At 36.6% G+C, this 50,474-nt stretch overlaps 4 protein-coding genes across 4 annotated transcripts; 2 read left to right on the top strand and 2 right to left on the bottom strand.

Annotated features, from left to right (window-relative positions):
* Positions 1–9,825: 9,825 nt before the first annotated feature.
* Positions 9,826–10,455, bottom strand: LOC107831469 (uncharacterized). The gene has a single exon (XM_016659236.2). The coding sequence runs from the start codon at positions 10,453–10,455 to the stop codon at positions 9,826–9,828; it is 630 nt and encodes a 209-aa protein (XP_016514722.2).
* A 171-nt stretch (positions 10,456–10,626) lies between these two features.
* On the top strand, positions 10,627–11,526 carry LOC107831460 (uncharacterized). Its single transcript, XM_016659227.2, has one exon. The coding sequence runs from the start codon at positions 10,627–10,629 to the stop codon at positions 11,524–11,526; it is 900 nt and encodes a 299-aa protein (XP_016514713.1).
* Positions 11,527–18,989: 7,463 nt separating this feature from the next.
* Positions 18,990–20,820, top strand: LOC107831501 (uncharacterized). The gene has a single exon (XM_016659271.2). It carries the CDS (start codon positions 19,379–19,381, stop codon positions 20,600–20,602), a length of 1,224 nt encoding a protein of 407 aa, XP_016514757.1. The 5' UTR covers positions 18,990–19,378; the 3' UTR covers positions 20,603–20,820.
* A 10,848-nt stretch (positions 20,821–31,668) lies between these two features.
* LOC107831490 (gibberellin receptor GID1B) lies at positions 31,669–34,055 on the bottom strand. Its single transcript, XM_016659260.2, has 2 exons — positions 33,714–34,055; positions 31,669–33,118 (listed from the first exon to the last, which is right to left on the bottom strand). The coding sequence occupies exons 1-2, from the start codon at positions 33,750–33,752 to the stop codon at positions 32,120–32,122; spliced, it is 1,038 nt and encodes a 345-aa protein (XP_016514746.1). The 5' UTR covers positions 33,753–34,055; the 3' UTR covers positions 31,669–32,119.
* Positions 34,056–50,474: the final 16,419 nt, after the last annotated feature.

The raw sequence follows: 50,474 nt of genomic DNA, 5'->3' as shown, positions 1-50,474 counted from the left end.
ATCTGTATACGGCCAAAACCGATCAGTCCGTCGTATGAACTGGTCGAGATGGTAATACTTTGATCGAAGAGCGTCTTCGTAATATCAGATTGATGTCCGAAGTCAGGTCATCAAGCTTCGAGTTCTAGGACCGATCAATGTCAAGCTCGATATCATTATCGAGCTCGAATCCAAATCGAGCTACGAGGTGAAGCGAAGTTATCGAGCTTAAGATCCATAGGCCGACCGGCACCGACCCTGAAACGATATCAGACTCCGAGTCGGAATCGAGCTCGAGTCAAGATCGAGAGCTCGAGTCAATACCGAGCTCGAGTCAATCACTCACTTGACCATAAAGCCTGCGGGCTACGATATTTCGAGTTCGAGTTCGAGCAATCACTCACTCGACTATTAAGCCTAAGGGCTATCTTACTTCGAGTTCGAGCAATCATTCACTCGACCATAAAGCCTACGGGCTACGATATTTCGAGTTCGATTTTGAGTTCGAGCAATCACTCACTTGACTATTGAGCCTAAGGGCTATCTTACTTCGAGTTCGAACAATCACTCACTTGACCATAAAGCCTACAGGATACGATATTTCTTGTTCGAGTTCGAGCAATCACTCACTCAACTATTGAGCCTAAGGGCTATCTTACTTCGAGTTCGAGCAATCACTCACTCGACCATAAATCCTACGGGCTACAATACTTCGAGTTTGAGTTCGAGCAATCACTAACTTGACTATTGAGCCTAAGGGCTATCTTACTTCGAGTTCGAGCAATCACTCACTCGACCATAAAGCCTACGGGCTACGATATTTCGAGTTCGAGTTCGAGCAATCACTCACTCGACTATTGAGCCTAAGGGCTATCTTACTTCGAGTTCGAGCAATCACTCACTCGACCATAAAGCCTACGGGCTACGATATTTCGAGTTCGAGCAATCACTCACTCGACCATAAAGCCTACGGGCTATGATATTTCGAGTTTGAGCAATCACTCACTTGACTATTGAGTCGAAGGGCTATCTTACTTCGAGTTAGAGCAATCACTCACTCGGCCATAAAAGTTTGCGGGCTACAATACTTCGAGCTTGAGTTCGAGCAATCACTCACTCGACTATTAAGCCTAAGGGCTATCTTACTTCGAGTTCGAGCAATCACTCACTCTACTATTAAGCCTAAGGACCAATATGGGTATGTTACTACAAGATTCGAAAATTACCCATTATTTGATAAAACCTAAGGGTTTATTCTATTCTGAGTTCAAAACATACTCGAACTTAGTTATAAAAAAAATAGTGCGGTCATGTTGTCGATCACTCACCCTTGCGTGTCTAAAGAACCTAAGTGTTTTGTCCTAAGTTCCAACTTGTATTCGCTAGATTACAGAGGTTGCAACAACAAAATTTTCACAAGGCAAAAGCACAAAACATGTTTTGAGCACAAAACTGAGAAGGGATTCAAAAGAAGTTTTTCTACTATATATTGATAAAAGGGGTATGTACAATAGACCGATCAAGGCCTTGCAAAAAAGGAAACTAAATCCTAACTACGGCCGGTTTTCGACCTCTTCTTCGGGAGCAACTTCTCCTTCAGGCCCCTCATCGGATCCTCCTCGACTGCCTTCTTCATCATCATCTTTGTCATCGAAGGAGGCAAGATGCCTGGCTTCAGCCTCAAGCACCTTGGCTCGGGCTATCTCCTCGGAGAGGTCAAAACCTCGAGTATGGATTTCCTCGAGGGTCTCCCTCCGGGATTGGCACTTTGCCGAGTCTATGATCCATTGCTCTTGGTCAGAAGCCTCCCTTAGCTGCATTAGAGTAGCCTCAGCATTGGCCCGGTACATAGCAATGGACTTATCCACCATGAATTTTGTCCTCTCGATCTCTACCTCGGCCTTAGCAAGCCCGGTTTCAAGCTCCTCAATTCTCTTGGCTTGGGCCGAACTTTTCTGTTTGACGCCCCGAAGTTGGACCTCAGCCGATAATAGCTTGGCTAAGGTAGCTTCTTTTTCTGTAGCCAAGCGGTCCATGGTCTCCTTCCACTGATCACACTCGGCCTTGACCTGATCGACTTCTCCCCGAAGCAACCCGATCTTTTCAACCTTTTGTTGCAGCTGAGATAACAAAGTGTTAACTTCCACAGTTGGGTCGAGTCTGTACTCTATCAAAAGGATGCCCACTTGTTTATCTAGCTCGGCCTCTTCCTCACGAGCCTTGGCCAAATCCCCTTGAAGATCCTTTATAGCCTCGTCTTTTTGGCCGCAAAGAAGCTTCAGAGCATTCCTCTCCTTCGAGACCTTTTGGAGCTCGGTCTCACACTGGCTGAGATCAGCTCAAAACTTGGCAAGGGCCTACACAAAAAGGGACAACGCAAGTCAAATTTAGAAGAGAGTAAAGAAATAAAGTGCAGTAAACAGATTATTACCCGAGATATGAGGCGTTGGGCCTCTTCTAGGAGAATAGAAGTGTCACTAATATCGGAGGCATCATCGACTCCAGTAAAGCAATCCCGAAAGGGATCCCCTACACTAGAGCCTCCGCCCATATCAGGGGTCTTCAACTCTCGAGCTTCCCTTAAAGCCTCCTCAGAAAAAGTCGGAAGAGAAGGCATGTGGCATGCTGTCATGGTCTCGAGCAAGTCGCTCGGGATGCTCTGATCGATTTTCGGGGTCTCAGAACCGGCCCCGTCCGGTGTGGTCGTGGATGGATGAGAAATGACCTCGACCTCTAGTAATTCGGGACCTTCACCAGATTTCTTTTTGGAAGCCTCCTCGACACGAGGCTTGATTTTAGCAGCCACTGTCGGCTCGGAGTGTTTGGAAACCTCGACGGCTTTCCTAGGTCGGACCGTCAGTGCCGAGGCATTTTCCTCTTCTTCATCTCTCAGTCTTTGGACCGAGTCCATTGTAAGGGTGATTACTTTTCTCCTCACCCTTCGAGGCTTAGGCTTGGGGTCCTCGGACTGCGAGGAAGTTTTCCTTTTCTTATCTTCACCCGGTTTTGGAACCGGGGACTTGGTCCCTTCCTCGCCATGATTCTTGGCCTCTCATCTGCCTTTTGCCAAATCACGCCATGCGCGTTCGGCATAAGTAGAAGTCGAGGCTAACTTCCAAACCCAATCCTCGAGGTCGGGCATCGCTTGAGGCATCCAAGGAACAACTGCATATCGAAAGGGGTATCAGGTGAAGTCGAAGAAAGTACGAAGAATAAAGTTTGAAAGATCACTTACGGTGAAAATTTCACTCCTCAGGGAACGACATCTTCCCTTCCGGAATATTGTCACGGGTCCTCACCCGTACAAAATGGCTCATCCAACCCCGATCCTTGTCTTCGTCGATGCTCGAGATTAAGGCCTTCGTTGCCCGGCGTTGGAGCCTGATTAGTCCTCGACAGATTCGAGGCCGATACAACCGCATAAGGTGATTTAGAGTAAACTCTAGCCCCCCCGGCCTTGCTAGAGAAGAAGCGCAGTATGATTACTATGCGCCATAGAGAGGGGTGAATTTGGCCAAGAGTGACCTGATAACTTTTATAAAAATCAACAATCACTGGGTCGAGGGGACCCAATGTGAAGGGGTAAGTATAAATACTTAAAAAACCCTCCACATGAGCGATGATGCTCTCCTCGAGAGAAGGAATTTGCAACACGACCTCGGGACCCCAATTGCAGTCCCTCCTTACGGCCTGGAGGTGGCCCTTTGTTATCGAGCACATGTACATAGACAAATGCTCACATCGGCTCGGGATCGATGAAGGGTTTTCGACTTTGAAATCGGACTTTAGAGTACACGAGCCAGGAACATACTCGTGGGGAGGCGGCTCCGCCGGCGCCTTGCCGCCGTACAGTCGGGAAGAGGAGCAAGAAGCTTTCTCCTTCTGCAGTATGGTGGTTGAGGTTTTTGCCATTTGTATAAATAAAGAGGAGCGAAGGAAGATAAAAGGATGATGATTTCAACGCTAATGAAGATGGTTCTACAGGCGGCGAAAAGGAGACGAAAAGAGTGAGAAGATTTAGAGGTCTCATTAGAGCAAAAAGTAAAGTTTGACTCAATGAAGGAGTGGGCTATTTATAGTCTAAACAGTGGCGGTTCAATTTCGGTAATGACCGACCTTCGTCTGACACGCATTAAATGCCTTGGTAAACTGAACCGACGGGACAGCTATCACGTACGTCATGATCGGACTTGATACAAACGTCAGTATATATCTAATCGCACCGTTGGAAAATCATGTCGTTTCTTGTTATATCCTTCCCGAGAAACGAGAAGACTATCTGTATACGGCCAAAACCGATCAGTCCGTCGTATGAACTGGTCGAGATGGTAATACTTTGATCGAAGAGCGTCTTCGTAATATCAGATTGATGTCCGAAGTCAGGTCATCAAGCTTCGAGTTCTAGGACCGATCAATGTCAAGCTCGATATCATTATCGAGCTCGAATCCAAATCGAGCTACGAGGTGAAGCGAAGTTATCGAGCTTAAGATCCATAGGCCGACCGGCACCGACCCTGAAACGATATCAGACTCCGAGTCGGAATCGAGCTCGAGTCAAGATCGAGAGCTCGAGTCAATACCGAGCTCGAGTCAATATCGAGCTCATGCAACCGCACTAGGGGAGAGAATCCTAGCAGGAATTAAGGAAAAGCTAATTCACCATGGGTTCCCCCGCTATGTATTTTTTATTTTATCTAAAGTAGGATCTCTCCACTATAAAAGGGATGATTGTTGTTTCTGTAGGGCAGCGAGTCATTTACATTGTAACAAGAATCTTATTTTCTCATATTAAAAAATTAACCTCTTTTGAGCTCTATCACTTCATCTTATTTTGCTCATTCATTTTCCTCCTTTCTATTGTGTTTATCTTTTATTCTTTATAGTCAAGATTGGATATTTCTATTTCTCTTTACGATTTGTGTCAAGTTATACCACATACCCTTAGAACTACATACAAATTCAATTCTATCCGATTTTCCGGGTAAACACACTGACCTAGTGCCATTGACCAACTCAATACGAGTAAATGAGAGAGAACTCAAAACAACATAGACAAATTCATAATCTAGAGTTAATAGACTCAGAATGAGTGATCTTATTGTATATGTATATTTTAAAATTTTCTTATACATGTATACCAAGTACGAGTCGAAGTTATGAATTTTGTTAAACCGACCGCCTAGATCAGGCTCTGCGCAGCAGCCTAGCTAGTTGGATGAAAGAGACGTGATATGTAAGCTTCATAAATGAGCACATTCTACTTTCCTCCTTCACTTTCTCTGTTGTCTGTACAAAGTTGGCTATGCTATCCCAAAATTATTCACCTTAATTCGGTCCACCCCTCTCATCTTTACTGCAAAAGGCCCACAGTTGTTGGGGTTGGTGCAATCTAAACAAACACGTCTCTATGCATTTACTAATTCAGTTATGATCTTTGTTACGTGTATATATATATACTAGACATTTATATTACCACAGATATTTTAATCTTTAATAAAAACAAGTAACACATTTTAATTTTGAAGTTTTTCAACTGAAATATTAAGACCATTATATTCTTGACAATTGACATAGATGTATCAAAATGAAAGAATGGTTTGGTAACATGAGTTATCGTAAAGATTACGTTTGCTACAGTTCCAAACTTCAATAACCTACTATATATCATCACTCTTCATTAATTAACTTCTTAGTTAATGAGTATCATTGTTCTAATTGATTCGGTTTGCTACTTGTAAGTTATTATGATGGTACAGGCTAGAAAAGAGCAGAAGTAACATGCAACTTTGTATAAGCATATGTGAATAAAATTAGGTTTAGTAGTTCTGAATATATTAGGTAACGCATAACCGAGGATGCGATGATATATGGTTAGGATTTCTCACATTTTTAATAAGAGATTTCAGGTTTAAACTTGAGAATGAAGAACTTTTTGAGAAAGTGCTCCCTTCCCCACACCCCCTTTCTCCTCCTTTAGTAAGCCTATTCAGCCCGAAACAAAATTAATTGGATCGATGAATTTTGAATATCAAATAGTTAAACGCGAAAAAAAATGATTAATTGCTGGTGATGTATAGGGGGAAAAGGCCCTTTTTAGGTAACACTATAATCATCAGGGAAGTGGTTTGCCTTCATAATTTGGGAGCTATGCACAATTGTTTGGTTAGACTTAAAGATGACTACTTAATAGTAGTCTCAAAACCTAGGGAACAATATTTGCTGAGAGAAATAATAATTGTATTGCCTAGCTAATTTACATTTCTGCCCAAAGAAGTGTCCCAAGATTTTTGTTTGTCAAACATTATTATTTGTGAGGTACATTTGTCCTTTTGATACAATCATAAATATAGAGAACGATCAAAGAAAAAGTAATGTGTTAGGTATACTCTTACTTCTTGAATGTAAAGCTTAAGCATTACATAATCCACAAAATATATCCTCTGATGAATATGTTTTGGATTGAAGTTAAGGAGAATGGAAGAAGATAAAGGAAAGGTTTTCATTTATATTTTTTTAAAACTTCTATATTGATTTTTAGGGAGAAAGGAATGGATAGATTTTCAATATTAAGATAATTAAGTAATTTCTTTTACCTTGAAAAGTAGACAAAACGGAGAGAAACGGAATTTCATTAATTCAATTAAACCTTTGTAATACCAACGTCTAACTTAAAACGCATACATAAGATAGCCAACTCAATAAAAAGATATTAGCACAATACAAACTTAATATTTTTTTTATCTTTCTCATCAATTATAAAAAAGATTTATATATATACAATAACAAATTTAAGTATATAGTGCAAGATATGTTATACTAACAGGTAGCTTGCTTTGTTTTTCAAATTATACAAATCTTTCTTTTTCTCTTCCTTTATTTCTGTTTGAAGTATCTATAATCTTGGGCATCTTTTGGCTTTTATAAAAGCAAATGTCTTATAACTCAATAATTGTAGAATTGGGCATCAATTATTATTAGTCAATGAATAGTTGGGAATTGGGACATATTCATCAGCTAATTATATCAGCCACCCTTTATTTGCTAACCTTTGAACTGTTAAGTGATTGGATTTAAGAATATTGGAAGGAGACGCTTTCTCTTTTTCTAACACAAAAAAGAATCATTTGTAACTACTTTGCTTTGGCTTGAATATTGAACTGAGCAAGAAATGGTGGGGAATGAGAACCCATAATATCAGAAGTTCATAACAACCTCTAGTCACTATTATGAAGAATTGAAGAGTACTGAAGCCCCATTTCCTGAAAAGCAAATATCATTACTCTATAATATGTGCTTGGGCCATATTAATTGATTATTAGCCACTTTAGAATCTATTTGATGTGACTCTATGGTTTTTTCACTTTGAGTCCGCGTCAAAAATTATTTATATTCGATAGCCAAAAAATGTATAAAATTTGTATAATTTTTATATATAACATACAAAATGTATATATATACAAAAAATATATATATTTCAGCTATTTTTTTTAGAGCGGCTATACAGTGTTGTTTTTCCATTGACTCTCTCCCTATCTCATCCCACACCACTATTCTCTGTTAATTCTTGAAATATCACTTCCCTTTCGATATCTACTAAACTTCATGTTTTTATTACCTAAAACTACTTTTAAACACTTTTTATCAATTTATTAGATATTTCACTTATATCAAAGAAACTCAACTGTTTATATATAGCTAAATATATCTCGTCATCAATTAAATAAAATGATACTTATCAAAGTTTATATCAAAATCATTTTTCTAATGTTGATAACAACAACAACATACCGAGTATATTCTCAATAGGTGGGGTTTGAAGAGGGTAGTCTTTACGCAGACCTTACCCCTACGTAATGAAGGTAGAAAAATTATTTCCAGTAATTTTTTTTTTAACGTTGATAAACAACTATCATAGTTATTTACGTAAAGTGGGCTTGCTGTGATGAAGAAAAGTTAAGGTCCATTTAATGTTCAAAGATGTGGGAATCTTTACATAAATAGCCAATCGGATTCACTGTTTATTCTTCCTAACCAGTATATATCATACTGATTATACACAATTATACACATAATATACATGGATTGGGCGAGTGCCTATTAAGATTAATTCATTCAGCTGGTAATGCCTAAAAACTCTTGTATAGACTGCTATTTAGGTTAATTTTTCAAAGTCTTAAGACTTAAAAACAAGAGGAAGTTGATAAATAGTAGCACCGTACTTCAACTGCAACAGATCGCACCGTCCGTCAACTGCCATTGCTTTTCTTCTCACAGTTCCTCCGTGTTGTTGACTGTTTTGCATGGCTACGACCAGGGGCGGAGAAGTCTTTTGGCTACGGTTCGATCGAACCCAGTAGTTTTGGTCCAAACCTTATATTTGTTTTAAAAAATTTATTGAATATACATAAATTATTAAGTTAGAATCCAGTAACTTAAAAAAAATTGAATCATAAATCCATAAGCTTTAAATCCGGAACGGTAGCCGCAATACTTATTGCATGCTTCTCATACGAATATATATCAGAAAGAGCGATTTGACTGCTTTTATTTTATGGTAGAAAAAATTAACAAATGGAATAGGAGATTTGTTTCAACACCTTTAATGTTTACTTAATTTGTGTAAACATCTCAACCAGACACTTGGCCACTAAGAATAACACAGAAATTTCTGTCTCTTTTTCTTTTTTCTGTTTTAAGCATGACCATGAAAGTGCAACAAATTAAATATTTATACCGAAGATAGTGATAAATATTATTACCATAAAAAAAATTTGATCGTGCAATTTTCTGAAGTGACCTTATTATTATCCTTTTATGTTTGGAAGAAGGGGATCCACTATCCCGTAATAATAAGCTAGTTGTAATGAATCGCACTGAAGGACAGACTGGGCATAGGCACAGCAACAGGGTAGTGCGTCCACCAAAATACCCTGACAATTTTGTGATCCCTATCAAGGACAACGCTGCATATTCCGTTAGAGATAATGCAACAACAGAGAAGGGCATATAAGGAGGAGTCTACTATATAAATGGGCAGCACGGGCGGAGCTACAGTTGTGGGTGCGGGTTTGGGCGAACCCAGTGACTTTTTTCGAGATCTTGTATTTGTATTGAAAGATTTACTACATTATATATATAACTGCCGAACTTAGTAACAAAAGTGGTCTGGGTTCAATGGTAAGGGGGGTGGGTTCGCTGTGAGACACCCGAGTTCGAATCCCTCTGTAAGCAGTGTGTTATTATTATTTTTATAATATTTTTAGAAAGCACAAACTAAATGAGTAAAGGACGACGTTTTCCCAAACAACTCCAACGACAATTCCTCTTACTTTCCTCTAAACTAACATTTTTAATAGTTTTTTTTTTTCTAATAAACAAAAGAAAAAACTCTAAACAAAAAGTAAAAAACAGACGCCTTCCAACTCCAAACAAGGACAAACGAAAATCCCAAATCAAAAAAAAAAAAAACTAGGGTTCCTCCGCCTCTGTCTGTGACCGTGTGACTGTCTCTATTGACCGATTTTTGCTGCTAGTTGCCACCACTTTCTTCCTTACAAGTTAGACCCTTCTTCCTTCTTTAATTCTTCTTTTATGATTTTTTTCTTCATGTTTTTCTCTTATATATTATATTTGATAATTTATACAAAATTTGATTTTTAATCATTGATTCTAGGGTAGCCAGAGGCGGAGCTAGAATTTGAAGTGTATGGGTTCTAAATTTTAAGATAAGACGATGACCTAAAACCAATATACAATAACTAGTTGACTAAAGAATGAGTATCGATATTTAATAAATATTTAAAAAGTAACGAACCACACAAACACAATATATGAATATAAACATTATCATTTCAATTGCACTCGACGACTTGTCATGTTTTGAAAACGATCAATGATCGCATCATTAGGTACACTTTCAAATACTTCGTCCTCTATATAACAAACTAAACAATCATTCAAAAAGTCATCACCAATCCTGCTTCGCAAGTCATTTTTAATAAATTTCATTGAAGAAAAAGCCCTTTCGACCGTTGCAGTAGCCACATGTAATATCAAACTCAGCTTCACAAGCAAATAAACAAGTCCCCATGTCTTGTGAATATTTGTTTTGACCATTGTCTTCGAGAGATCGCCAAGCTCTTTCAAGCTAGAGAATGCATTGTCCATTTCTCGCACATAGTCAATATAGTTGTCAAGCTCACGACTAAGATCTTCAAGCTTAGAAGCAGTGAACTCATTTGGATAATATGTAGCAAGTTTCATAATCTTATTTTTATCATAACTTACAAAAGAATCATCGGGATTCAAACTAGCCATACCAAGAAGAAGATCAGTATTCACTTCACTAAAACGACTGTTAAACTTCGAAAGTTGCAAATCAATAGCAGCACAAAAAATATCTACATGCAAATAATAAAAATATGTAACAGTTGAGCTTTTATGCTTAGACTTTCCAAGACCATACTTCTCATCCATTTTTGGGATCACAATACCATTTTATCACAAAACAAAGAGACATCTTCCATCAAAGAATTCCAAGTAGGTGATACTTTCACAACGGATGATTTTAGAGGTTGGAATAAAGGTTTAGAAAGGCTTAAATCACATGTGGGTGACATGAATAGTGTTCATAACCGATGTTTTAAGATGATGCTAGATTTAATGAACCAAGCACAATCCATTCTAACTTCGTTGGACAAGCAATCTGGAAAAATTAAAAGTGAACATCGAGTTCGCTTGAATGCTTCAATTGATGTAATAAGATATCTTATGAAAGAAGGAATGCCTTTTTGGAGCCATGATGAGAGTATAACTTCTACAAGAAGAGGCCATTTTTTAGATCACTTAAAATGGTATGCAGATAGGAAGAAAGATGTGAAAAATGTGGTATTAGAAAAAGCTCCAAAATATAACATCATGACTTCTCCTGAAATTCAAAAAGATATTGTGAATTCTTATGCAAAAGAAACGATGAAAGCAATTATTGAAGATTTGAATGGGGATTTTTTTGGAATATTAGTTGATGAGTCTAAGGATGTCTCTCATAAGGAACAAATGGCTCTTGTTATGCGCTATGTCAACAAGGAAGGTGAACTTATTGAGCGATTCTTTGGTCTTGTTCATGTTAAAGCTACTACTACACATGCATTACAAAAAATAATATATTTTTTGCTTTTACAACATTTATTGAGTTCATCTCTAATACGGAGACAAGGGTATAATGGAGCTAGTAACATGCAAGGAGAAATTAATGGTCTTAAAACTTTGATTCTGAAAGATAATCCTTTGGCATATTGCATACATTGCTTTGATCATCAATTGCAACTGACTCTTGTAGCGGTTGCAAAGAAACACCATGAGATAAATAAATTTTTTGACATTCTTGCTAATGTTTTGAATGTTGTTGGAGGTTCTTATAAGTGTAGGGAAATGCTTAGAGATGATCAAGCTGAAAAATTAGATGAGTTATTAGTGCTTGGTGAAGTACATACAGGAAGTGGATTAAATCAAGAACTTGGGCTTCAAAGACCAGGTGATACCCGTTAGGGATTACACTTTAAGACATTGTGTAACTTTATTTCTTTATTCTCATCAATTGTTCATGTACTTGGAGTTCTTTCAAATGAGGGTTCAAATTATTAGGAGAAAGCACTGGCAAAAAGTCTAGTGGAAGATATAAGATCTTATGAGTTTGTGTGTATATTACATGTGATGTTAAAAATATTGGCAATTACATATGATTTGAATATGGCTCTGCAAAGAAAAGATCAAGATATTGTTAGTGCTATGAAACTTGTTGATTTCTCAAAGAGGCAATTGCAAACAATGAGGGAATCTAAATGGAATTCTTTGATGGAAGATGTCTCTTTGTTTTGTGATAAAAATGGTATTGTGATCCCAAAAATGGATGAGAAGTATGGTCTTGGAAAGTCTAAGCATAAAAGCTCAACTGTTACATATTTTTATTATTTGCATGTAGATATTTTTTGTGCTGCTATTGATTTACAACTTTCGAAGTTTAACAGTCGTTTTAGTGAAGTGAATACTGATCTTCTTCTTGGTATGGCTAGTTTGAGTCTCGATGATTCTTTTGCAAGTTATGATAAAAACAAGATTATAAAACTTGCTACATATTATCCAAATGAGTTCACTGCTTCTAAGCTTGAAGATCTTAGTCGTGAGCTTGACAACTATATTGACTATGTGCGAGAAATGGACAATGCATTCTCTAACTTGAAAGAGCTTGGCGATCTCTCAAAGACAATGGTCAAAACAAATATTCACAAGACATGGGGACTTGTTTATTTGCTTGTGAAGCTGAGTTTGATATTACATGTGGCTACTGCAATGGTCGAAAGGGCTTTTTCTTCAATGAAGTTTATTAAAAATGACTTGCGAAGCAGGATTGGTGATGACTTTTCGAATGATTGTTTAGTTTGTTATATAGAGGATGAAGTATTTGAAAGTGTACCTAATGATGCGATCATTGATCATTTTCAAAACATGACAAGTCGTCGAGTGATTGAAATGATAATATTTATATTCATATATTGTGTTTGTGTGGTTCGTTACTTTTTAAATATTTATTAAATATCGATACTCATTCTTTAGTCAACTAGTTATTGTATATTAGTTTTAGGTCATCGTCTTATCTTAAAATTTAGAGCCCACACATTTCAAATCCTAACTCCGCCTCTGATGGGCAGGAGACTAGTATGTAGAGAGGATGCAAAAATGAGTCTTGTCTTTTATCTTTACTATAGGTTTTGTTAGTTCTGGAACCTCCCTCTTTCTGCTAGTTTTATTTAATTTCTTCTTTCATTGTCGCTGCTAATACTCAAATCAGTAGAGGATCCATTGAATCTGTAATCCTTTGGTTCAGAGTAATATTAGTTCATACTATATGGTGCTCTCGTTGAACCTCCTCTCCAAATAGGTGACCCTCCGATGACGCGCTTAAAATCGTTGGACATCGAAGTAGCTCAGATTAAGGACCAGCTCGTTTTGCATTTGCACAACTTCGATGCTATATCGATGACGTTGTCTGATATCTAGAGTCAGCTACAAATTTTGACGCGGGGAAAATAACAGCAACCTCCAGATGCTCCGACCACCGCAAATCACCCTAGTTCCTCCACTATCGCCGCTACGTCTTCCACCGTAACACCACCTCCCACCTCTATTGCCCTTACAATACCAGTTCTACCACAAAATACCCCACAACCTCAATATCAAACACACTACCATCAACATACACCTGCATACCCCCAAAATCCCCAATACACTAACCAACCCCAATATAGTCACCCAAGCTAGTACAACCACCAACCCCAAAACAACCAACAACCCTTATACAATCAACAATACTACTTTTTGCCATAAAATCACTATGGCCACCAACCACTCTCTCCCACTCAACCATATTATCAGCCGCCGACTTATCCCCATTTTACTCCGCCATTTAGCCCCAACCTAGGGCCACCACCATTTTCACAAAACATATTCGACCCTTTTCGCCGTACCAAATCGAACACGATTGACATACCCAAGTTCGATGGTTCACACGCTGAGAGTTGGGTATTTCAAGCAAATCAATACTTTGATTTTAACAACATCTTTGAGGAACAACACCTGAGTGTTTGTCTATTTTATTTGGAAGGGGAAGCTCGTGAATGGTATCGTTGGATGCACAGGAATCACCAGATTTATAGCTGGGATCAATTTACTAGAGCCTTGCTTGTTCGTTTTGGCCCTAAATCGTTGGAAGCACCAGAGAGTTTATTGGCAAAACTGCAAATGACATCGACGGTGAAAGACTATTTGACTCAGTACGAGAATTTGGCTAATCAATCCACTGATGTGGCCCCGTACATGCTACTCCATTGTTTCACCTCTGGTCTCCGACCCGATATTAAGAGTGAAGTCCTTTACTTCAGGCCCAAAGATTTAAATGAGGCTATCAGCCTCGCTATTCTACAAGTGCAGAAACTTTCAAGTCTAAATGCTTCTCCCAAGCCCACTTCTTCCTTCTGGCCCAATGTCAACTCTTACACCACATCTCTTCCCAGGTCCAGCTTAACTCTTTCCCCAAACTCCACCCTTTTTTCCCCCAAACGAGTTACTCATCTACCCAACACCTCTGCACTACCAGCAACCACAATGCCGACAGTCGTGATCCCAGGGCTAGGTCATATACCCTACAAGTAATGATCTCCAGTGGAGCTCCAACACAAATGCGACCTCAATCTTTGCTTTAATTATGATAGCAAATGGGTCAAGGGTCACTGTTGCACCAAACCGCCGCAATTATTTCTTCTCATCTCTGACGAAGAACATTATGACCCTTCGGTAGGTCCTCCTGATAATCCTTTTGTTGAATCAACAAAAGAATCACAACCACTTGAGGATGACCCTATCGCATCTATTAGATACATGGCTTTATCTGGGGGGCCAAATTCCGACCACATTAGGATTCACAGGCTCTGTGCATGGGAACGCCGTTCAGGTCCTTTTGGATGGGGGTAGCACTCACAATTTCATACGCCCTAGAATAGCCAAATTTCTTAAGCTCCCAATTGAAGATTCATTCGAATCTTCGGTTATGGTTGTAAATGGAAGTATCTTGAAATTTTTGGAAGTCGTCAAGGCCTTGTCTTTAACAATTCAAGACTACACTCTTACAGAGGACTTCTTCGTCATTGAGTTTGCAGGTGCTGATGTTGTTTTGGGTGTAGTTTGGCTGGCAACTTTGGGCCGCACAGTTACTGATTATGCCACTCGGGTCTTTGAGTTCCAGTACAAAGGTCAACAAGTCACTTGGACCGGCAATGCTGGACCAGTTGTGGAACAAGTCCAATTGCAGGCACTCTGTCGGCTCCAATCCACAAACTCTATTTCTTGTTTCTTCCAATTACAACTAGTGCCGCATACATCTTCTTCTACCACTGACCTACCACCTGACCTCTATAACCTTCTTGATGCATATTATGATATCTTTGCTCAATCCGCATCCCTACCTCCCTCTAGACCATAAGACCACTGAATACCTCTCTTACTAGGGTCGACACCCATTAATGTGCGGCCATATCATTACCCCTATTTCCAAAAAACAAAAATAGAACATCTCATTGCTGAAAAGTTACACTCAGGTATCATACGACCAAGTTCAAGTCCGTACTCATCCCCTGTTTTGCTCGTTCGCAAGAAGGATGGTACTTGGCATTTTAGTGTTGATTACCAGGCATTGAACTCCATCACTATCAAGGATCGATTTCCAATTCCTACCATTGATGAACTATTCGACGAGTTACACTGTGCTTGTTGGACTTACTTGCTGGGTATCATCAAATCAGAGTTCACCCCCATGATATTAAGAAAATAGCCTTTCGCACGCACGAGGGCCATTATGAATTCATTGTTATGCCTTTTGGTCTGTCCAACACACCATCTACCTTTCAGGCTACTATGAATTCCATTTTTAAGCCATTTCTTCGCCGATTCGTACTCGTCTTCTTTGACGATATTCTGATATACATCAATTCTTGCTATGCTCATCTTCAAAACCTTGAATTGGTGTTTAACCTGCTTCACCAACACACTTTAGTTGTCAAATGCTTCAAGTGCAAGTTCGGACAGACCTCCATTGACTATCTTGGCCATATTATCTCGGCGAAAGGCCTTCATGTCGACCCCTTGAAAATCGAAGTCATCAATGAGTGGCATGCTCCTTCTTTTGTCAAATAGGTACGAGGATTTCTAGGTCTTACTGGTTATTATCGTCGCTTTGTCAAAGGCTATGCCCGATTAGCATCTCCACTGGCGAATATTCTAAAAAAGGATATTTTTCGGTGGACTGAGGTCGAGCATGCTGCTTTTCTCCGCTTAAAAAATGCTTTGAGCACTGTCTCTATGTTATGTTTGCCGAACTTTCAAAAGGTTTTTTTGGTGGAAACTGATGCTTCCGGAACCGGCATAGGAACAGTGTTGTCTCAAGATCGTCACCCAATTGCATTTTTTAGCCAGAAACTCTCTCCTCGCATGCAAGCAGCATCCACCTATCATCGCGAAATGTTCGCAATCACTCAGGTTGTACAAAAATGGCGTCAATATCTTTTGGGTCACAAATTCTTAATCTTGACGGATCAGCAACCTCTTAAGTCCCTCACAAATCAAGTAATCCAGACCCCTGAACAATAACAGTGGCTTCGCAAACTCATTGGCTATGACTTTGATGTCATTTATAGACGTGGAAAACTCAATTCTGCTGCCGATGCCCTTTCCCGCATCCCTACTTCTCAGTTTTTCTCCATTGCTTTCACTGAATTTGCCTTGCTTGATAGGCTGCAAACTTTGAACAAGTATGATCCTACATTATTGGAGTTTCGATGTCAACTTGAGAATGACCCTACTTCCCTTCCCTACTTCTCCTTCCACGAGGGACTCTTTTTCTATTGCAATAGGTTGGTAATTCCACCGGACCAGAATATTCTCCATCTGTTACTTTATGAATTTCATGCTTCAAAAATCGGAGGCCATTCAAGGATTGCTCGCACCTTCCATAGATTATCATCCAATTTTTATTGGCAAGGCATGCGCGCAGATATCAAGAAATTTGTTCAGGAATGCCAAATCTGCCAACAAATGAAGGATTCTTCTTTGAATCCATCAGGGTTGTTTCAGCCTCTTCCCCTCCCAGAGGCAATCTTTGAGGAAATTTCAATGGACTTTATCACTGGCTTACCCTCGTCCAATGGTCGTACTGTGATTCTAGTAATTGTAGATCGACTCTCTAAGTATGGCCACTTTGTTGCTCTGCCTCCTAACTTTTCTTCTCAAAAGGTTGCTGAATTATTCATCCAAGAATATATTAGACTTCATGGGTTTCCTTCCAAGATCATCACTGACAGGGACCCTATTTTCTTATCTAATTTTTGGAATGAAATCAACAGACTCCATGGTACTCAATTAGCCAAAAGTTCAGCGTATCACCCTCAAACCGACGGCCAAACTGAAGCTCTAAACAAGTGTTTAGAAATGTATCTTCGTTGCTTCACTGCAGATACCCCTGCTGCTTGGTCTAAACTACTTCCTTGGGCTGAATTTTGGTACAACACTTCCTTTCAAAACATCTCCAAATTGACTCCTTTTTGAGGTCGTGTATGGTAGACCTCAACCCTCTATTATCCGATTTGTGGTTGATTCCTCTAGTAATCCAGCTGTGGTGGAATCCTTTCGCCAACGTGATGAGATGTTAGCCCACCTCAAAGACAATCTCAAAGTAGCCCAAGATAGAATGAAGCTCCTAGCTGACAAAGGTAGACGCGATATTTCATTTGCAACAGGTGATTGGGTGTACATAAGGTTGCGACCATATCATCAACTCTCCATCCGACTTCAACGTTACAGCAAGTTAAGCAGACGCTACTTTGGTCCATTCCAAATCATCCAGCGAATCGGAGAAGTAGCTTATAAATTGGACCTTCCTGCTTCATCAAGGATACACAGCGTCTTTTATGTATCTGTTCTACGCAAATGCATTGGTCAGCCTTCCCAACAAGTCACGATAATTGACTTGTTAGACCATTCCTCTTCCAAGACTCTGCATCCCAAGAGTGTTCTGCAGCATCGTGTAATCTCCAAAGGCGGCCATCAGGTTGATCAATGTTTAATTAGTTGGTCAAGACTTCCGTCCTCTGAGGCTACTTGGGAAGACACTGCATTTATCCAACGCAAGTTTTCTGAGATGAACCTTGGGGACAAGGTTCGACTTCAAGGGAATGGCAATGTAATGAATCACACTGAAGGACAGACTAGGCAGAGGCACAACAACAGGGTAGTGCGTCCACCAAAATACCTTGACAACTTTGTGGTCCCTACCAAGGACAACGTTGAACATTCCGTTAGAGATAAGGCAACAACAGAGAAGGGCACATAAGGAGGAGTCTACTATATAAATGGACAGGAGACTAGTATATAGAGAGGATGCAAAAATGAGTCTTATCTTTTATCTTTACTATAGGTTTTGTTAGTTCTGGAACCTCCCTCATTCTGCTAGTTTTTTTTAATTTCTTCTTTCATTGTCGCTGCTAATACTCAAATCAGTAGAGGATCCATTGAATCTGTAATCATTTGGTTCAGAGTAATAGTAGTTCATACCACTAGTAATCTGAGCAAAGCAATATCAGACATAATACGTAACTAACCAAAAAAACAAAGGAGATTGTGGAGGTTATGGAGTTATGGCAAAATTAATTTAATACAAACTGTCAATGATCTGGTAATGTTAAATTGAATAAATACATAAAAGAAATGCATTAAATGGAACAAATAGAGCCTAAAGTTCTTTCTATAACCATTTGGTATCTAATATTTATTGGCTCCACTAATTAAATTTCATGTCGTATAGAGCCTATTAATGTATAGAGCCTATTAACGTAGAACTCTTTTTACCATGAATTTTTAAGAGATTGATTTACACTCTCTACGCCAAACTCAAAAGGTTATACTTATTACATTTCTAACAAGCAAAAGGGGGTCATAGGACTCCCCAAAGTATAAGAGTGAACCTAATAAAGTGAAACAATCTCGGGATGGTAATTATGTATTATCCATTTTGCTAAACATAACACAAAAACTAGAGTAGATGTGAAAACTAATTGGAGAGCAAGTGACTGGCAGAAATAAAAGACATCTAAAAATGTTTCATTGAAAATACATTTGTAGTAAAAATTTGTACTAGTACTTAACTATACTACAGAAAATAAACAAACAAAAAATAAAAAGGAAAAGTAAAAAATATAAAGAGAGTAAAAAAATTACACTTTGATGATTGTGCAAGCATAAGGTCACGTGGACCTCGTCTGAATCACCTAAAATCTCCGAACCTGATGATCTGTCACTCCAAACCTCAGGCTCGTGATATCCAGCTAGGCACGTACAACCGTTTGGCCATCCGCACCTCTTCCCGATGAACAAACAAAACACAACATTAACTACAACAAAAAATAAGTAGAAAAAACATTAACTCTGTACCTCCTGTCTTGTACACACACAAGAAAGTGACCGTAGAAACAATAACTCTGTATCTGCTATTCTCATTTCACTTCTTCCACCTTCTTCTCTCCTAAGCCACCAAAAAACAAAATCCAAATTTCTTATACCAATTGTATTGAATAAGATTCATTCATTCAACCATAAACAAAAGCTTTTGCTTTGCTTTTCTGTGAAGCTACTTTTTTTTCCTTTGCTGTTGGTTTCCATTAAAGCTTTCACAAGGCCCCATTTGACACGAGAACTCTTTGCTTCTCACGGAAAAGTAAACCAAACAAACCAAAAAGTTTCAATCTTTACCTTATATAAGCTTCTTTGTATCATTCTTCTCTTCATCTATACGGTAATTATGGTACCATTCTTTGTATTTTTTACTCCATTACTTTTTGTTCTTAAAAATAGTTTCTTTGTACATGGGATTTTAGACCCTATTGATTTCTTGGCATTACAAGCTATTCGAAAAGGCTTAGATGATTTACCCGGTTCGAATTATTTTGCTTCTTGGGATTTCACTTCTGAGCCTTGTAATTTTGCTGGAGTTTACTGTGATGGAGATAAAGTGATTGCATTGAATCTTGGTGACCCGAGAGCCGGGTCACCAGGTCTAACCGGAACTTTGGATCCTTCTATTGGAAAACTTTCTTCTCTTGCTGAGTTTACTGTAGTTCCGGGTCGGATAACCGGTGCATTACCCGAAAGTTTGTCTCAGTTGAAGAACTTAAGGTTTCTTGGAGTTAGCCGGAACTTTCTCTCCGGCGATATTCCGGCGTCATTAGGCCAGCTCCGGGAGCTACAAACTCTTGATCTTAGCTTTAATCAGTTAACTGGAAATATTCCTTGGGCTATTGGTGCACTTCCAGCATTGTCCAACGTTATACTTTGTCACAACCATTTGTCCGGTTCGATCCCACCTTTTGTATCTCAAAGATTAACCCGTTTAGACCTTAAACATAACGAACTTTCTGGTACTCTTTTGCCTATGTCGCTTCCTTCTTCTCTTGAATACTTGTCATTATCATGGAACCAGTTTACCGGTCCAGTTGATTTTCTGTTAACTCGGCTGAACCAGTTGAACTATCTTGATCTTAGCTTGAACCGGTTTACCGGCTGCATTCCCGGGATTTTGTTTACTTTTCCACTCACAAATCTTCAGCTACAAAGGAATTTATTTACCGGTCCGATTTTACCAATCTCACAAGTGGCTATTCCGACGGTGGATATCAGTTTTAACAGGTTTTTTGGGGAGATATCGCCATTGTTTTCTAATGTGCAGAATTTGTATTTGAATAATAACCGGTTCACTGGTCAGGTGCCGGCGGTTTTGGTGGACCAGTTATTATCAGCCGGGATGCAGGTTTTGTATGTACAGCATAATTTTCTGACGGGGATTGAGATTAATCCGACGGTGGAAATTCCGGTCAGCAGTTCATTATGTTTGCAGTATAATTGCATGATACCACCGGTTCAGACCGCTTGTCCGTTGAAAGCCGGGAAGCAGAAGAGTAGGCCTACTGATCAATGTGTGGAGTGGAAGGGCCAAAAGGGTGACAAAACAAATAATATTACTGGATAAAATATGGTTTTTAATGTGTTTCTTTGTATTTGATTCGTTGATTTATTAATTTTTTATGAGGTTAAAAAATAAAAAGTAAATGTGCATAAAGGAGAGAAAGTTAGAGTAAAAGGGAAGGGGGTAGAGTGACCATCCTGTATGTTGTGTTTTCTGGCAAGCCAAAGTGTGACTATCAATTTTGGCATTTTCATTTGGCTAACAATTTGCTGCTTATTCAATTTCTTGGATTACCATTGAATTTACGGTTTTCAGTTTCAACGAAATTATCTATCTTCTTGTTTTATTGTGTTGTTTACAAGCTGATCAAAGAAGGTTGTTTGAAAGAGTTCTCCAATTGCGGATAGAAGGTAATGGCAGCGTGTACAAATGCACCCTTTCTCGATCTATATGCATGTTGAACAATTTTAGAAATCGTACCGTTACATTAAGTACAAATTTATTGTTATAAAGGAGTAGTAAGTATAGCAATGCACTAGAACTACTTACTACAAATTCTGAATCCGTCTATGAGTTCTATATGTTAGTAATTCATGATTGTTTTATGTGTTTTCTCTGTGTATGTTTTGGTGTTATCTAACGTTCAAAATCCAAGTGTTGGGTGGGTGTATAAGTACGTGCATCTTTGTTCAGGCCTAGTGTTGATGTTGTCTCCTTTTTCCTGTTTACAGCAACTGAGAATGGAGTGGTAGGGATGCTTTTTTCCAGCTTTTCGTTTGTTTTTGGGCATGGAGGGGGACACTCAACTGTCAGAGATAAAATATACGTTACAGTCTACATATTGGATCATCGTATACTTCTTATATTATTTGATCCTAAGATGCATTATTATCTTATGTGATCAATGGAACGTAGTTTTCCTCGTGAAAGACATTAACTCTCTCTTGTCTGTCTGTGTCCACATCTTCTCTTAATTTCCTCTTCCTTGTGCAAGGAATTTGGCCTTGTAAAGGGCTGTTTTACTTGTAAACATGTTTAATTTTAAAAAATTTAACAAAAACCTCAACTCTGTTGTGTTTGTTCGTGCTCATGATTGTCTTCTGGTTGTAATTTTCATTTTTACTAGGGTATTTTATAATATTAGATTTATGTCTGCTGGCATTGACTGACTTAGGCTAGTTGTGTTTGCTAAGTAGGATAAACTACCATGGACTATGCAGCCCTTCAACTTCGATAATAATATATGTCAATATATACAAAACATATATATAAAAAAATATACGTTGAATAATGAAAAAAAAAAAGTGTTCTTTATGGAATAAACAATAAATGATGCTACTTTTTTAAATAATAGTTAAAAAAAGATCAAACGTGTAAAATATTCAGTGTGGGATTTTATTAGTATATAATTCGAGCCGAAAGTAATGAGTTCATTGAATTTGTCTCTAACAATAGCGACACCTCCTAAGCAGGGGCAAAGCTAGCATACTACTTACGGTTTCGCCAGGACCTAGTAACTTTTGGCCACACTTTGTATTTGTGATAAATAATACTTAATATATATAAATTATTTATTTAGAACCTAATAAAATACATTTTTAGAATCTATAAACTCAAACTCTAATTCCTCCGCTACTGAGCACGAGTAGATTCTAAGTAGTTGTGTGAAGGACGGGGTAGTTTCCAAGTGTTGAGCAAGAATAGGTTCCAAGTAGTCGTGCTGAGCACGGAGAGGTTCCAAGTGGCCGTGCCGAAAACGGGTAAGTTTCAAGTAGTCTTGCTAAGCACGTATAGGTTCCAAGTCGTCATCTAGGTTCCAAGTGCTCAATAGGGCCAGTGTGCTCAGCACGGCTCCTTGAAACCTATCGTTGCTCTGCACGGCCACTTGTAACCTTCTCGTACTCTTCACGGCCAATTGTAACCTTCATGTGCTCAGCACGGCCACTTGAATCATACCTTTGCTCAGCACTTGGAACTTATCGCGGGCTAAGCAAAACTATTTAGAACCTACTCGTGTTCAACACGACTACTTAAAACTTACATGTGGTCAACATGATCACTTATAATCTTCTCGTGCTCAGCACGACCCCTTGGAACCTAGTTGTGCTATGTGTGGGCACTTGGAACCCTATATGTGCTTAGCAGAACTAATTAGAACTTTTACGTGCTCATCATGGCCACTTGGAACCTGCTAGTGCTGCATGGCCACTTGTAATCTTCCCGTGGTCAGTATGGCCATTTGGAACCTACCAGCATTCAGCACGGCCACTTGGAATCTAAACGTGCTTAGCACGACTAGTTCTAACCTTTTCGTGTTTAGTGCGGTCACGTGAAACTTAGTTATACTTCTCACGGTAACTTAAAATTTATCCATGCTCCGCACGGCCACTATGAACCTATCTGTTCTCAGCAAAGCACTTGTAACTTATTCATACTCAAGATGACCACTAACCTACCTGTGCTCAGCAAGACCACTTGGAATCTAACTGTGCTCAAAACGGCCACTTGGAACCTATTCGTGCGCTGCACGACCACTTGTAACCTTCCTGTGGTAAGTGCGGCCACTTGGAACCCACATGTACCCAACACGCCCACTTGGATATTGCCTCATTCCCAGATAACTCCCATTTGGCAACATCCACTCAGTGCTAACAAGCATTGATTAAATAGATATTCTGCATCGATACTTAGCTGTTGACTCATGGTGTTGCAGTTGTGTATTTGCGCTGAGTTTACCTAGAAAAGAAGGCATAAGAACTCATTGCAGCATATTTGGGAAGAAGTAGCAGCGAATTAGAGCACACAAGACACAGTGACTTTTATTAAGTGGCTTCTGATTGAACACAAAGTTGCTCAAATCTCTTACTTAGAGTAGTCTATCATCTCTAATCCTACTCATAATTCATGAAGTCTAGATCGCTGTGCAATATAATAGATGAGTGCGGTATGCTAAAAAATCATATCAACTAGTAACGAAGTGAAACTATACCTATAAATAGCCATTTACATGATCTTTTTGAAATGTGGAAAATGCTAAATCAAAAATATGCACTATTTATGCTGATGTTTTAACTTCAATACCACACAGGGGGAGGGGGGTGATTTGTGTGGTATCCAATTTTTCGCGTGCACAGATTATGGAAGGACCTGGTTCTTCTATGTGTTCCTTATACTACTGTTGCGGAATAATAAATGCAGAAATTAAAGAACACAAGTATTTTACGTGGAAAATACCTGGCTCAAAAGGTGAAAAAACCACGACCTACTTCCTAGTAGGATTTTTCCAAACTCTCCACTAAATCACTGAGCCAAAAACTGCATTTACAAAACACTTTTGTAAACTTAGGATTAACTCTAATCTCGTTGTGGCAACCAGCCTCTAACTGCTGCGACAACTTCAAGTTAACTCTAACTTGAATAATCTGAGTACCTATTACAATTGCCTCTAGATAAAGCTGAAAGGTACAATATGAAAATACCTGCTACAATTGAACTAGAATAAAAGACAGACACTTGGAGCTGATTCTTCTATCTGGTTCATGTAACTTCAGGTTCGCACACTTGAATCACACACGAACTGCTTGCAAAATGTCTTGCTATTTCTCTCAATTCACGTTTAACTTCTGCTTTTGTGCGTCACGTGTAGAATGAGAACATCGTGCGATTTATAGAGTTAGTAGAGTAGAAAATAACTAAAGTTCTAATGTTACTCTTCCTTGGTGGAAGAGTTCTAGTTGATCTCAACCTCTAACTCCTCCCCTTATCTTGGATAGTGTTCTCTTTGATTGAGACTCCTCCTTATCAATTATGCAACCATTTTCGATCAGGAGATATTAATTCAACCAAGTTAAGCTTATCTCCTTCACGTGCATCCCACATGCTCGAATCTGCCCGTATCTATGCATACAAGGGATGGATCTGATTCATGCCTGAGCTTCCTTTGTTAATTTTCAAAACTAACCTTCACTTAGGCCAATATATGCTAATTGTTACATGTGATGTATCCTGATTGTTTAAAGGTGTGGTGATGAATGGGCTTTCGAATGGTACTTCTAAATCCGTTATGGGGTTGCGATGGGCCTAGAGCTCAACTTAGCAACTCATGGACAATCAGTTTCTAGCAATAATATGAGTAGATGTTCCCAACAGGTTGCAAAAGTTTCAGAATTATGCAAACGGAATGTGGAACGCGGATCATTGGGCTTAACATAAACTAGATGTTATCACTTTTAGCCTGCCCCAGAAAATATTTATATTTGTAGCCAAAAAAATATATATAAATTTTGTAGGAAAAATATAAACATGGCGGGTAATGATGGAAATATGCACATTTTTAGTAATAAGGTTTCATATATGGTATAGATAGGAAAAAATCCCATAAATTAATATGGGCTGAAGTCAGGTGACTCCTATTTATAGGTCTAATAACTTGGCGGGGCATTTGCATTTATACCCGTTTTATATATATATATATATATATATATATATATATATATATATATATTTTGTATGTTATATACAAAAATTATACAAATTTTATACACTTTTTCGTCTACGGAATGTAAAAATAATTTTTGGCGCATTCGAAATATGAAAAAAGCCCTTCATTAGTCTAATAACTTGCTGCACTTCCACAAATTTGATGGGATTGGATAGTCTTTTTCTTCTTTTACGAATCTCATTTGGATAATCTACCAACTTAAATTGCATCATTTGAGTTAAAAGGAGTATTTTATAAGTGAAATCTCATTTTTATAAAAAAATTATCCATTCCAGCCATCTACCATGATTCGGATCCAGTCAATCGGAACCATATATATGTATAACATAAGAAAATTAAAAGGTAATGTGCATATATAATAAACTACATCCACTCTACACACACTGGTGGATCTAGAGTATTGTTACTAGGTTTATGAAAATCCGGTAACTTTTACGTAGACACTATATTTCTATTAAGAAATTCACTAAATATTTATAAATATCTAATTGTAAACCCACATATTATTGTATATTAATTTGAGATTACGGTAGGAACCCATAAACTTAAATTCCTAAATCCGCCTTTGCCTACAGATTGAATGTAAATCGTGGATCCATCTTTACACAAGAACTTTCTTTGGTTACTAAGCATGAGATATGGTTGTCAGTGGCGGACCCAAAATTTTGTACAAGCAGGTTCAATCTTAGAAGTATATAAATTTAGTGGTAAAATAGTAGTTGTCAAGTGAGTTCAAATTAAATATTTATATAAAATTTACACAGATTTAATCATAATTTATACATATACACAATATTATTTTTTTGTGAAGCGGGTTCAACTAGCCATCATTTGGGTCCGCCACTGATGGTAGTAAACTAGACAAGGCACGTGTAGGGTTAGCATTAAGGCCATATTATTACTTCTTTTTTCAACGAGCTGATTATAATTTGTATCTAGTCGTACGAGATAATGATGCAACCCATTGCTTAAGAAGTTGAAACTCTAATAGTGGTGTAGATCATTTGTTCATTACATTATTAGTCTATATATTTAACGGTGATCCTATCTCTTTAAATCTTATGGTATGGATTCTCAAGCCGAAGTCCTTTCTAGTGTAGGTGCTAACTAGACACTTTATATCAGATATATATATATATATATATATATATATATATATATATATATATATATATATATATATACTAGTATCTATGAACGTGCGTTGCACGTTATTAATGTCATTTGATATTTTAATATTTATTTATATGAAGGATTAATAAAATTTAATTAATTAGTGAAATTTTATGTATAATAATACAACAATCATTTAAATGTCGAAAAATATTATTACATTAGCATAGTACATGAATTTAAAATAAAAGGACATCATTAAAACTTACACAAATGATCAATTTTGTCATATTAGTTAGATAATTAAGTATTATGGTTTAAAAGTATTTAATGTGATGATATCTTAGAGAACACTTCTTTGTGGACAATATTTTTTTGTGTTTGCTTCCTCCTAATGCTTTGGTTGCTCTACCTTAACCAAAACTCTTGTTGTCGATCTTGATATCCCTCTTGAAAGTGCAACATACAATTGTTTGTGCAAGAAAATATATTGCGGTAAATATAGTCTAATATTTAGGATATTTGTCCTTGTACTTTATTTGTTATATTTGTAAAACATAAACATACTAAAAAATATTTTCACACAAACTTAAAAGAATATACCTTAGTTTCGGAAGACGAAAGTTGAATTCAAGGATAATAATATATTTAGAAGCACATTGACCAGTATCATAATTTTTGCATATATGACGTTATTTTCAAAACTTTTATACCATCTGTGTGCTATTACATAAGTTATTCGGCGTATCTAAATTTTTCAGTAGCATGACGTACATTTGTTTTTCAAAATTAACCTATATACAATGGAATATCAATTTTAACTTAGTCTATTATATATACGGTGACACTAATATACGTAAAAAATAATAAACTTGACAATAAATATGTATGGTAGAAGGACATTTGGTATTAAAGTATTTAAGTATTCTTCTAGGTAGTAATTATTGGTATCATTTTCTGATGAGTCAAAAACTAAAAAATATTTTATTTTTACTATAAAATTTTGCAATTAACCTTTTATTTAGTTGATTAACATATTCATTTCTGCAAGCTAATATATCTTTTTAATTCTATCATGCGAATTGTACAAATTGCGTTTTAATCTAATGATAGGAATATTTCTCTTATTAAATGCACTACTATTATCATTGGGATTGATAACCAAGTGTTCAGGAAAAGGTAAAATCATCTTTTATTGGATGCTCTTATTCGTTTCCGACACGAAGCAAGAAGACGCTGAATACTGGATCTGTTCTTACTTTATATTTCTCGTCAGTTGAATCTTTTTCATTTGAGGCTAGAAGTATAACTTTGGCAAGCTAGCTTTTATAGTCTTTATTTTTGTTGATTTTGGAACTACTGGTAGTACTTGACAGAAATCACCTCCTAAATCATTAATTTTTCACCAAACGGTTTATTAATATCCAATATATCTCTAGAACTTCGTTTGACACTTAGCCATACATACTTCATTCCATATTATCAATTGTTTTTCCTTATAAATTTAGCACCATTGCTCTGCTTTGATATATTTGTGATAGCTATTTAAGTTGTTTGAAAATGTATATCAAATTTAAAGTGAGTGACCTCATAATAAAATCATTGTTGGTACACCACTTGCTATTATTGCCAACACAGTCATGCCTCTTGATATGATATTTGCAAGTAATGCATGACATAGAAATATTATTTCGATTCCGTCGGAGGCATCTACAAAGAATAATTCCTTTATAGCAGAGTCAACTCTTTATAATATAGTCTTGAAAATTTGTTCTTATTTTGGATTTAGTTTTGATTGTACTTCCTCAGACACTTGTATAGCATTTTGATTCTTAATAATATATTAAACTTTTTAATTTTATTCTAACGCTCTTTTTATGGAATAAATTTATATACCCTAAGGTTTTCTTTTAACTTGAATAAGAATTCTACCCATATGATGAATATAAGAAATAATTGGATTGGATTCTCTTGCTAAATAATTAATTAAAAGATTTAATTATTTGATTTTAACAAAAGACAATAATTTACTCTATGTTGATTCAGATCTTAATATTAGTTCATCTCTTATTTTGAATATTTAATCTTAATTATAATTTTATCCACCATAAATTTTATTTTCAAAGAGTAAAAGATTGATATGATATTTCACTTTTAGATCTTTATGTTTGTAGAATCATTAGTGGTATTGACTCTTACCAGCCATTTTTTTCTTTTTCTCACACATTTATATTCTTAAATATTTTCTTATTTATTTTTTAATACTTGGGTATTTTTTAATACTACACGAAAAATTAATTAAAAAATATTATTTGAGTAGAAAAATAATTCAAATATAAAATAAAATATATTATCGTGGGGTATTTTTTTTTCTCAATTTCAACTCTTTATGCAGTCTATTTAATATTACTTTTATTTTTTCTTCGTATTGGACATTATGTAGTGGTAATGTATTGCCAATACGAAGGATTATTATGAAATTAATTTTATTAAACCTTCCTACATATTTTTAATGAGAATTTAATAGATAAAATTTTATTAATTTAAAATCTTAAATATCAAAAATTAGCATAGAAGGTATTAGCATAGAAGTTATTGCAGTTATGTCCTTTCTCTATGAGTTCTTCCGTTTAATATTTTAGGGCAATTTTGATATATTAATATTGTATTTATAATTTTATAATAATGTAGGCTCACATTTTTTTCTAAATGGATTTGAACAATATAATACATTCTCAAATTAAATTAGTAATAGGATATTATAATACGTTTTCAAATTAAATTAGTAATAGAAATTTTTAAGAAGTATATCCTAAAAGTAATAGGATTACATGAGAAAAGATATTTATATGTTCAATTTTATATGAATTAGACAGCTTGAGAATAATTATACTAATAGGATTTCTAATGTGTAGTATTATATCCTAAAACTAATAAGATTATAAGGCTAATATTTAGAATTCCGGTTATGTCCTTTTATTATGAGTTATTATGTTTAATATTACAAGGTTATTTTTGTAAATCGACATTATATTCATATTTTTATAATAATATAGATAGATAGATAGATAGATATATTCTCTTGATTCCACTTATTTAATTTTAATTTCCTTTTAATAAAGAATTTAAAACTCGGTGAATAATAGATATGGCCTCTTTACCTTCTTGGCCACTTAAATACCACACCTAAATCCCTAGCAGAACTTAAACTCATGATGCACTGACCACACACCACATATTATACTAAATCTTTATGCTCATAATTAAACTTAAAATTTTGGTTCCTTTAAGTTCGAAGGCTTAAGTTATAGGATGGAAAGGTTTGAAAATAGAGGAAACTTGGGAAAAGCAACTCCACAACATTATTTTTTTGTCAACATTAGCTGCTACCATTAATAAGCATAATCAAAAAGATCTTTTGATGACAATGACTTCACCTTGTCCTTAACTCACGTTTGTATAAACTTCTACTATATCCAGCTGTTAATCCTCACAAAACGACAATAATGAGTTATTAATCAGTTTAAGATGTCAAATCAAATGGGTTTTGGCAGCATTGAATCGAAGCTTTTCTTCCATACAAGAAAACTCTACTAAGCAAGCAATTGGCCTGGAAAAAGTATCAACTAAAAAGAAAGATAACATTACCTATCTTTTTCCTGTTGTTACTTTTTTTTTCCTTCCTAAGTACACAATTTCCTATTAATTATTCTATTTTATTTAGTTTATGTGAAACTATTTTTTTTATATTTGAAAACAATTAGCTTTACATTTATCATTTTAGTTTTAATAGAAAGTTTGATAGTCAAACAAATGTTACAGAGTGTTTAAGGTTACAAGTCTCAAAATTCTCTATTTCTTTCTTAAACTACGTGTCAATTCAAAATATGTCACATAAATTAGAATAGAAAGAACATTTAATAATCAATATAAGCGTATCTCATTATTAATATTTACCGTCCACATAATATATTTTTATTTGGGACAAAATTGAACTAATGTTAACGAACATTGAAGTGTTCCCACTAATGTGAAAACAAAAACAGGGAGCATTTTGCTTTGTTTTGTTTTTCGAAATGGTCCCCAACAGTTGGAGGAGAATTAATTAGTCCTAGTCTCCTACCCACTATTTACACTAAATAAATTATAGTAATATGTGTCTTTGTATATATATTGTTATCACTAATTACTGCTAATTAATACACATAAAGGACCAAATTGAATCTTATGCATGTACCTTACTTGCATTGCTATTTGTGCCTTAAACAAGTGACATACTAGTCACATGTCAACAACTATCACTGTTGTACCAAAATTTTCCTTCTACTACTAATCAATACACATAATCACCTTACTTTATCTCACTAATCCTAATAAATTAATATTTCCTCAGGTTCAAAATAGGTGTTTATTTTGCACACCTCTTAAGTAAAATACTAACTCCTAAGGAAAAAAAATAATTTGACTAAACTACCCCTAACTAAAACTTGACGCATTGACGTTGGCCACTTAACAATTAACACTTAAAATTAGCTAGTATGAACATATTGCAATGATTAAAAGAACACTCCATAGACCAAACCATAAGTGAGCGAAACTTGGAATATGCTAAAAAACGTGAAATTTGAATGGCAATCAAACATAGAATAACCATATATTGTAATTTAAAATACTTGTAGAGATATGTAAATAAGGGCAAAATATAAGATTAATTCTTTCTTGATTTGGTGAGCGGGAACACTTATTTTGAACCCGAAAAGAAAAGGGCTAAGTGGTCACTCTTTTTTAACCGGTTACTCATTATCAATTACACAAAAAAACCCAAAGCTTGAGGAAATGTCTCAAATTCCCTAAAGTATCGCAGATTCCAAAAAGGACCCATCTATAACAACAGTACAACACCAAGATATGACAAAGAAATGAGAGTCGATCAACGTCAAGAAATGGAAAGAAGTCATTGATTATGACAACAACTAGGAATCACACTCGTCCAATCACAAAAATACATTAGAAGTAGTGTAGTAGTATTTTGGATGGACGGGGTTTGTCACAATGTCATTGGCCTGTTCAATCAAATGGAACAATGTATGCAATTCACTTGTGTTTTGGGTGTCGCCTTTCTGCTGCTTCCACGATAAGCTACTTATTATAATCCCTACTGGGATACAAAGAGGTTGCTTTTTTTCTCTATTCCTAAAAAAGAAAAAAAAACACTTACAAGAACCAAGAGTCTTCAATTAAAATGAGAATATATATTTCTTAACCACGATTAAATGCTAGTGAAGTTTAGTTTATAGAGAAAACGGTACGTTTTGATGTCCCAAGTCTGCCTACGACTTCACCTGTGAAATTATACTGAATTTGTTGTTGTACGTCTTGATGCAAATACCTGGTATACGGATAATCTTTTTCCAAGAAATGATTTAACCTTTTTCACCAAAACAATTATGAGTATGACTAAGAGAACAACAATATGAACTATTCAAATGGTGAATTACAGAGGAGAAAAGCAACGAAGGAACAAAATCTTTATATTATATCTCCAGAGCACAATACATATGAAATTAGTCTTTTTAGTGGTAGTAGCCAGATGCTGGAAACAACTGAGACACCAAGAAATCTACTGCCTAAATTATCAATACAAGTCCCAACCCCAATTCTACATAACTTCACAAACCAAGCTCCAAACAAGATGAAGCTTCTTTGAATTACTCAAATACCAATTCTTAGGCACCAGATTGGCTGACTTCCTCACTGAACACCTCCACTGTTTTTACATGTAGAAGACCATAAAACTGATCCTTAGATGGAGATTACAACCCAAAAGACGTACGAATAAGGGTGAGAAGTATCTACCTAATCATCTAATATACACGATATACTATATACTACTGAAGAGGAAGAACCTGAGTGGAAGGTCAAGATTTTGTTATGTATAGGCTGCCTATAACTGAAGTTAAGTAAATCTATGAACAGTTAGGATGGATGAAGCTGGTTATCTCCTTCATTAGGCAGCGAAAATGGTCGTTATTAGGCAAGAAGTAGAAACCAATCGTTGCCAGCTTTAGGTATAGTAGATTCACCTCATGCCCTGATTTCTGCAAGCCTTTAACATAAGCCAATTGCCAATCTTGAACAAGATCCAAACCAGCTACCACAACTAGGCTCCTTGGAAACTTAACTCCTTCTAGGTTTTTACCTCTAGGTCCAAATATATTACATGCCGGATGGTCCCTATCTTCTCCTTGTGGTAAATATGCTCTCCAATACCAATCCCTATCTTGAATTGTTACAAAAAATTTCCCATCCAATCTCTTCTCAGATTCAGTCCTTTTTTGCCCACCAAACATGGGATGAAGGAGAATATTACCTAATACCTCGACCCCGTTTTCAGCAGCCCTCACAGCAACATGGTGAGCAATGTTACCACCAGAACTATCACCAGCCAAGTAGACATGAACTTCTGAATCTTTCCCACTCCGAAGCCACGGCCTTGACTTTACCCATTTAAGAGCACTCCATCCATCATCATATGCACAAGGGTATCGATGCTCAGGAGATCGTCTATAGTTCACAGATACAACAACAGCCTTACAAATGCTAACAAGGCGACGACAGAATGTATCATAAATAGCACTATTAGCTGAGGAATGAGTAAAACTTCCACCATGAAAGAACACAATAACAGGAGCAATTTCAGTGGTGCTCAATGGTTTCTCAAGTTCTACTTTACCCCATTCATCCTCATTGTCCGGAGCAGGTCTATAGACGCGGTTAAGCAAGCTTGTCGCCCGATCAACAACATCAAAAGAGAAAACACCATCAACTGGAAATGAGTTTGCAGGGACCTTTCGCTCCAAGAACTCAGCTAAATCGCGATTGAATGTGCCATCAGACCGGCGTAGCATGTTGTAAGCCAGTTTGAAATTGGAAATGAGGATCCATGTATTAAGTGGAACCAATCTCTGTCAAAAGGGACAAAATCCCTAGTCATTACAAAACATCTAAATTGATGCCAGAAACAAATTGATCATAGCGAATGCATCTTTATCCACAACTAGGCATTACAAAAAGAAAGCATCAAACTTTCTTCTTCTTTCTTTTTTGAAAGGGTAAAAGGAATTATAGTTTTTCTCTTTTTTAGCATAACCAGAAAAAGGAAATGATGGTAAAATAAGAAAAAATTAAACCCCCAAACAGCAATAGGAAAGAAACGGTAATTTCATAGAAGGTGTTAAATTGGCAAAAGGATATGCCAAAGAAACATAAGAATGTCAGAGCAAATACATAAGCAAAGCTCATATCAGCAAAATCAACGTAAGTTTCTTGCTTTTGCCCCAAATATAAGGTTGGGTTCTCAAAAAAATGAACTTTTCTCAGAAAACTGACTAAACTCTTTATTATTACAAAAAAAAAAAAAACAGAATCGTTGATTATACATGAAATGATCCTTTAATTGAAGTAACTAACAAATTTGATAACAGCAACACCAAGAAATTATGCAAAGAATGGTCGAAATTAGATATACTAGAACATAACAAGTTGAATTAAAGAAAATACCTTAGATTCAGCAGCGTTAACTTCATTATCACCTGCCATGGCTATTACACAATAATCAATCTTTAGAGACACTTAGAAAGGGTCACTAAACTTAAAAAAAGATCAGCTTTTAGCGCTCATAATGCGAAAGAGACTTTGATTTCTTTGCTTTCTCGTTTTGAGTTTCAAAACAACACTACTGAGAAAAGAACAGAGTACCAAGAAAAAACAGCACTAGTGAAACAGAGAGCTTATTAGGAAGAGGATAGAGGAATAGAGACGGAGACAGAGAGTGAAAGAGGAATAGAGAAGGGAAATATAAAGACAGTTAATAAGAACAGAAGAAAAAAGGGTAAGAAGGATAAGGAGAGGAGAGAGAGATGGGCATGGAGTCAAAAAGCAAAGGGGCAATAGACGACAAAGCAGGCGCCAAAATATACACTGTGTAATATGACCCACCATTAATTTACACACATTTGTAAATAATACGTAAAATCTTCTCTATTATCTTTGTCTAAGAAATAAGGAGAGAAGAAGAGAATAGATGAGTTCTTTTTCGTTTTCATTTTAGTAACAGGGAGGGAAGAGGGAATATTCAACTGCAATACTATATAGTATCAACTTTTTAAGATTGAAGTTTAATCAGTTTAGTACACTGCATCAGATCTGGAATTTACCAGCAATTATCTGTACTTGTGGCTTTTGAATAAAGATTTTGTTCCCGTTTCAATTCATCTCATTGCCCAAAATAAAAATAAAAATAACAAAATTTCTCTATATTTTCTAATGTATAAAATTTCTACTATGGACTCTTAAAAAAAAATAGGACCTACATCAAACATATTAAAGTAACTAGTAGTACTCTCTCTATTTTAATTTATGTAAACCTATTTGATAGGGCAACGAATTTTAAGAAAAAATAAAGACTTTTGGAATTTGTAGTCCTAAACAATTCAAAAAGGAGCTCAGAGTATTTGTGTTGTTATAAAAGCTTCTCATTAAGGGTAGAATTATAAGTTTAAGCAGAATTATTTACAAATTTAGAAAATGATCATTATTTTTGGAACAGACCAAAAAGAAAATAGATTCACATAAATTTTAATATATATTCCAAAATATTGGAATCGCGTGCGGTGAATCATTTTCTTCCATTTTGTCTATCTTTTGTTAAGTATGTAATAATTCAAAGAGATTGTAATGATGCTATTTGGAAATAACTTCATTTCATATGATTTAATGTCTACTTTATACCATTTTAACTCTTTCAATTTTAACTCTTTCGATCACCATGATTTTACACCTACAAATTGGAGCATATGTACATCAAAGCAAGCTTCTCTTATTATCACCTGCAACACTCATCCCTTAAATGCATGTGTTGCAATAAAACAATTCAGCATTTGCTAGTATATAACATTATTGGTCTTATATAATACTTCTTCATTCCAGTTTATACAACTATTTCTTTATCGTTCTATAACCATACAAATTGACAAGTGTATTTAAAATCACAAGCTTCTAAATTATAAAGAAAAAAATAGAGTTAAATCCGTATGCAATCGAACACCTACTCTTGAAATGAAACAAAATGTATCAAAATTAAAACAACAATATAAATTTTAATACAATACTATACAATAAGATCGTCTAATCAAAACATGCAAGTTTTTTGCCAATATTATCCCTTATCTTTGAGGGTAGGTCTATTTCGGTCCCTCAAATATAGCCCTGAGCATATTTAGTCCCTTGAGTATGTTAAAGTGGAGCACATTTAGTCTCACTGACACAATGTATTCAAAAACTAACGGTGTTACCCAATTCTAATTCATGAAGCAAATCTTCTGCTCTGAAGCAAAACGTTTCCTCTCCTTTTATTGGATAACGTAAATTATTACTTTAATTCCTCATTTTTAGATAATGTCTTCTAAAATTTTGACCTTGAAAATATCTCCTTATGTGCCAGTTTTCAATGAGAAAATGACATTGTATAGCCGTTGTAAAAATAATAGCCGAAAAAATATATAAAATTTATATATTTTTTGTATATATATATTTATATACTTTTTTTCGCTACCAGATGTAAATAATTTTTGACACGGGCTAAAAGTGATAATACAACTTGGTTATTCGTTTGCTTCAATAATATGCCTAGAAGTGATCCTGGTAGCTCTATTTTTTTCAAATTTTAACTTTTCTTTTTGAAAAAATCAACTGAAATGTTTTGCAGTTTTCGGCTATTATTTTTACAGCGACTATACAGTGTCATTTTCTCATTGAAAACTGGCACAAAAGGGGATATTTTCAAAGTCAAAATTTTAGAAGACATTATCTAAAAATGAGGAATTAAAGTGATAATTTGTGTTATCCAATAAAAGAAGAGGAAATATTTTGCTTCATAGCAAAAGATTTGTTTCATTAATAAGAGTTGGGTAACACCGTTAGTTTTTGAATATATTGTGATAACGAAACTAAATGTGCTCCACTTTAAAGAACTAAATATGCTCAAGTTTATATTTAAGTGACCAAAATAGACCTATACTCCAAAGGGATAATATTATCAAAAAAAAAACTCCAAAACATGTTGTAACTCTAGCTTTCCTTGCGTGCGGCCGACGCCATGGCACGTGGCAACAAAATATTATTAGCACTCTTCTCTCGCCAGCTATGTGCATTGACCAAATTACCCTAACTATCTCAATCAAACTACATCCACTACCTTGGAGTATGACACGTATTTTGTCATTTAGCGCACAGCCGCGTAACGGCATGTCTTTTGTCAGATTCTATGAAGAAAAAAGAGAGAGGATTTGGATTTTGTCGTTCTTTCGCCTATACATTTAATCTACACCTTTTATTCATTAAAGCGACCAACACGTGTCAGATTGTTGGCACCCACCATGGTGCAAAGCAGGTACTAGGAAGGTGGGGTCTGCAAACTTTTAAAGGGGGACCAATTCGATAAGGGCTGCCCGATATCGACACGTGTTTCCTGGAGTAAGCGTTAATTTTTTCTTTGCGATTTGATTGATTCGATTTTTCTTTGGACAGCAAAGAAACCAGAATCGAGAAACTAATTGTGGTTCTTTTTGACAAGTAGAACGAAAATAAGTGTTAAAAAAAAGAGTATTTTTTTTTTATGTATAACGCTCTTTTACAAGAGCGTTATACATTAACGGAAGTTTTGGACGTTAATATATAGTGCTTTTTAAAAGAGTGATATACATATAACGTCTTTAAGAATCGCGTTTTATATATGTATAGCGCTTTTTTAAAGAGCGTTATACCTGTTTTGTGGGCCCACCAATAAGTATCCTTCATTTAACTGACATAACAATAATTCAAATGGGTATAGCATCCTTTAAAAGAGCGTTATACCTAAAACAATTCAGCCCCCGAGCTAGGAATTGCCTTATTTAAAGGCATTAAGATTTTACAAAAATCCATTCAAAAATATTCCTAACTCCCGTTTAAATTTTTCTTCTTGTTAAATTCTCAAGCATTTTTTCATAATGTCAGAAGAGCGAAGAGGATTTTGATGAAATTCGGACAGCAATGTGGGATGATTATAGACCAACGGTGCTGGCAAAGGGCATGCTTTTTCCTGATAAAGCGCGCCTAAGAAGGGCGGCGAAAATGTACAGCGTAAAAGAGTGTCGTGAGATAACGGTATGGGAGAAAAGTTCGGATGTATACAAGGTTATTTGCCGCAGATGGTTTACGGGTTGTCATTGGATGCTGCGTGCGAGTAAGAAGAACACAGGTATGTGAAAAGTGGGTAAATATATTTTCACCCACATATGTGAAATGGACACATTCAATGGGAATCATTTCAACTTGGATATTGACTTGATTTCTCTTGTCCTTATTCCACACCTTGAAGCGTCCATAAGGTATAAAATCAAAGAGTGCATTACATCAGTCCACTATGAATATGGTCATACTATTACCAAAAGAAAAGCATTTCTCGGGCGCAAACGTGCGTTTGAAATTGTTTATGGTAACTGCGATAAGTCATTTGCAGCTCTACCTAGGTACACGGCCGCACTACAATACTTTAACCCCGGGACGGATATTGAATGGAAGCTTGAGCGGAGTCCGAAAAAATCAGAATATATATTCAATTACGTGTTCTGGGCATTTAAACCAGCAATTGATGATTTTTCGCATTGTCGGCCGGTAATATCCATAGACGGCACTCATGTCTATGGAAAGTATGATATCAAGCTCTTGATCGCCGTTGCAGTAGATGCTAATGGACAAATATTTCCTCTAACTTTTGCTATTTGTGCCAATGAAAGTCAAGAGACGTGGACGCTGTTTTTGAACCATTTGAAAGAGCACGTTATCAAATAGCATTCCGGTATTTGTCTGATATCTTATCGGCATGGTGGTATCTTAAGTTCTGTACAGAATTTGCCTGCATGGCAAGAACCTTATGCCTACCACCGTTACTGCGTGAGGCACCTGAAGGCTAATATCCAGAAGGTACATCCCAACAAAGATCTGCATGATTTGATGTGGATGGCAGCAACAGAACACCAAGAGCATAAATTCCGGAGGCATATGGAATCTATCAGGCAGGAAGACGAGAGAACCTATGGTTGGTTGATACGACATGAGCTTGACAAGTGGACTTTGCATGCGGATGGTGAAAAAATATGGGGAATTCTGACTACAAATGTGTCAGAGTCTTTCAACGGGTTATTGAAGTCGGGAAGAGGATTGCATGTCACTACCATGGTGCGCATGTCCTTCAAGCTGATGGCAGAGAGGTTTGTTGAAAGGGCTGCAGCTGCAACGTCATTGATGGAAAGAGGTGTTGAATTTATGCCACTGTCGATGAAGAAATTTGAGAAATACAGGCGGCGAGCAAATTGGCATTCATTTTTACAGTATGATCACGACAGAAATGTTTTTTGAATTTCGCACTCCTATCCATCAAAATAGGGGGAATAATGTACATACCATAAATGAATCTACAAGGTTATGCTCTTGTAGGAAATGGTTCATCTACCACATGCCGTACTCACATGCCATCAGGTACTTTCAACATATTGGTTTAGGGTCAACCAACTATGTTGATAAATAATATAGTGTCGCTGCATACTTAAACACCTATAGTGGGCAGTTGCAGCCATTGGGTACAGAGCATTATTGGCCGCCGGAACTATTTAAAATGGTGTGTAACAAGGAGCTTTTGCGTCGAATATAGGTGCAGAAGAGAAAGCATATACGGAACCAAATGGATTTTAGCGATATCATTTATGCGCGCAAATGTGGTATATGCTTGCAAACAGGACATGGCCGTCGAAAATGTCCTTCGGCTGGTTTGGGTGGCGGTGGTAATCCAGCTCTTGGTGGGAGTTCTTTCAATGTGCCAAACTATCAAGGATACACGTAGTAACTGGGTTTCGTAATATAGTTGTAATAAGTGTATGTACTTGTTTATGTTGCAAGATGTATCAAATAAAATTATGTTTTCATTGTTGTTAAATCTTATTGATAATGATCCATTTTTCAATTGTATCAAATTAAATCTTATGTTCCCATTATTTATGCGGCAAAAAATGTATGATGGTGGACTGTTGGAATGATGGTGAAGTTGGGCACCGATACTGGATTTGTGTGAACAAGTTTTATAGGATTCCCGACAATCGTTTTTGCAATTTTGAGGTATGGATTGATGCACTATGTAAGCAGGAATGTTACAAACAAACTTTGCAGTATTTTCATGATGTGAACAAAAGATACGAACGTGATGAGGTCATGTATAAACGAGAAATTGCGGCGTTGAAGGAGAAACTAAAAGAGGTGGAAGAAAGAAAAAATAAGTTGTTGGATCAATTTGAGTGGTTGAAGAAGAGAATAGTTGACTAAACAAACCAATATATGTGTTAAGTGTTGTATTTTATCTTTATGCTTTCCATGTCATGTATTTTCATTATGTGTGCCGAATTTAAATTATGTTAAGTTGTTATGTTTGTGTTCGTGTTGCAGTATTAAAATAACGAAGAACCCGAAAAATATATACATAATGCACATATAACGAAAACAATAAAAATTATTTGCTATTATTTACATAAAATAATATTTACATCAAATACAAAAATAAAATAAAAAAAATCAATGTGTTCCACAACCTGTGTGCTTCAATGAAGCCGCTGGCCTGATGCGCATTCCATCCCACCCGGCTACGCTATCAGGATCATCCTCATCACGTCGCCTTTTTATAGAAGGGTGCGCTGCAGCATGATCATCCGTAGTGCTGGCAGGATCAGTAGAAGGGGTCATCGGTCCAGTAGTAACCTACAGAATAATAAGTCAGCTCAGTATAGGAAAATATATATTAAGTCATAACAATTTAAATTGTCTTACCACGATCTCGTCGGGCTCCAGACTATAATCACCCGTCGCAGCCAGGTCAGCATCACACAAAGCGGCCTCCGTGACGGGCGAGGACGAAGCCTTAATAAGAAAATTAATAAAGTTATTTATGGAAAATAAATGAGAAAAGAAAAATAAATTTAAAGTAAATACTAATAAAAACATACCTGCGCCTGTAAAAACTCCCCAGCACCCCTCGATGATGAGCCATAACTCAACCGGTGCCCACTATCCATATCTCGGGTCGGCCGATCCTCAGCAGTGGTTGATGGGCCTGGGAAGTATGCATCCCAATCCTCTCCAGTAATGTCCTTGCCCGCAGTCAATAATAGACCTGACGGGGTCACCTGCGAAGTCCTTGGAGAGAGCTGCAGCCCAAGGCTGTATGACGGCATGCTGCTGGGATACTCGTCCGGCTCATGAAGGTCACCCGGCAGATTAGCATCAACATCATCAACAGGGGCCTCAACGCCCCCTTGCTAGGGACCACCTCCTTGCCGCCTACCACGACCCCGTGGGGAAGCCCTACCTCGTGGGGCACCCCTACCTCGTGGGCACCCCTACCTCGTGGGATACCCCTACCTCGCTGGTACTACTCTGGAGCCACATAAGCATGGTCGTGTCCTAAGAACTGATCCTCTCGGGCTCGCTGCAGTGTCCGAGCAGCCACCTCTGCAACTAGTCGGCCATAATCGTGAAAAGCGGCTGCTCCCTCGCCGGCATGCTGCTGCATCTGCAATCCCATCTGGTAGACTATATGTAGGCCAATAGCCTGCACAACGTATAAAATATAAACTATAGAATACTATGTTACAGTTATATAACTAATAATACCAGAAAACATACCAAGGCCTCGTGCCGCCCGGCGTATAGAATGTACCGACCGCCAGCTCGATGAATGGGATTCCCGACGAAAAGTCGGGGAACGCGGCGGTACCAGGGCATATACTCATGAATAGTATTCGTCCGGCTCTGTGAAGGGGGAGGGGGGCTGAATCAGGTCAGCTCGCGCGGTCCCAAGTATCGACCTGCGCCTCTAGCCATGCCACATGTGCGTCGTCCACCCTGGAACGATCATGTCGCTGATAATGCGTGGGCTCCCATGTGGTCCCTCTCGGTACAAGCTGCGGACGGCCAAACTGGCGAAGAACCCGCTCCGTGGCATGGTGCTCCACAATATCGAGGCACATCAGCGGGACGAAAGTGCTCCAAATCAGTCGGTAGGCCGAGCAATAATCGGGCAGGCCACCTATCAAGTCGTCGCTGTATGGCGTCCAGATGAACTATTAAATGACAACAAAAAACGTGAGTATGCGCAACACATGTGAAGTTATACCAAGTAAAGTTAGGTATACATTTACCTGTGCGCCCTCCAGCATATCCAACAAATTCCTGCAAAGGGGGAGATTATGCCGAGCCTCGTAGATATGTACGTATCCCTGCCGGAGAACCCACCTCCTAACTAAAGGGAGAAACGGAGGTGGTATATCCGGAGGTAATGGTGGTAGAGGTGCCTACAACTGCAGGAACCGCTCCCAGGCCCAAACCTAACATACAAAGTTAACGTAAAATTTAAGATTATTTTTTACTAGATATGTTATAGTGAATAGAGTATTCAAATATGTTGTCACCTGTAGTAGCGACAAAAATCCACATTCGTCATGTTGGGTGCCCATGCTCGCTCGGCACATCTGCCTATACAAGTAGGCGAGAACAGTAGCACCCCAGCTGTACTAGGGTAAATAATCTAGCCGCTGAAGATGATAAAGATATATCAAGGTGACTAGGTTCCCCGAAGTATTCGGGAACAAGACCCCTCCAAACATAAGGAGCAGCAGCAACCTCGTATACCGATGAATGTGCAGATCATCTGTCTCGCCAGTGATGTCGGGGTGCAATATCTCCAAATATTGTCGAATAGCTGTCAAACTCATGTGACTGGACCCTGATCCTATGGCCTAAAACCAGTGAGCTGCTGCAGCATATCCAAATACTGCCCACGCGTAATCTCTCCCATGGCCTGAGGCAGTGCAATGGGCAGTCCATCAACGGGCAACCCATATAAAACCTCCACATCCTGCAACGTGATGGTGGCATCGCCAATGGGCAGGTGGAATGTGTGCGTCTCCGGTTGCCACTACTCTATCAGGGCCGTGACCAAAGACTAGTCGAGCTGCAGCCGCCCGATTTCCAAAATCCTGTAGAAGCCCGTAACCCACAGGCGCTGGACTACACGGGGATGGAGATCTTTGTAATACCCCGTTAAAAAATAATTGAAGAACTTAAGTATAAAGTCCGGTAAAATTTACAAAGAAAATAATATTTTATGGTGCCGAACTAGGATTACGTGTTTAAGAAGCTCGCCGCGGCTTGGATTTTTGGGGTTGAACAATGCACGGGAAAGTAAAGGAAAATTTTTGGCAGAAAAGAGCATTTATGCGGTCCATTATGCGACCGCAGAATCACTATGCGGACCGCATAATGGCCGCAGAGTGAGGCAGTTAATTGGGTCAGTTAGAAGCAATTATGCGGTCGACTATGCGATCGCATAACTGTTATGCGGTGTACTATGCGACCGCATAACTGTTATGCGGTGTACTATGCGACCCCAGAACAGTTATGCGGACCGCAGACTAAGGCAGATTTCTGGTCATTTTGGACACCAATTATACGACCGATATGCGGTCCGCATAACTACTATACGGTCGCATATGCAACTGCAGAACCTGTTCCGGAGCTTCATTTTTGGGTTTTTAAAGCCCGACCCTATTTCATTAAATACACTCTTTGGGTCATTTTTTTAGGTATAACCTAATATTTTAGAGTGAGAGAGCGTGTCTTAGAGTGATAAGGTGTTCCTCAATGATTGATTCTTCAATTGTTGCTCAACTTTTGGAAGATTAAGGAGGGAAACTCACTAGGTCTTCATCCTAGAGATTGGGATTGCTAGAATTTCCGGAACGTTGTAGTAATTTAAGGAAAGCTCAATTGAGGTATGTTGGCTAAACTTTTTCTCTTGGAATTGAATTCCATAATGTTTCCGTGAGTCTCAAAGTATGGGTTGCATATTAAAATATGGTGGCTTGAATCGTATTTCAAATGAAAGCTAGTATGCCAATTTATGTGAGAAAATCTCAATATTCTTAAGACTCTTAATTGCTCAATATGTACCTATAGTCTTTATTGGGAATGTCTTATTGTTGATATCCTATAAAGATGGTTGGAAGTGAAATCAGTAAATTGAGAATATAAAGTGTGACCAACGTACCAATAGTGAAAGTTATACTTGTGACAAATGGTGCCAATGAAATAAAATAATGTAAGAAAGATTATGAAATGAGCTTTGACTCAACTATTCCAAAATTGACTTCGACAATATAATCGGCTAAAAGTTTGTGAACTCAAGTGATGCCTATATGTGGCTGTTTTAGCTAATGCTATGCTTTGTAAGTAATTTTCAATGTGTTTTGCATTCTTACACATTCGTAAGTGAAAATTGTGTATGATTTTAACTTGTACTTCGATTGCCAATCATTTTACTCCATTGCGCCATGAATAAAGAATCATATGTATGGCCAAGAGAGCCAATGAAATAATAATGTTGTAAGTAGTTAAAAGTACGAATTAGGTGATATGTGGTGTGAAAGGTTATGAGATGTACGTATTTGTACTTTTATTTCCAATGTGTTATGAAACCCTATGGACGGTCTATGAAACGCATAGGTGTATTGTGTTATGCAACTCTATGGACGGTCTATGAAACGCATAGGTATATTATGTTATGAAACCCTATAGACGGTCTATGAAACACATAGGTATATTGTGTTATGAAATACATAGGTATATTATGTTTTGAAACCCTATGGACGGTCTATGAAATGCATAGGTACATTGTGTTATGAAGTACATTGTGTTATGAAATCCTGTGGATGGTCTATGAAACGCATAGGTACATTGTATTATGAAATCTTGTGGACGGTCTATGAACGCATAGGTACATTGTGATATGAAATCTTATGGACGGTCTATGAACGCATAGGTACATTGTGTTATAAAATCCATTGTGTTATAAAATCCATTGTGATATGAAATTCTGTGGATGGTCTATGAAACGAATAGGTGCATTGTGTATAAGAGGTATAGATGTACGGTATGAATAAACACTATGAACTGTTTATGAAACGCATAAGTGTATAATATGATATGTGAACACTAAGGACAGTCTAATAAGAAACATTATTAATGCAGACAATAGGTGCCCCTTTTGTTGTCCTTGTTTGTATATGTTGTTTCAATTACATTATATTATGTATTCCACGTATAGATCATATGTGCGTTCTATTTTGAAAAAGGATTTCTAGCTATACATACTAGTGCTATTCGACAGTACTAACGTCCTTTTTGCCGGGGGCACTACATCTTTAATAGATGCAGGTAATTCTACAATAGGTGGCATTGATCAGTGATAGCAGTACACTCCTTTCAGCCGATTTGGTGAGCCCCACTTCATTTCGGGGTTATGTATCTTTTGTTTCTCATGTACTTTGTGGTTGAGGTATAACCGTGGTCTTATTACATGCATTTTCATATTACTCTTCAGTTGTACTTAGAGGTTCCGTAGATAGGTTGTGGGTGGTATTTGATGTTGGGAATTGGATTAGAACTGTTGGTATTTGGCAACATGTTTTTCTTTAATTCTATAAACTCGTACTATTTTGGAAATATCGAATGATGTTGTTAATGGGAAAGAAATGAAAGCAGTTAATGAAATCTCTTCAGTACTTAATTAACAGAGTACATCTCCTCTTTATTCACGAATGAATTTGGGTAGAATGAAATCTAAAAGGCTTGCTCAGTCGGGTTCACTCGGTTGAGCGTCGGTCGCGCTCCTCGGTTTTGGGGCGTGATAATCTTTGTCCTTCATAAAATCCCACATGTCGTCCACTCTCCTGGCGCGGAGAGTCTGGGCCAATAATTCTCCCTCCCATACGTGGCAGACCTATGATCGTCCTGTGACACTAATAGCTCATCGGAGAAAGGTCCGGGATACATAGGCGGCACGTCCATGTCGTCTACTGTAAATTGAACAACATTAATTGTATGTTTGATCTGTAAATTAAATAATTAATTTTTAAAGTTATACAATATTTAATTTGACAGACTATATATCTATGGGTTCCAGACTCGATATTTGAGGCCTAGTAGAACCAAGTTATCCTGAATTCTTGTATGTGTCAATTTTATTATTTTACATGTTAGTTTCATAATTTTGTATGTTTGTTGTGTAAATTAAATAATTAATTTTTATAGTTATACAATATTTAATTAGACAGACTATATATCTATGGGTTTCAAACTCGATATTTGAGGTCCAATAGCACCAAGCTATCCTGAATTCTTGTATGTGTTAATTTTATTATTTTACATGTTAGTTTCATAATTTTGTATGTTTGTTTTATAAATTCAATAATTATTTTTTATAATTTTACAATATTTAATTGGACAAAGTTTTCACATATGGGTTCCAAGCTCGATATTTGAGGCCCAGTAGCACCAAGCTATCCTGAATTCTTATGTGTGTCAATTTTATTATTTTACATATTAGTTTCATAATTTTATATGTTTGTTTGTAAATTAAATAATTAATTTTTATATATTGGACAGAGTTTGTGTTTAATCTATCAGTATAAGATATACTTAAACAACAGGGATACTATGCTAAAAGGCTCTACATTTTACTAAGCTAAAAGGGCACTATATTACTAGTCTTTAAACAAATAAATAATCTAAACTAGATAAAATTAATAAATACATTTTAATCATAAAATATTCACGAAAATACATATAAAACAGTAAAAGTAATTTATTAACATTTTTATTAACAAATAATAATGATTTCTCATTTTTTACATATTTTTTTAGAATACTAATATCTTAGTCCGGATAAAAATAACATACCAGTTTAAAAGCAAAAACAATACAAAACAACATGGACACACATTCAAAACACCTAATATGCATTATTTATACGAGTTTCGACATAAATTAAATTGGAATACCTCGATTTATTTTTTCGGAAAGTTGAAGAATTGAATATTTGAGTCCGAAACAAGCAAACCACAACAATAGGAATGGATGACTAGGATGTGAGACCAACAATCTTGTCTTTTTATGGGACGGGTGGGGTCCACTCGAATAGTAACGACAAAATAGGGGGTGGGGGGGGGGGGATTTTTAAAAAAATGGGGGAAGGGGAATGGTTTTAATCGTGGGAAAGAAGGGAAGGGGACCGTTTTTATCTATGTATAGCGCGGTAAATAACATCGCTATACCTATAGCACTTTTATATACTGCACTATGCATAGTTGTCTTATCAGCCCAGGCATAACGCGATTTATAAGGGCGTTATATATATATAACGCTCTTTTAAAGAGCGCTATAGCTTAACGTCCAAAACGTCCGTTAATGTATAGCGCTCTTTAGAAGAGCGTTATACATAGATAAGTCACTCTTTTTTTTTTACACTTATTTTCGTCCTACTTGTCAAAAAGAACCACAAATGAGTTCTGGACTCAAGAAACCAGATGATGAGATGGGACCAATTTTTTGGAAATTTTGTAAGGTTACGTGTCAGCAATTGATTTTATTTATTGGATAATTGAAAGATAAAAAATAAAAAAAAAGTTAAAGAGGAGGAATATGAATATAAAGAAACAAAGGAAGATTTGAATATATAGCTAACAAGAACAATAAATCGAGTGTAATTTTACATATAGTATCTGGGATCGATGAGTAAATATACACAAACTTTATTCCTATTTTGTAAGAGTATAGAATTTGTGAGTATAGAATTTGTTTTCGATATATGCTCGACTCAAGAAAAGAAAGAGGTGAAGTGGTACGTTTTCTAATCAACAAACTCGTGCGTAAGTAATGTCTTTTGGGACCATTTATTTCCATGATGGTAAATTAGAGTTCTCGTGCCAATTTGCATGTGCTTTCGTTAGGTGAATGATATAGCAATTTGCTTTTAAAGAAGATATTTACTTCTATTGGTACCATACACTTGGATCAATATATTAAAAATTCAGTGATAATTCTAGGTGTTTGTTGCACAAGCCAGTGGTAGAGTGTACGTTGATTTAAGTTATTAAAATTAAAATTCCATTTTGAATAAATATTTGCAATTTGTTTACGGCCATTAAAAACAAAAAGAAGTACTGTATACGATATTATTTCAAGTTAATAATTTTGAAAATTTGACCTCGCTTTTCACGATAAGTATACCACTTGATTTTATATTTTTAAAGAAGAAAGTTTGGTCAATGGATTTTTTTGTTGTTTTGTTAAGAGTAGAAATGGTAGTGATGAGAAGCTGGTAAGGTTGAACCGCAATAAAAGGGTAGTGTCAATGTATAAACGTGGATGGCTGAAAGCAGGTAAAGAAGGCGACAAATAATTAAAAAGCAAAAGAACGACAAAAGAATTAATACAGTACAAATATCACATTACCCACTTGCCAAAAATGGACTATTGGGAAGATTTGTTTGGACTCATTTATTGTCGTTTATGAAGGTGGCTAAGCATGTGTCACACACTACCTTTTCAATTTTGTTTGGCTTTTTACACCAACTTAAACTTTTGGTTAAGGGCATAACCGTAGATAAAACATTCCACTTTCATGCTCTATTTGGGGAAAGACCACGCTCCAAACGATGTACTGTAAGTATTATATGCCGATAAAAATTAATAAGGGTTGATTTTACGGTTTGAACTCGTAACTTATAGAGATAATTTTATCATCACTTCAATGCTCCCTTCATCTTAAACTTTTCCGGTATAAATAATAATTTAGAGTGAATAATTTACGGTAACAGGTTACAAGAATTAACACAGTAACGTACACTATATAAGTTAAATCCGCTTTACTATTACAAATTTTTTTGGGTGTGTTATTCTATTATCACATGTCACGTATCCCGTATATTGGGATTCTGGTGTTTTGCGACATTTGTCCCAATTTTATAGTAAAGTTTAAAGAATGAGGCGACCCACACTTGTAAATTTGGCCTTTTGCGAGTTAGGTCAACAACTAAGACGAACAGCGTTCTGGCTTGTTCTTCCGTTTTGGTCAATTCCACCAAATTCCTGCTCTTTTGTTTTTTTCTCTAGTCTAGTCCAGTAGACTGTAGACTACTAACATGCCAATAATATATAAATACAAAATTGTTTTCATTCAAAACCTGCCACCACTAGCCAATTAATTCTGTACACAAAAAAAGAAGCTAACTTTTTTTTTTTTGATTTTCTATTTGTTTGTCTATTATTCATATTCATATTAAAGTCAAATTCGAGTTCGTATCAAAAAGTCTTATTTGTCTACCGGTAAAAATGGATATCCGCTTTATTGATAAAAAGGACCGGTTAAAGGCAAGTGAATCGTGATCTATCAAAACTCTTTATCTTGAAATTAACCAGTACAATGTGATGTATATGAAAATAAAGACGAGAATTACAAGTCTACAACAATAAATAACGAGGCAAGAGCTAAAGAAAGATCAATAGTAACCTTTGTATTTCCAGCAAGTGTTGTCCAAGAGAAATCAAAGAGTGAGAGACCGACAAAGATAGAGAGAGATGTATTACCAGCACTACTAAAAATTTCGGACAGAACCAACCGCGGCAAACCGGCCGACTTCGGTCGGTCGGTTTCTAAAAATATTTTATTTTTTAATTTTTGTTACGAAATCGATCAATTTCGGTAGCTTTTTTTTTTTGCGCAAAAATACAGGAAACTATTTTGGCATCCCGAAAAATTTATTTTTTAAGAAACCGACCAACTTCGATCATTTTTTCATGTAAAATAAATTAAAATGAATATTCAAAAATTGACTCGATTATTTCAATCATCATTTTAAAAGACCGGCCAGTTTCGGTCGGTAATTTTATATTTTTAATAAAACCGATAAAAAATTATTGGTTATTTTCGCGCGAAAATATAATTAAAGAGTACAGATAACATAAAATAAAGTCTTAAACCAAAATTACCAATGGACTAGTGGTAGAATAGTATTCAGCCACAATACAAACCCCGGTTCGATTTTCAGACGGTGCATTTTTTAATTGCATAATTAATAATACCGACCGACTTCGGTCGATTTTTTTGAATTTTTTTTTCTTTTTGGTCGTTTGTGAAATTTAATTGACCGACCGAAATCAATCGGAAAATTGCAACCGGTTTCGGTCGCTATTTATTACCGACAACCTAATTTCGATGGATTAAAGTCGATCGAAAATCGATCGGTTGATCTAGTTTTTCGATCGATATCGATCATTATTTCTACACGATTTTAGGTAGATTTCTTGTAGTGAAGTCACCCCCCAGCTCGTCTAAGAAACTAACTATACAAGACAAGACCTTTTCGTTATCGGACAACTCAATAGTGCAAAAAAGGACAGTTGAAAAAGGCGTTTCAGGGCGGGTGCAGAACTCGATGCTGGCTAATGTGAGAGGGTTCGGGAGAACGCGCTCCAACAGGGACCGAAGTGAAGACCATGGAAAAGATCTGTTGGGTCCGGTATCATCATTGCCCAACCGGTCATCAATCGCTTTGGTCATTTTGAGATGGCACGTTGTCTTGAGATACTGGTGACAATAACTTTGAAGCCCCTAACTAGGGCCACCAATCGTGATACTGTTAAGTGTCTCGTTCTGACCGGACTAAGGCTTCTACGGGTCGCATCCTCATTGGTCCACCTAGCAGGTGCGGATTTTCACCCATATAATATTGAAGGGTAATATTTTTTAACTAAGATGGCTTCATATAATTAGGATTTCAACTCAAAGACCTCTATTTAAAAATAAATAATCACTTTATTACAACCCTTGTTGGTGAAGCCACGCCATTTCTAAGTCTTTTCTTCTCATCTTTTTGTTCTTTTTCTTTTTCTTTTTTCCACCTTCGGAAAAAGGTAAAAAATATTCTTAACGTATTAGAAATAGCTCAAAAATACCCCCGTTAACCTTTTGGTCTAAAATTACCCCTTACGTTTTTTTTTGGGATTCAAACATATCCCTAACTCTAACGGAACCAAAATTTGGGTTCAAACATACCCCTAACATTAACATAGGATATTTTTGAGCCATTTCTAATACGTTTAGAGAATTTTTGGCCTTTTTCTGTTCCACCTTTACTGTCACTGTTTCTATCATCTTCTCGCTTCCACCCATACGTTGTATGTTCTCTTGGCATAATTAAATTAAATAAAATTAAGCTAAGACGAGTTCTTATCAAAATGAGTATTATTTGGTAAAATATGATTTTTTTTTTCATTTCTACCAACTATATATTTATTTAGTCTGTTTGTTAATACCAAAAAATAATTAATTAATGTTAG

This window comes from Nicotiana tabacum, chromosome 22 (assembly GCF_000715075.1).
Source record: "Nicotiana tabacum cultivar K326 chromosome 22, ASM71507v2, whole genome shotgun sequence".
NCBI classification, from domain to species: domain Eukaryota; kingdom Viridiplantae; phylum Streptophyta; class Magnoliopsida; order Solanales; family Solanaceae; genus Nicotiana; species Nicotiana tabacum.
This window is presented reverse-complemented; position numbering and strand designations above follow the sequence as displayed.

Coding starts and splice junctions, on each gene's coding strand:
- LOC107831460 (XM_016659227.2), top strand. CDS start 10,627: ATGATGCTAGATTTAATGAACCAAGCACAATCCATTCTAACTTCGTTG.
- LOC107831490 (XM_016659260.2), bottom strand. CDS start 33,752: ATGGCAGGTGATAATGAAGTTAACGCTGCTGAATCTAAG. Junction 33,119..33,713: donor TTAACGCTGCTGAATCTAAG/GTATTTTCTTTA, acceptor CCCTTTTGACAG/AGATTGGTTCCACTTAATAC.
- LOC107831501 (XM_016659271.2), top strand. CDS start 19,379: ATGGTACCATTCTTTGTATTTTTTACTCCATTACTTTTTGTTCTTAAA.
- LOC107831469 (XM_016659236.2), bottom strand. CDS start 10,455: ATGGATGAGAAGTATGGTCTTGGAAAGTCTAAGCATAAAAGCTCAACT.